The 72,089-nt window shown below is 35.7% G+C and overlaps 1 protein-coding gene and 1 long non-coding RNA gene across 2 annotated transcripts; both read right to left on the bottom strand.

Moving 5' to 3' along the window:
• Positions 1-26,998: 26,998 nt before the first annotated feature.
• On the bottom strand, positions 26,999-49,029 carry LOC127564692 (uncharacterized). Its single transcript, XR_007954335.1, has 3 exons — positions 46,391-49,029; positions 28,812-28,998; positions 26,999-27,771 (listed from the first exon to the last, which is right to left on the bottom strand). It is a non-coding gene; the product is annotated as an uncharacterized LOC127564692 (long non-coding RNA).
• A 20-nt stretch (positions 49,030-49,049) lies between these two features.
• KCNA6 (potassium voltage-gated channel subfamily A member 6) lies at positions 49,050-51,280 on the bottom strand. The gene has a single exon (XM_052001414.1). The coding sequence runs from the start codon at positions 51,270-51,272 to the stop codon at positions 49,653-49,655; it is 1,620 nt and encodes a 539-aa protein (XP_051857374.1). The 5' UTR covers positions 51,273-51,280; the 3' UTR covers positions 49,050-49,652.
• Positions 51,281-72,089: the final 20,809 nt, after the last annotated feature.

Genomic DNA, 72,089 nt, shown 5'->3' with positions numbered 1-72,089 from the left:
TATATGTATAATATTATATATTATTTACATAATATATTATGTTACATATATACTATATGGTATATTGTATTATATTATGTATATTATATTTTTAAAATGTATAATATACATGTAACATATTTATATAGTGCATATTTAAACATCAATTTAGTTTTCTTTTTAAAATATTTTTCTAATTATGTGCAAAAACAATTTGACATTTTGAAGTCCAAATTCTCTTCCTACCTTCCTTCCCTATCCCTTTACTGAAATGCAAACAATTTGATATAGGTTATGCATAGGGTTATACAAAATATTTTAATATTTATCATGTTGTAAAAGAAAACAGACAAAAACTAGGAAAATAGAGGATTTTTTAAAAGTATGTTTTGATTTACATTTCAGACTTCATCAGTTTTTTTTCTCTAGAGGTAGAGAGCATTTTTCATCATATATGCTTTAGAGTTGTCTTGGATCATTGCATTGCTGAAAGTAGCTAAGTCTTTCACAGCTGATAACATACAATATTTCTGTTACTATGTACAATGTTTTACTGATTCCTCACTTCACTTTGTATGAGTTCATGTATATCTTTTCAGACTTTTCTGAAACTCATCACACAATAATATTTCACTACAATCATATACCACAACTTGTTTAGCCATTCCCCAATTGATGGACATCCCATCTTTCAATTCTTTGCTATTGGGGAAAAAAAAGTTACTATAAATATTTTTTACATTTAGGTTTTTTTCTTTAAAAAAAATCTTTGGGATACATATCTAGTAGTGATATTACTTGGCCAAAACATAACCATGGTTTTATAGCCCTTTGGACATAGTTCCAAATTGCTCCTCAGAATGGATCAGTTCACAATTCCACTAAAAGTTCTTTGGTCTCCCAATTTTCTCACACCCCTTCAAACATTTGTCATTTTCCATTATATTAACCAATTGGATAAGTGTGAGGATGTACTTCAAAGATGTTGCAATTTGTGTTCTCTAATCATTAGTGATTTAGAGCATTATTTCATATAACTATAGATAGTTTTGATTTCTTCTTCTGATAACTATCTGCTCATGTCTTTTGACCATTTCTTAATCAGAGAATGATTTATGTTTTTATAAATTTGACTCCATTTTTATATATTTAAGAATGAAGTCTTTATTAGAGAAACTTGCTGTAACCAATTTTCACATTTTTTGACTACCCTGTTCCTCCTGAAGTGTTTTATTTCTGATAACCACTTCCTCCAATTTTTCTATCAACCATCATCCCCTTATCTCCTTTACTTCCAATTTTCCAAGAGAGTAAGATAGATCTTTATGCCCAACTAAACATGTATATTATTTCCTTTTAAACCAAAATCAATGAAAATAAGGTTCAAGCATTTTCTGTCACCACCACTACTACTACTCCCACCATCTTTCCCTCCCCCATAAAAACCCTTTAGTATCTCTCTTATGTGAGATAATTTATACCATTCTACCTCTCCCTTCCTGTTCCTCCCAGTGCATGACTTTTTCTTACCCTTTAATTTTATTTTTTTTTAGATCTCATCCCATTTTAGTCAACTCTGTCTATATTTACTTCTTCTAACTAATGGTAAATGATAGTTCTTAAAAGTTACAAGTTTCATCTTCCAATATAGGAATTTAAACAAGTATAAGCTTATTGAATCCCCTGTGATTTCTTTGTCCTATTTACTTTTTTATGATTCTTGAATTTTGTATTTGGAAATCAATTTTTCTATTTAGTGCTGGTGTTTTCATCAGAAATACTTAAAAGTTCTCTATTTTGTTATACATTTATTTTTTCCCCCTAAAAGATATCAGTTTTGTTAGGTAATTCTGGATTGTATACCTATATCCCTTGCTTTCCAGAATATCATATTCCAAGCTCTCCAATTGTTTCATGTAGAAGCTGCTAAATCTTGTGATATCCTGACGGTCTCCATAATATGTAAATTGTTTCTTTCTGACTGCTTACAATATTTTTTTCCTTCACCTGGAAGCTTTAGAATTTGGCTATAATATAATATTCTTTGGAGTTTTAATTTTTAATTTAATCTTTCAGGATGTGGTTGTCAAACTCTTTCAATTTCTATTTTACTCTCTGATTCTAAGATAGCAAGACAATTTTCCTTGATAATTTCCTGAAACATAATGCCTAGGCTCTTTATAGGTCATGACTTTCAGGCAATCCAATAATTCTTAATTTATCTCTCCTTGATTTATTTTCTAGGTAGGTTATTTTTCCAATAACATATTTTACATTTTTCCTTTTTTTTTCTTTCTTTTGATTTGATTTGGTTTTTTTTTCCTTTTTTTATTAAAGCATTTTTATCTTCAAAACATATGCATGAATAGTTTTTCATCATTGACCCCTGCAAAGCCTTGTGTTCCAAATTTTCCCCTCTTTTCCCCACCTCCTCCCTTAGATGGCCAGTAATCCAATATATTAAACATGTTAAAATATATGTTATGATTTTATTTTTTTCTTGATTTTTCATGGAATTATTAGCTTCCACTTCCCCAATTCTAATTTTTCATGAATTATTTTTTTATTTTTAATTAATTAATTTTGTATTTCCCCAGTTACATTCAAAACAATTTTTTAAAGATTTTTGAGTTCTAGATTCTCTCTCTTATCCTTACCCACAATTAAGAAACCACATGTGTGGTTATGCAAAACATTTCCATAAAAGTCAAGTTGTGAAAGAAAACATAGATCTCCCACCCTAATGAAAATAAAAACCCTCAAGAAAAACTAAGTTAAAAATAAAGAGAGATAGAGAGAGACACATAGAGAATGCTTTAATTTGCATTCAGACACAATCAGTGTCTCAATCTCTGGGGAAGGATAGAATTTTTCATGATAAGTCCTTTCAGAATAGTTGTGGATAATTTTACTACTGAGAATAACAGTCATTTATGGCTGGTCATCCCAGAACATTGCTATTACTTTGTATATAGTATATTTCACTTTGTTAATGGAGGAGTTTCCAGATTTCTTTTTCCTGAGAATATTCTGATCATCATTTCCCAGAAAACAATAATATTCCACCAGAGAAATTTGGTTTAAACTTTTTTTTTTTTACAATTACTATTGCTAATTGCAGCCCTGCCTCCATTTATTCTTTCTCTCCTTTCACCCTATCCCTCCTCAAAAGTGTTTTGCTACCGACCACTCCTTCCCCCAATATGCCACCTTTTATCTCCTTCCCCCCCCTTTCCTATTTCCTTATTCCTCTCCTATTTTCCTGCAGGGTGAGATAAATTTCTCTTCCCCTATTGCCTATAGATGTTATCTTCTATTTGAGCCAATTCTGATGAGAATAAGGTTTACTCATTCCTCCTTTCTTTCCCCTCTTCCCCTCCACTGTAAAAGCTTTATCTTGCACTTTTTATGGCAGATAATTTGCATCATTCCACTTCTTCCTTTCCCTTTGTCTCAGTACATTCCTCTCTCATCCCTTAATTTCAACTTTAAAAAAAGTTATCTTTTCATAATTCAACTCACATTCATGCCTTTTGTCTATATATACTCCTAACTGCCATAATAATTAGAATGGTCTTATGAGTTACCAGTATCATCTTTCTATGTAAGAATGTAAACAGATACACCTTATTAAGTTCCTTATGACATCACTTTCCTGATTACCTCCTTATGCTTCTCCAGTCTGAAAATCAAATTTTCTATTCAGTTCTGGTATTTTCATCATGAATGCTTGAAAATTCTCTGTTTCATTGAATGACCATCTTTTCCTCTGATGAATTATACTCAGTTTTGCTGAGTAGGTGATTCTTGGTTGTAATCCTAGCTCCATTGCTCTTCAGAATATCATATTCCAAGCCCTCTGGTCATTTAATGTAGAAGCAGCTAGATAATTTTTTTTTCCTGATTATGGCTCCACTATACTTGAATTGTTTCTTTTTGGATGCTTGCAACATTTTCTCCTTGACTTAGGCGTTCCTGAATTTGTCTATAATATTCTTGGAAGTTTTTGCTTTGGGATCTCTTTCAAGTGATTGGTGTATTCTTTAAATTTCCATTTTACCCTCTGGTTCTAGACTATCAGGATACTTTTCCTTGATACTTTCTTGAAAAATGATGTCCAGGCCCTTTTTTCAGGATGACAATACTTTTTAAATGATCTCTCCTGGCTCTATTTTCCAGATCAGTTATTTTTCCAATGAAATATTTCATACATTTTTTCCTATTTTTTTTCTTTTTTGGGGGGGAGGTTTGCTTTATTGTATCTTGATTTCTCATAAAGTCATTAGCTTCCATTTGCTCATTTCTGTTTTAATGAATTGTTTTTCTCAGTGAGCTTTTGTACTTTCTTTCCCAATTGGCCATTTTTGTTTTTTAAAGCACTCTTCTCCTCACTAGCTTTTTGTATTTCATTTTGCACCTCTCTCAATTCTTTCCCTAATTTTTCCTCTGTCTCTCTCACTTGATTTTCAAAGTTAATTTTGAGCTCTTCTATGGCCTGAACCCAATTCTTGTTTTATTAGTGGCTTTGGATATAGGAGCTTTGAGTTTGTTATCATCTTTTGAGTGTGTTTTGGTCCTTCTTATCACCATAATAACTTTCAATGGTCAGAAACTTTTTTCCTGTTCATTTTCCTAGCCTATTACTCTGCTGTTAGCTGTTTGTTAAAATAGAGTCCTGTGAGGGTACATTGTCCCAAGATTCAGGGATTTTGTGCAGCTGTTTTCAAAAATCCTTCTAGGAATCTGACCACAAGCTCTCTTTTCTGCCCTGGAGCTGTTAGATGTGTTCCTACCCCACTATAGCTATAAGATCTAGTGCTGGTTGGTTCTGCTGACTTGGACTATGCTGGGACTACACACCAGATTCCCACTCTGTTGCCACAGACCTCTCCACTGACCTTCCAAGTTCTCCCTGGTGTCTGAGAGCTGAAAGGTCTAGAAACCACCAGTACTGATTCAGATGTCAGGCCTGGGCCAGGTCTGAGGCTGGGTCCAGGTCCAGAGTTGTGCCAGTGTGCTCTGCACTAGGACTACACACTGGATTCCTTCCCTGGTGTCACAGACCTTCTGCTGAGCTTTTAATTTGCCTTTTGCTCAAAAATGTTCTACTCCATATTTTGAGGTGTTCTGATGCTCTAAAATTTGGTTAAACTCATTATTTAAAGAAATTTGGAGCAATTTAGGGGAGAGATTGGACAAATTCCTGCCTTTACTCCACCATCTTGGCTCTGCCCTTCAATGAGATGAATTATTTTCTTCAGTTTTTGTACCTTTTTTTCAATTTGGTCAGTTCTACTTTTTAAGAAGTTCTTTTCTTCAGTGAATTTTGTACTTTTTTTTTTTTTTTTGCTATTTGTCTAATTCTATTTTTAAGAACTTCTTTTCAGTGGATTTTTTGTGTCACTTTTGCCATTTGGCTTATTTTGTTTTTCAAGATCTTATTTTCTTTAGTATTATTTGTGCCTTCTTTTCCAAATTGTTGACTTTTTTTTCATGATTATGTTGTACTACTCTCATTTCTTTTTCCAATTTTTTCTTTTTGTTGTTATTGTTATTCAGTCATTTCAGTTTTGTTTGATTCTTCATGATCCCATTTTGGAGTTCCCTTGGCAAAATGCTTGAGTGGTTTGCTATCTCTTTCTCTAGGACATTTTACAGATGAGGAACTAAGGCAAATAGGGTTAAGTGACTTGTCCAGGATCACATAACTAGTAAGTATGTGAAGCTAGATTTGAGTTCATGAAAATGAGTCTTTCAGATTCCAATCCCAGTGCTCCATCCACTGAATCATGTAGCTGTCTTCTACCTTTCATATACCACTCTTATTTGATTAAAAAAAATTAACTCTTCCAGAAGTTCTTTTTGGAGCCAACACCAATTCACATTTTTTCTTTGAGACTGCTTTGAATATAGATTTTTTTTTTACTTTGGTATCTTCTTCTGAGTTTATGTTTTGCTCTTCCCTGTCACCATAATAACTTTCTTTGATCAGCTTCCTTGTTTGTTCATTTTTCCAGACTATTTTTTGACTTTTAACTTTATGATAAAGTTGGGCTCTTCTCCCTGGATGAAGAGAATCCTGTCCCAAGCTTCAGGTTTTTTGTGCTCCTGTTTTTGAGGATAGTCTTAGTGGTCAGTTCTTCCAAGATAGTATGATCTAAGGAGAGGTGTAATTACTGCTTTCCTGGCCTGTGCTCTGGTCTAAAAGCAACCACAAGCAGCCATTTCTGTCTAGACTGTGACCAGGGTTACTATTCCCCTACACTTTAGAGTGCTATTGCTCTTCCTTGCCCTGAGACTGGGACTTGAAACTGTATGCCAGCAATGCAATAGGGTCTTGCACCCAGGACCAGCAAAGGACCAATGTTATAACCCCTTTTTTATTTGTGGGCTAAAGACTCCAATATACATGCCTAAGATAAGCTGCTGGTTTGCTGGGGTTTGACCTGTGCTGAACTGTGTTCTGCTCTTACCCAGTGACATAGACCTTTCCTGCTGAACTTCTAAGTTGTCTTAGACCAGAATATTGTTTTACCCTACCCTTTTGTTAGTTTTGCCATTCTAGAATTCATTTTAAGGTGTTATTTTAAAGTTGTTTGGAGGGAATTTGAGAGCTTAAGCAAGTTCCTACCTTTACTCCATCATTTTGACTCCATCCCATCTATTTAATTTTCAATTTTATTTCTGGTTATCTTCTTTATATATTCTGTTTTCTCTTAATTCTTTCTTATTTTTGATTTTGGTAAAAAATGTTATTTGTCTGTGGAGTCTTTCAGTTCATTGCCTTTCTCAAATATGTGTCTGACAGTGGAATCTCTCAGTCAAGGAATATGCACATTTTGGTCCAACTGAAGATTTTTAATGCTTTCAGATTCTTTGGCTTTTCTTTCAGCAGGTTTAAGTTAATTCTTCAGCTTTTACCTTCATTTCATCTAATTTGGGTTCAAGAATGAAGGTTTTTTTTTTTAATTAATTCTACTACACTGAGCTACAATATGTTGTTGCACAACATAAAGTAGGAAGTGTAACACTTGAATACGTGATGGGAGGATATATGATAGAATTTACCAAGTCAAAATGATAATGATGGCACAGATGTTGAAGGAGATGTGAGGGGCTAGGCATAAATTTTTTTATTTGTTTAAAACTTAGATACAAAATAGAAAAAGAGAAAAAACATTGCCATGTGCACAGCAGAACAGAATTCCAAGAATTCAAAATTTAAAGCAATAACTTCTGTCTTAAGAAAGCTTTTATAATAAGTATTATACATTGTATTCAAAACAGTCCATCTTTTCTTTGCTTCCTTATTGCTTTTCTTTTGTTCTTTGCTATTTATTCTTTCCCCCCTCTTCCCTGTGCTCTTCCTCAAGAAGGCTACAAGTAAGCATGGAAATACTTATCTATATATACATGCTCATTGATATATATGTGAACATATATATGTACACACACACATATATACATATGCACATGCATGCATATAAATGTACAAAGATGCCTATAATCATATACACATATATGTCAACATAAGATTGTACTATGTTGTTTCTCTGAAAGTGGATAACATCTTTCTTCATAAGTCCAACTCTTTCCATATTTTCCTAAATCCACCACTATCATCTTTTACACCTCAGCAATATTCCAACTTTATATTGTCTAGCAATTCTAAATAATCTAAAATGATATTGATAAATTTGGCTGACATATAATGTGTTTTCTTTTTTTTTCTTTTAATTAAATCTATTTTAACTTTGACAAGGCAATCTTGACTATAGAAGTATCATACCATACTACAAGGTAAGGAAGGCTTAAGACATGGAGAAATAATCCTGAGAATTTCTTACTGAAACCTTATCCAATGAAAGTAATAAAGTAATGACACTATATAGACCTCTGAAAAGGTTGCTTAATGCTGGGTCTATTTGTTATCTGTAATCTATAAATAACTGGTCGTTTTTCTGAGCCTTATAAACCAATTACTTGTAAAGAAAATCAGTGACTAATATGTAAGGTGAATATCGAATAAAAAGTTCTAAGATTATCTGGAGGAATCAACTAGTTAGAGAAATAAAAAAATCTACTGTCCCTAGGCTTAGAGTACTTCTTAGTGACATGTTGGCACTTGAATAATTATCTATGTACACAGAATTGACTTCTAGGTCTTCTTAGAATTCCTCTTGGTAGTTAGTTACCTCTAAGAAAAATGCAACAAGGTGACATAGTAGATGAAACAATGGGCCCAAAGTCAGGAAAAATTGAATTTTAATTTGGTCATAGATATTTACAAGTTACTAGTCTAAGTTACCTTAGACAATTGTCTAATCTCTATCTGCCTTAATTTCCTTATCTGCAAAATGTGAGAATATCCACTTCCTGTGGCATTGAAAAAGGTTGAAGAAATCCACACCTTCAGCAAAGTTGCAGGATACAAAATAAAATAAGTCATCAGCATTCTTATATATCACTAACAAAATCCAACAGTCAGAGTTACAAAGAGAAATTCCATTTAAAGTAACTACTGATAGTATAAAATACTTAGGAATCTATCTGTCAAGGGAAAATCAGAAACTTTATGAGCAAAACTACAAAACACATTCCACACAAATTAAGTCTGATCTAACCAATTGGAAAAATATTAAATGCTCTTGCATAGGGTGAGTGAATATAATAAAGATGACAATACTACCTAATCTATTTATTTAGCACTATACCAATAAGACTCCCAAAAAATATTTTAATGACCTAGAAAAAATAACAACAAAGTTCATATGGAAAAACAAAAGGTCAAGAATTTCAAAGGAATTAATGGGAAAAAAAAATCAAATGAAGATGGCCTAGCTGTACCAGATCTAAAATTATATTATAAAGCAGTGGTTGCTAAAACCATTTGGTATTGGCTAAGAAATAAATTAGTTGATCAGTGGAATACTTAGGTTCAAAGGACAAAACAGTCAATACCTTTAATACTTTAGTGTTTGACAAACCCAAAGACCCCAGCTTTTGGGATAAGAACTCACTGGTTGACAAAAATTGCTGGGAAAATTGGAAATTAGTATGGCAGAAACTAGGCATTGACCCACACTGAACACCATATACCAAGATAAGGTCAAAATGGGTTCATGACTTAAAGAATGAGATTATAAATAAATTAGAGGAACACAGGATAGTTTACCTCTCAGACCTGTGAAAGAGGAAGGAATTTATGACCAAAGAAGAACTAGAGATCACTATTGATCACAAAATAGAAAATTTTGATTATATCAAATTGAAAAGTTTTTGTACAAACAAAACTAATGCAAACAAGATTAGAAGGGAAGCAATAAATTAGGAAAACATTTTTACGGTCAAAGGTTCTGATAAAGGCCTCATTACCAAAATATATAGGGAATTGACTCTAATTTGTAAGAAATCAAGCCATTCTCCAATTGATAAATGGTCAAAGGATATGAACAGACAATTCTCAGACGAAGAAATTGAAACTATTTCTAGACATATGAAAAGTGCTCCAAGTCATTATTAATCAGAGAAATGCAAATTAAGACAACTCTGAAATACCACTACACACTTGTCAGACTGGCTAGAAAGACAAGGAAAGATAATGCAGAATGTTGGAGGGGATGTGGGAAAACAGGGACACTGATACATTGTTGGTGGAATTGTGAATACATCCAACCATTCTGGAGAGCAATTTGGAACTATGCTCAAAAAGTTATCAAACTGTGTATATCCTTTGATCCAGCAGTGTTACTACTTGGCTTATATTCCAAAAAGATCTTAAAGAAGGGAAAGGGACCTGTGTGTGAAAGAATGTTTGTGGCAACCCTGTTTGTAGTGGCCAGAAACTGGAAACTGAGTAGATGCCCATCAATTGGAGAATGGCTGAATAAATTGTGGTATATGAATATTATGGAATATTCTTGTTTGGTAAGAAATGACCAACAGGATGATTTCAGAAAGGCCTGGAGAGACTTACATGAACTGATGCTGAGTGAAATGAACAGGATCAGGAGATCATTATATACTTCAACAACAATACTATATGATGATCAATTCTGATAGACTGGACATCTTCAGCAATGAGATGAACTAAATCAGTTCCAATGGAGCAGTAATGAACTGAACCAGCTTCACCCAGAGAAAGAACTCTGGGAGATGATTAAGAACCATTACATAGAATTCCCAATCCCTATATTTTTGCCCACTTGCATTTTTTATTTCCTTCACAGGCTAATTGTATAATATTTCAGAGTCCAATTCTTTTTGTACAGCAAAATAATGGTTTGGACATGCATACTTATTTTGTATTTCATTTATACTTTAACATATTTAACATGTATTGGTCATGCTGCCATCTGGGGAAGGGGTGGGGGGAGGGGAAAAATTGGAACAAAAGGTTTAGCAATTGTCAATGCTATAAAATTACCCATGCATATAACTTGTAAATGAAAAGCTATTAAAAAATAAAAAAGAAAAGAAAAAGGTTCAAGAGACATAATGTCTGGGTCATTTAACTATCTTATTAATAATGTGAGCATTTTAATAAAAGGATGATCATTTGACTGTCTCTCTCTCTTAGACCTAACAATGATAATCATGGCAACTGGTTTGCATAACCTTTTGGAAGAGGAGTGTCCTAAGGATGGTAAACAACTCTGATTGGTTAATGTTTAAAAAAAAAAAAAAAAAAAAAGGTGAACTTCACAAAAAGAAATGAGCTTGCTCCAGTGGGTAGCTAAAAGGGAAGTCATGTTGCATGTGTCACGATGTGACTCTTGTACAGAGATCCTCCTAATATCTAGACTAAGCCCAGCCATGGGCAAGCTAGACAAAAGGATCTATCTCCACCCAAGCTTGATTAAATGAAATTCACCTTAGATGAGAGATTCCTTAAGGTTGGGTGGGATCAGATAGAGAAGAAGGTTAATTTAATCTTCAGAGATTGAGGTATTGAAATAGGGATAATAGAAATGGGGGTAAATCTGACTCTCCCCAAATCATTGGTTATTAATAATCATTTCTCTTACTCCCAAGGTTTTCATGAGGATAAAATGAGCTAATATTTGTAAAATGAGATGTTTATAAATGAGATAATATTTGCAAACCTTAAAGTACTACATAAATGTCAGATAGTAAAACTATCAAGAAGAAACAAAAATATCCTCTACCCATAAATCTATTGTTTTTTTTTACTATGACTGAGCAAATCAATCTTATAATGATGCTGTAAACCACTGTCTAGACTCCTTTCACTATGTGTAAATGTGATAAGACACAGAGCATCTTCCCCATTCGTTGAAAAAGGATTTTATTTTTCAGCAGACATCCCTGAAATATGACAAGGTCGTATAACTGAAAATGTCCCCATGTAGAATATTCAGAGCAATAAAAATACTTGGAGAGTTAGCTTAGTATAGTGAGTAGACAAGTTGTAACCAAGTCAGGTGCTGGAGAGTTCCATCCAGGACCTAAAGAGAGAAGGGGAATTCTAAGGCATCCCCAATATGAAAGTTCCTGAGCAGAGTCAGCCATCTAGAGGGAGAAGAGGATTGTGCAGATATTCTTGAAGCTAAATAGGTGAGTCTAAATCATGATACAATCAACACTTATTAAGTGCTTATTATGTGTCATGTGCTGTGCTAAGTGTTGGAGATACCAAAAAAAAAAAAAAAAAAAAAAAGGCAAACTAAAGACCTAAACTTTACCCTCTATGGCTATTGTGAGTTATTTGAATAATGAAGGACGGATGTAAATGGAGGTTGATTCTACTTTAATTGCAACTGTTATGTTTTTTTGTTTTGGGGGGTTTTGGGGGTTTTTCCCCCAGTAAGGATTCCAATCATCTTAGGACAGTACCCTAAGTTTAGTTCATACCTCTAAGATGAAGGATACACTGAACTGTTGATCATTTTCTTCCCTAGTAATCTCTTATTTTGTTCCCTTTCTGAGGAGACTCTATATGAGTCTGAAGGACTTTAAACCCTTGGAAAAAGATGAGACTTAGTGAAAAGGCAGGATAATTGTATTAATAGCTTATGCATCATTATTATTCCTTATTGTTGGGTTTGCAATTTCTGTAGGGTAGAATAAAGACTTCCAAAAACTTTTTGTGAATTTTTATCTGAAGTCAAGAGCTTTTAACCTTTGCTAATTTGTGTCATGGATTCTTTTTGATAATCTGGTGGGTATGAACTCAGAATAATGTTTTTAAATCCATAAAATAAAATACATAGTATTGTAGAAGAAATCTATTATATTAAAATATAGTTGTTACATATATAATATGCATAATGTATATTATGCATAATGTACACACACATGTGGGTATATATGTATATGTATATATGTATACATTTTTAAGAACCTCTACCTTAAAAGCTCTTACAGGAGCTATAAATTCTTTTTACTTGCATTTGTAAAGACCAGAGGTAAAATATATCTAACACATATACTGATGTTTCCCAAAGGCAACACTGAGTAGGAACAATTCAAATCAAAGAAAGATATAGTTTTGAGAGTCATCCTAAGATCAAACCTGGTTCATATTAATCAAAGATTAAGATTCTGGTTTGTGTGTTACATCAAAAAGTTATGTTTATTCATCCTTGTTCCCATAACTTTTCCTCTTCAGTCTAAGATTTCTGAGAATTAACTCTGGTGGGGACATAACATTCTCACATGCAATAGGAAGGCTGAGTTGGCAAGGATGGTTTTAGCCAATACATCAAAGGTTCAAAGCTGCATGTTCAGTTACTGCTACACTCTCATTACCAAGAAGTAGGAGAATGGACTATTCCAGCTGCTTGGGGGCGCAACTACTCAGAAATTAACAGCAACTAGCACACTGGAAAGAACACTGGACTTGTCAAAGAATATGAATTCTAATGCTATCTCTGCTGTTTGCCTGTGTAACAATGGGCAAATCACTTAACCTGAATCTATTTCCTTTATTAGGATAATAGTAGTACCTACTTCATAAGGCTGTTGAAAGGATCAGGTGAGAAGTATAACAGTGTTTCTTTGGTCTTCCACTGCCTAAAGACCAAGTAGATAATATTTTACTCAGCTTTATGCTGATAAATGTTTAACAACTGGCTCTCCAAAAATACTTCTCCACACTTTTAAGTATAATCTGCATCATCAATATTTCCTTCATAACTTTCTTAAGTCTAAACAACCAACAAAACCAATTTCCAAGTTGTAAATGCTCACATTAAAAATTAAACAATCTGCTCTCTGGAACCTGTATAAGCTCTGAATTTTCACCTCACCCCCAGAGCTGAAAAGTATCTCTTTTCTATGCCACTGACTCAAATCCTCACTGATGATGTTCTCCTAACTTCAAGGGATCCAATTTAATTCTCATTTAATCCCCTAAAAGTCAAAAAGTGCTGCAATAAATATTTTATGGGCAGCTAGGTGGTATAATGGATAGAGTGAAAGCTGGAGTAGGAAAACACCTCTTCCTCAGTTCAAACCTCAAACACTTACTAGCTTTGTGACCCTGGGCTAGTCACTAAATCCTCTTTGCCTGTTTCTTCATCTGTGAAATGAGATGGGGGAAAAATAGTAAGCTACTTTGGAGAAAAAAATGAGGTCACAGAGAGTCAGACACAACTGAAAAATGACTCAAACAGAAAATAAATATATTGGTGTATATAAAGACTTTCTCCTTGTCAACGATGTCCTTGGGACATATTCTTCCACAGTAGAATTTCTGATTCTAAAGGTATAGACATTTTAATCCCTTTAGATACTTATGATTATTTTAAGATTCCCATATGCTCATATTTTGTAAGATAAATTTTAACATATATGTGTTATGTTTTGTCAAAGGCTTTTTTCTGCATTATTAAGACATTCATGTTCTGAATTTTTCAAATATGATTGGTTACGTTTCCTTTTTCTCTGTCTATCTCTCCCCATCTCTCTGTCTCATCTCTTGTGTTTCTGTCTCTGTGTCTCTGTCTCTGTCTCTGTCTCACTTCCTTTCTCTCTCTCTTTTTGAGGTGATCAGGATTAAGTGACTTGTCCACAAAGCTATTAAATGTCTGACACCAGATTTGAATTCAGGTCCTCCTGACGTCAGGGAGGTGCTCTATCTATTCTACTCCTGATTGTCAGCAAACATTGTTCCTTTCCTAGTATAGATCTAGCTTGGTCATATTGAATGATTCCTTGGATTAATTTCTATAGCCTTTTGGTCAAGATATTCATTAATGATATTGGTTTATAATTCTCTTTCTTTGCTTTATTCTTCCCTGATTTAGGTTTGATGATTACATTTGTCTCATAAAAGGAGTTTGATTGAGTGTTTTCTTTCTCATTTTTAAAGAAAGTATGTATTATCTTTAAAATTATCTTTGATGTAATTCCTTTGTAAGTCCATTAGAACCAGGAGAGTTTTTCTTTGATAGTTCCTTTATAAGAATTTTTTTTCATTTTCTGACAGTTTCTTATTTGATTTCTCTTTGGCCTTTTATTACCTTGACTATTCTAAATTTTTCAAGGCAATTCTGTATTTCTTTTTAATTCTCAGTTTTGTTAGCATATAACTGTACATATAACTGATAATGCTATTTATTTCTTTTAGCTCTGTTGTGAGTTTCTCTTATTATTTTACTATTTTATTGATTTGATTCTCTTCTTTTACTTTTTAATAACATTAGATAAAGATCCACCAATTTTGTTGGGTTTTTTTTCATGCAGAAAGTTTCTAGAGTATTCTCATATGGTACTCACGTTCATACAGTGGTTGAAGGAGTTCCTACTTTGGAATCCCCTATAACACTGAAATCACAAAAAAAAATCTTAATCAAAACAAACAAATGAAGCAATTGGTCTACAAGATTTCTAAGCTCTCTTCCAACTATAACTCTAATATCCAGAGATTTTATTTTTTTTTCTCTTTTAAAAAATTAGGTCTTAACAGGATGATTTCATCAAGGCCTGTAGAGACTTACATGAACTGATGCTGAGTGAAATGAGCAGGGCCAGGAGATCATTATATACTTCAACAATACTATATGATGATCAATTCTGATGGACCTGGGCATCTTCAGCAATGAGATGAACCAAATCAGTTCCAATAGAGCACTGAACCAGCAACACCCAACAAAAGAACTCTAGGAGAAGACCAAGGACCATTACATTGAATTCCTAATCCCTATATTTTTGCCTGCCTGCATTTTGGATTTCCTTCACAGCTAATTGTATAATATTTCAGAATCCAATTCTTTTTGTACAGCAAAATAATGGTTTGGTCATGCATACTTATTTTGTATTTAATTTATACTTTAATATATTTAACATGTATTGGTCATCCTGCCATCTAGGGGAAGGGGTGGAGGGAAGGAGGGGGAAATTGGAACAAAAGGTTTGGCAATTGTCAATGCTGTAAAATTACCCATGCATATAATTGTAAATAAAAAGCTATTTTTAAAAATTAAGTCTTTTTATTTCATCCAGGATGTAAGTGTAGTTTCCATTCATTGGCTCTATTCCATCAGCAGAGAGACCAACCAGATTCATTTTTCTAACCTAGATCGATTTGCCCCATCTTAAACAGCTTTGTGGCCTTCTGCTCCCTGAAGATTATCATATTAGTGTCAGAGAGTACAAACAACCAATGTGCTTTAACCCTACGATTTACTCAGAATTTCTGATCTTTAACAGTTCACCAGTCTCTGCATCCCAAGTATCTGGGACTACAAGCATGTGCCATGACGTAAGGCATTAGTATCTTTCTTCTATAAATGAATGAATACGTGAATGGATGAATGAGTGAACAACTAAGTTGCTTATACTCTCATTGTTATCTGGGCTTGTTCTGGATTTCATTGTCTATATAATAGTATAGAACTATAATTTTAAATATGTCTACATATATATGTAACATATATATAATGTGCATAGAGTAGCTGATAAATCTTTACAACTCTCTGTCTGCTAAGTATTTTAATAATAAAGAAAATTAGTCTTTCTCTTTGTAATTAATGGTTTATTTTAATACCCTCTCCCAGGACAAATTACTGAAGGTATTGTGTCTGAAATCCCATGAAAATTTCCTTAGTTGAACTCCTGACTGTGTATAAAATGTGTTTCACTCACATAAAAGTGCCATCCCATTCATTCAAAGCTCACTTGGACTAGCAGACATCACTGAAATGTCTCCTGGGACATGCAGAACAGTGTGAGTAAAAAGGACTCTCATTAAGATTCAAGTGTAGTAACTGAATGCATCCTTGGAGTTGGGAAGGTCTAGTTTCAAGTTTTTCAGCTGATCCATCCTGGCTCGGTGAATGATGTGGATCACAGGAGTTTATAAAGTAAGGGCCATGGCCTTTTGGGATTTTGACATCCCTCCAAGGGGTTTGTTATTAAGCAATCAAAGGGCATTAAGGTGGATTATATACAACCCTAACACAGCCAGACCTGTCCTACTCCCATTTCAGCATCACTCTTTCATACTCCATCTGTATCAACTCCCAACTTTCTTTTTCTTCATTGAGCATAAGCCTCTGAGGAGCCAATTCAGACCCATGCAACCATAGTAGCAGTTGTACAGGTGTCCCTCCTCTCAGCATTACCAATCCCAGATTGGGGGAGAGGGAGGAGAGAGATGCTCTAGGGCTGTGGCTGATAGAGGTCCTGTCCTCCACTCCCTTTTTATTTTAGGTGGGGATGGGTGAGTTGCACAGGATAAAATGAATGGATGAGTTGTGATCTACACTGAAATCTTATAACATTATCCAGAGTCTCTTTCCTCTTCCCTTCCACCATCATGGTGAAAGAGTTCACTCCCTTTTATGTTGATATCTTGAGACAAAATCCTGTATCCCATACCAGTTACAGCTCTACAAACAGGAATAACAAAGTGGGGTTGAATATTTAAAAGGACCATTAGTATGAATTATTGAAGAATGTCCCAGAATCTTTTCAGGAGCTCTTTCAGATATATTACAGAATATAAATAAATATATTCCTATAGCCTTCACACTTCAATGTTTCTTCCAATCATTAGATTGTGTAACAGACATAATGGCACTTCAAAGTAGATTTTTTAAATTACTCCAGTGACAGCAAAAGAGGAATACTTTTCCAAAAAGAGGAAAAGTAGGAGTCTTTATCATTTTGATAAGGTTTTGATGAGGATCTACCAACTATCCAAAGATGTGCTAGACCACCATTATTAAATTTCCAGTATGATCATTAACATTCAATAAATGCTACAAATTAGGGATTGATTTATTGTTGTCTTAATTGCCTAGATTTAAAGCATTAATAATACAGAATAAAACAGAACTAAAATGTATAATATATATATTATTTATTTCTGGGGGCCATTATTAAACAAAAAAAATTAATAGCACCTCCTGGCTACAAACTTCTCTTAACATGAATTTCTAGTGATTTATTGAGATTTTTGAGTTTTGATGAAATTCATATGATGTGACTCTAGTCATAAAAATTGTGGGGAGGAATTGGCAAATGAGGAACAAATAGATATGTGGGGAAAAAGTAGTTTTTGAATCCTCCAAAGGCCCTCTGGGAAATGCTGTCTGAATGGATATGTGAAGAGGATGTATGGGAAAAAGTAGTGGGTTTTGGTACTAAATTACAAGTTAAACTTGCTGTTTATTGTTCAGTTATATCCAAGTCATGAAAGCTTGGGGTCTTCATGACCCTATTTGGAGTTTTCTTGGCAAAGATATGGAGGTAGGTAGCCATTTCATTCTACAGGTCATTTTGCAGATGAGGATATTGAGACAAACAGGGCTAAAGGATTTGCCCAGGGTCATATATCTATAAACAAATTGGAACTCTGGTCTTCCTGACTCCAAGTCCAGCCCTCCATCCACTGCATCATCTAGTTATTTTAAAAGTTATGAATAACTTCTGATTAAGAAGATAAGATTAAATATTCTTCACAACTTCTTAATAGGGACTTCTTGTGTTCAAATCGTGTCTGGGGGATCTGAATGGGAAAGAAAAAAGACAACATCTTCCCAAAAGAACCAGAAATGTACCAAATAACTCTTAAGGCAAGTCATATACAGTTATTTTACTCCATGTAAGTAAGATGCCCTTGAGGAAGCAAGGATGGCTAACAGCAACTGGTAATAAAACAACAGTACTTCCATCAGGAGCAGAGATATGCTGAAGTCATTGCAAGCTGCTTGTTAAATGTTCATTGTAAATGTGAGTATTTACACTTTAGGAGTTCAGATGGGATACTGGATTTATCACAAAAAAAATGGGTTCAACTCTAATCACAGACACTTATTATATGACTCTGTAAAAGTCAATTAACTTCTCTTCTGCCTTAGTTTCTTTATTTGTAAAATTTACAAGTTTGGACTTGATGGCTATTAAGATACCTTCCAGATTTTAATCTATGATTCTTTTTGACTTGTACCCCTTCTGGAATCCAATAATGTATAGTGGGGTAGGGAAGGAATTTTTTCCTTCCCAGCCTCCAACCACCATGAACAATAGTGTCTTGTAGCAGAGCAAGGAGTAGACATGCCCAGAAGAAAGCCTACACAAAATAAATAATTAAGGTTGAGTTAAACTGTGGGAAAGAGCAGGCCCAAGAAATGCCTACCAAGCAAGAAAAAGGACAAAACAATCCTACAGTGCTACAGATATGACTTTACATGATTTCTATGTGTGTGTTTCTGGACTTGTGAATTCTCTGTGTATCCAGTCTTCCCATTGATATTCCATCCCAAGTTTATGGAGTAGATAGATGTTTTGTAGTTGCTGTTCTTACAATGCTATTTCAGCAAATGTTTTTGCTTTGAGCTATTTGTGTACTCTAGTTGAAAGTTAACACATTGGGGGGGGCTCATGAATTATGGTTTGGGAAGTACATACATGGAGAGCTTCTCAGATCTGGAGTATCAACTTCCTAGGAACCAACCTGTGAATTAGAGTTGTGGGGAGATCTTGAAGGACTTTGAAGGGATATTATGAAAGGATAAAAGTAGAGTGCTCAGCCTATGAAAAAGCTCTCCTTTCTTCTTGCCATGTGACCAATCCACCTTTTTCAATCATGATTTCCCAAATGACACATTGTATTTTAGATCTTCTTTGAAGGTGCTCATTTATTATGTGTTTTATTTTGTTTACCAGACCAGTAATTTCTTTTAGATCTTCTTTGAAGGTGCTCATTTATTATGTGTTTTATTTTGTTTATCAGACCAGTAATTTCCAGACAGAGAATTCCCAGTGAGGAAGACACCAAGAAACTTAAGGACTTGACTAGGTTCACATTGTGAGTGTGCATTGAATGAGTGTTACTTGAATGCAGACAGCCATGATTCTGATCTCCTAGTCACTGCACTGTGCTCTCTCTCCTTATGTAGTTTGCTCACATTCCCATATGTTTCTCTCTGTATTGTCTTCTGTGTGATACTAATTCCTCTTTTCTTCAAAATAAGGTTCCATGATCTGTATTCATGTAGGGACACTAATAGAATACTGATATGGTATTAAAAAGATGAGCTGTTCCATTCTCCAATTGGTAAATGGTCAAAGGATATGAACAGACAATTCTCAGACGAAGAAATTGAAACTATTTATAGACATATGAAAATATGCTCCAAATCATTATTAATCAGAGAAATGCAAATTAAGACAACTCTGAGATACCACTACATACCTGTCAGATTGGCTAGAATGACAGGGAAAGATAATGCGGAATGTTGGAGGGGATGTGGGAAAACAGGGGCACTGATACATTGTTGGTGGAATTGTGAACACATCGAACCATTCTGGAGAGCAATTTGGAACTATGCTCAAAAAGTTATCAAACTGTGCATACCCTTTGATCCAGCAGTGTTTCTACTGGGCTTATACCCCAAAGAGATACTAAAGAAGGGAAAGGGACCTGTATGTGCCAAAATGTTTGTGGGAACCCTGTTTGTAGTGGCTAGAAGCTGGAAAATGAAAGGATGTCCATCAATTGGAGAATGGTTGAGTAAATTGTGATATATGAACGTTATGGAATATTATTGTTCTGTAAGGAATGACCAGCGGGATGAATACAGAGAGGACTGGCGAGACTTACATGTATTGATGCTAAGTGAAATGAGCAGAACCAGGAGATCATTATATACCTCAACAACGATACTGTTTGAAGATGTATTCTGATGGAAGTGGATCTCTTCGATAAAGAGAGCTAATTCAGTTTCAATTGATCAAGGATGGACAGAAGCAGCTACACCCAAAGAAAGAACACTGGGAAATGAATATAAACTGTTTGCACTTTTGTTTTTCTTCCTGGGTTATTTATACCTTCTGAATCCAATTCTTCCTATGCAACAAGGTTCTGCAGACATATATTGTATCTAGGATATATTGTAACCTATTTAGCATGTAAAGGACTGCTTGCCATCTCGGGGAGGGGAGGGAGGGAGGGAGGGGAAAAATCGGAACAGAAGTGAATGCAAGGGATAATGTTGTAAAAAAATTACTCTGGCATGAGTTCTGTCAATAAAAAGTTATTAAGAGAAAGAGAGAGAGAGAGAGAGAGAAAGAGAGAGAGAGAGAGAGAGAGAGAGAGAGAGAGAGAGAGAGAGAGAGAGAGATGAGCTGTTGCTTCACCAAAATTTCCTGAAAAATTTGAAATTTCCTGAAAGGAATTCAACATTTTTTCCTGCTCTGATTTAATTCTGGACCAACATGTTTACCTTTTCAGGTTGCTTGTACCAGATACATACACATATCCTCATAGATAGATAGACAGACAGACAGACAGACAGATAGATAGATAGATGTATATATACATGTATATATCTTTGTATGTATACAGTTGTTCAGTAATTTTCAGTCATTCCCAACTCTTCATGAATTCCTTGTGGGGTTTTCTTGGCAAGATACTGGAGTGGTTTACCATTTCCTTCTCCAGATCATTTTACAGCTGAGGAAACTGAGGCAAAACAGTGACTTGTCCATGGTAACACAGATATTGTCTGAGACCTGATTGGAAGGAAGGAAGAAAAGAAGGAAGAATCTATCATGGAATGAAAGATTCTCTAGAAGTAAATCCAAAAGAATAGAATAACACCACAGTCTAAGAAAACCTTCAGAAAAAAAAAAAAAAGTTCTGGTCCCAAGGACTACAAAGAATATCTGGAAGAAATGAAACAAAAGATATAAAAATGAAATAACTAGAGAGGAAATAATTATGAGGAGTAATATAGATATTAATCTAAAATTGAATACTCTAACAATTAGAATGATCTATATATACAGAAAACACTTTGAATGTTTCAACAAGAAAGAGTAAAACAAAATCAAGAGTTTGGGGGGGGAAAGAAGAAAATATAAGAAATATAATATAAAAAACAGATTAAGGAAATAATCTTAACTTGTCTTTATTTTCTTAATCTAACTTTCTAGACTATTAAAAAATAACAATATATGTACAAAAAAAAAAAAAAAAAAAAGCTTGGATACTATATTTCTTGAAATCACAAATGAAAACTACCCCAAACTCTCAAAACCAGAAAGCAAAATTAAAATAAAACCTATCACAGCCACTTCCAGAAATAAACCCAAAATGAAAATTCCCAGAAGCATCATAGTCAAAATTCAGAACTTACATAGCAAAGAAAAAAATTACAAGCAACTACAAGCAGTCAATCTCGCCTGTTTTGTTTTGTTTTGTTTTGTTTTTGGGGGGGGGGAAGAGATCAAATATCAAAGAAATACAATTAAAGTTATAAAAGATGTAGCAGCTCCCACCATTAAAAAAATGGAAAGAATTTGGAATATGATATTCCATAGACAAAACATAAAACCTTACAACCAACAACCACCTATCTGGCAAAATCAAATGTTATGGGAGGGAGAGGATAACTTTTAATGAAACTGAGGGTTTCCAGTCTTGTCTAATGAAAAGGTCAGAAGTCAGTGAACATTTTGAAATGGAAATCCAAGAACCAAGAGAAACACAGAAAGGTGAACACATCTGTTCAATTGGACAAGACTATGTGAAAAGACATTGCTTACGTGTTAATGGGGGGATAAAAAAACAAATGTCTTTTCAGAATTCTAATATCTTCAAGTGCCATAGAGTAAAGAAAATGTCATCCAGCAATCCTGTGGGAGGTTTTGTTCTATTTTTATGATCTTAGGAGAAGACAGAAATGAGAGGAAAAAAAACTAGACGGGGTAAGGAAAGAAAAAAAGCAAGGAAAATCACTATCACATAATGAAAGTTCATAATATAAGGAATATTTAAACATGGAGGAAGGTGTGAAGAAACACAGCATTCCATTAAACCTTATTTTCATTATAACTGGACAAAAGAAGATTGAAGATAATTACATACATCCCTTCCTCAAAACATAAACACACACATAGGATAGTATAGAAATAGATTAAACTCAAAATGAAAATAGCAGAGGCAAGGAAAAAGGTGAATAAAAGAGTGAGAATTTTTAAAAAAGAAAGACATAAAGAGTTAAAATTAGGGATTGGAGTGAGGGGAAGGGAAGAGAGAGCAGCTGTATGGTACAGTGGATAGAATGCCTAGCCTGCATTCAGGAAGAATTATCTTCATTAAGTTCAAACCTGGCTACAGGTTTAATAGCTGTGTGATCTTGGGCAAGTCACTTAACCCTGTTTCTCATCTATAAAATGAGTTGGAGTAGGAAATGGCAAACCACTCTAATATCTTTGCTAAGAAAACCCCTAATGGGATCAGAAAGAATCCAACATGACTGAAACTACTGAACAACAGTAAGATAACAGAGGGTTTGACGTAAGAGGGGCAGTAGTATAAAAACAGGTGGTTTCAATCCTAGATTGCAAGTATTAGGCAAACAAACAAAAAAATCTTGCCAATGCCTTCCCTTTTAAAATCAAAACTTTATAAAGGTGTGAAAATCAAATTACCTTGATGAAAGGAAAAGAGTATGCTTTACAATACTCACAGAAAATGCAGGCTATGATTAATAACTTCTTTTAAATGTTTTATTGATGCTTTTAAAAAATATCACTCTTCATGATGACTTCCTCCACCTCTATAAAATCTTTTCTTGTTACAAGATATTGTCAAACCAAACAATCAACATAGTAGTTATGTTTGCTAAGTGTGCCTCACTCTGCACTTGAAATATGAGATTTGTCTACCAAGAATCGAGAGTCACATTTTTTGTTTTTTATTTTTATTAGTTCTCCTGACTTTCCTCATCTTTCCTCAATTGCCTTATCACTCTCTTAACCCTGCAACTCTTCTCACTGGGGAATATTCTTCTCTTCCATGACTCCCTTCTCCAGTTTTTCCCAGAACAGCCATTTTGCCAGATAGCCTTCATTCATCTCCTGATTCTGATTCTGATTCTTTGGATTTGGCCACTACAATACTAACTTTTCAGCTCACTTTTATATGTTGTCTTCCCCCATTGAATTATATATTCCCTGAGAGGATGGACTATCTTTCTTTTTGAAAATAAAAATCTCATTGATGCTCTTTAAAAACAAAAGAAAACAACCATATCCTCAGCACTAAGTTTAGCACCTAGTCAATAATAACTTTTGTTGATTTGACTTCTCTCATCTGATAAAGTGAAGATTGACTAGAGCTCTAGAGTGATTTGTGGAGGGAAATAAGGTGGGGGGGGGGGGTGTAAGAGTGAGTTTGATGGAAGGGAGTACAATAACATTCTATTCAATCACCCTAACGGTGTTGCATTTGATGTAAGACCTCATGCAAATCCTGACTCTGTCACTTTTAAGGTATTTAATTTAGGACAAGTAACTTAACCCATCTAGGCCTCAGTTTACTTATTTGTAAAAATGAAGGAAATAGGATAGGAAATAAAATAACCTGCAAGGTCCCTTCAAGGTCTAAGTCTATGCTCATATACCACAATTTATTCAACTATTCTCCAATCAAGTGACACTCACTTTTTCATATATTCTTTGCATTGTATAGGGTCATTCCTTCCGGTTTGTTTTTTTTTTTTTTTTTTAACATACCTGGAGTTATATACCTATTATTGGTATCACTGGGTTAAAAGATAAGTATATTAGTTTGGTGATTTTTCTAGGGTGATTAGAACAATCTTTGATTATTTTCTGTTGCTTTACTGTTCATTTCTGCTCTGAATCAATATTTTATATTTCAATAATTTATTCTTAGTTTTTGGTTTGCCAGCAGTTGAATCATGAAATAAAGTAGAAGCAAGTTAATTAGAGAAATTTAAATCTGAGTAGGGGCAAAAATAAGTTAGAGAGCTTTATGCCAAGAACATCAAGCCAGCTCATAGGTCATAAGGAGATCCAGACCTTATAGTTTACATCTGACTGCTGATCACCCCTTCTACGTTCTTTTTTTTTCTTTATCATCCAATCAGACTAGAAAAGGCCTTTCTGTGGCCTTGTTTAGAGTTATGATAAATCTGCCTGTCTACAATTACATATTTTGGAATCAGAAGACATAGCTTAAATCCTGGCATCAGATAATACAATCATGAGTAAGAAATTGTACCTTTCAGAACATCAGTTTTCTCAGCTTAAAATAAAGATAACAATATCCAACCCTCCCCCACCAGGGTTGTTATGAATAAAGTGTTTTGTAAGCCTTAAAGTGATATGGAAATGGAAGCAATTATCATGATTATTTTTCTCATTTCCGAACTTGATTTTTGGCCCCTGTTCTTGCTTTCCAGCAATAAGCCACAAATGCAATCTCTCTTTTTTCTTATATTTATATTCTCTGTTTTATGTTGCTGCTGCCTCTTATTTCCTCTTTTAGTTTGTCCTTACTAAGAGATGGTGATGCAAGGACCAGACTTAGTGGCAGACCCATCGCTGGCTAAATGGCAGGGAAAGGCAGATAGAGGTTTCAAAATTACTAAATGAAGCTTCATTGTATTTCTATACTCCATCATCTTTTGATTACTTAATTCAGTGGATGGAAGAGTTCTTTATGGAAGAGAAATAAAGTATCTCTGCCTTCTTTCCATTAGCTAGAAACTATCTTTCTCTACTTTAAGAATGGCAGATGAATAAAAACAACAGATGAAGAGAAAAGAAGAGAGGAGAAATAATGACAAAAATTCTGAAATCTTTTCTTAGGGATATGAAATTGGGAGCCAGATGATCAAGACAGACACCACAAGAAAAACTCACCTCACTGCTAAATTGAATGAAAGAAGGAATAGAGTAAGGGAATAAAAGAAGTGGAGTTCAATTCTGTTGTGTTTATTCTGAGATAGGAATAAGTCACAGATGTAAGAGATACTGTATAACCAGATGGAAGCATGTACTCCTACCAGAAACTACCAGAACTGCCTTCTATTGGCAGGATGCCCAGGGACACAAACAAGAACTACAGTACCCTAGACCATTTCATCTCCTATCTCCACTATGCTGCTTTCATTATGTCTAATATATGGAGGCAGCTGGGTAAGATACTAGACAAAGAGCTGGACCTAGAGTCAGGAATTAGAGTTAAAAATCTGGACTTAGACATTTACAAGCTGTGTGAAGCTGGTTAAAGCACTTTACTTCCTCAGTAAAGGAAGGGAATACAATTCTATGCAATCACCCTAATGGTGCTACATTTGATGTAAGACCTGATGCAAATCCTGGAGATCACAATAGTATCTACCTCACAGGTTGCTGTGAGTTCACAATAAAATATTTGTAAAGTGCTTTGCTAACCTTAAAGCAGCATATAAATGTCAGTTATTATTATTACTATATAATAGTATAGTACACTATTATAGTTTAGTAGTATAGTACATATATTTATATATTTTACACTTATTCACCCATACATTTGCCATAAAATGAAATTCATTTTGGAAAATTGGTCTTTAGAGGAGTTGTTTTTATCTAACAGGAGAAAAAAAAAAGTTGAGAGGTACTTAATAAGAGTTTTCCTAAATAAAAAGATAAGTAATTAACTCTCAGATATCCACATAGCCATATATCTATATCAAATTGTTTTCCTTGTGGATGAGCCCGGAAAGTGAAGTCATTCAACTTCAAGATTGAATTGAATGCTTAATTGTATTTTTACTTAATGCCCATGTATGAGATTCTGTGCTTGGCATTAAAAAATACCTGTGCATGTTTAACCTACATAGGATTCCTTGCTGTCTTGAGAAGGAGGAAGAGAAAGGGAGGAGAAGAGGAAGTAAAATTTGGAACACAAGGTTTTACAAACATAAATATTGAAAACTACTTTTGCATGTATTTGGAAAAATAAGATTATTAATTTAAAAAAAACTTCTTTGCAGTAGTGGACAACAAGTTCTAGATTCAGATATTGTCAGAGACACTTATTAGCTATGGAACCATATATAAGTCACTTCATCTTTCTAAGATCTAGTGTTCTCATCTGTAAAATGGAAATTCCATTCAAAGGTGGTTGGAAGGATCAAACAAGATAATGGGTTGTTGTGTTTTGGTTTGGATTTTTTGGTGAGGGGAAGAGAGGCATTTGGGGTTAAGTGATTTGCCCAGAGTCACATAGCTACTAAATATCTGGTGTCACATTTGAACTCAGGTTCTCTTGGCTTCAGGGGCTGGTGCTCTATTCATTGTTCCACCTACCCATCCCATGATAATTTATATAAAGCACTTTGCAAACCTTTGGTTGCTCTATATGATATGCTATTAGATGCATTGAGGGATACAAAAGTGGCTTTTCTTCCTTTGACCAGTTTATCATCTAGTAATTAGTATCAGATTTGTGCCACAGTGGATAAAGTCCTAAGCCTAGAGTCAGAAGATTCATCTTCCTGACTTCAAATCTGGCCTCAGACACTTATTAGTTATGTGACTCTGAACAAGTCAGTTAATCCAATTTGCCTCAGTTTTCTCATCTGTAAAATGATCTAGAGAAGTGGATGGCAAAAAGTTCCAGTATCTTTGGCAAGAAAACCACACAAGGGGTCATGAGGAGTAAGAGATGACTGAAAAATGACTAGACAAAAACAACCACAAACCTCAGACTTTCTTTTGCTTGCCATCTAACATACTTCCAGACCACTTTCTTATACTTTTATTTTTCTTTTTATTAATATCTTTTATTTTTACAATACCTTCATTTCCAATTATATCCATCCCCTCTCTTCAGTGAGTCATCCCTCATAACAAAGATCATAGGAGGAAAAAAAAGTAGTATTTCAAAATTAACCAAAGCATCAACCAAGATAGTTTTGGTCTGACAGGATTTCCATAGTGTTCCAAATCAAAGTTCTCCACCTCTACAAATACTGTTAGTTTTCTTCATAACAATATGATGAGGTAAGTAGTATAAACTTCAATATCCTCATTTTATAGATGAGGACATGGAGGTGCAGGGAGAGCTTTAAATGTCTTTTCCATTGTTACACAGCTTTTAAAACCATCAGGGATTATAAATTAATATAAATTATAGCTCAGCAAACCTAATTTGGAAGGCAAATATACTGCAATAAAAATATCCAAAGTCCAACGGAAATTACTTTCATCTTATTTGTTGTTAGGGATTACTTATCATCCTACTGCCTGCTTTCATAAGTGCAAATAATCAACAGTTGAACATAAAAGTAACAGTCTTGTCCAATGGAGTAAAAGAGTCATTTGGTTTGCAAACCAGGAGAACCTTACTGTAAACAGGTTGGAAGACATCTAAATATGTAGTTTGTGTGAGGTCTGGAGTTTCTTCCCCTTTGTGATATTTTTAGGAGGTAGAGAAGTTAAAACTGGAGAGATACATCCATCCCAAGCCACTGGATTACATCCTTCTTCTGGATCCTAATCATCATGGACAACAGATATCTGAAGAAAAAATAAAGGATCTGTTAATCTAAATTTAAAGTTTCATGAATCAATCTCTGGATTACTCCAGAAGGCATCAGGCATTTGGTCCACTGGTTGCTCTGTGGTACAAATTGCTTTATTTATTCCAGGCAGCAGGGAGCAGCAACGGCCAGTCAACCTTGAAAACTATCCAGTAGCCTTCCACCAAAAAATTTCTATCTGACCTGCTCTGTGGATATCACTATTCTACCCCATCTAAAAAACTCAACTGTGAATATATGTATTATTTCTATAATAATCTAAAGATTGCAGTGTTTTGCCAATATATATCTATTGGTTAGAGTCACAAATATTGAGAAGAATGATTATTAATAACCAGTGATTTGGGGAATATTCAAAATTCTTCCCTTTTTCTACAGTCCTGATTTTTAAAAAGTTCAGTCTCTTGAAGGACATTCCTGATTAAAGAGATTGGACTAACTTTCTTGTTCAAATTTCATTCAAATTGAGTAGCCATTGTGTTTTGCTCAGGCTTAAGTGGGGGATTCATTCTTTGAATAGATCGATAAGTCTCTCTAAGAGTGATATAATGTCACTCTAAACCCCTCAACACCTACACTTCTTCAAGGGGCATATAAACTGTGAATCTCATATCTAAAAGAGAAGTCTAACTCTAACCCTAAATTGACTATCCTTTTTTAATAATATGCTGGCCTTATTAATAAAATGATTAAATTACCCAGAAACTATGTCTCTCAAAGCTTTTTAATCACTGCACTATCCTTTAACTAAATGGATCTATATATAGTCCTGCATTTTCTAAGAACCCCTCAATAAGAGACTTTGTAGCATAATGGAAATATTTGGAGTGACAGAATCTGAGTCTGAATGGTAATGTGATTTTGTTCAAGACATTTTCCTCTCAAGCTCCCAGTTTCCTTATCCATAAAATGGGAGGGGAGATTGCAAAATAATTTTTGAGCTCTAGTGATATGATCCTTTCTCACTCTTTAGTTCCTTTCCATATATACCAATCTTCACACCCCTCCCCAACATACCACATTTCTCACCACCATCATGTTTCTCTTTCTTGCAGAATTGACTCCGTTAATAGAAAACCATAGGAGAAATGTGCTACAAAAAAATCAACTTTGTCATCCAAGGTCTTCTTGTCTCTCCTCAGGAGCCCATATAGGAACGTGGGTGTTTCCTTCCTTGGGGCCATGATATATACATTTACCTTGCCTAAAAGCATAAATATAAAAGAAAAGTTGGTTAGGATCAGCAGTGAGATGCAAGGAAATATTGGCAAGGATTTCATAAGCTAAGGCCCTTTTTAACACTTCCTGTCCTACCTGCCATTAACAGGATGTCTCATGAACATACCAAGTTCAATGCGTCCAAACAGAATTCATTATCTTTGTATCCAAAACCTCCCCCTTTCTGAGTTTCCCTATTACTATGAACACTATCAACCTTCCAGGCAACACCCTGGATCACAACTTAAGTGTCAAGTGCCATCCTCATTTGCACTCAGCTCACCGATTAGGGATAATAAGGCAAAGGGAAGGAGGGAAAGAGAATTTTTTTCTTTCTTTAGCTGGTTACCAACTTCCAGGATAGAGATGTATCTCCCACATAATGGGTATTAACCATGCTACATGATCCCCAGACTGATGTGATTATGTATTTAAATTGGCTCTAGGAAAACATCTTTTAAACAGATAACTTATTCCTCCAAATCTCCACACCTGATGTACACCAAACTAAAATTAAAGTCATTTGGGGATGAATTGATTTAGCATATGTGTGTGTGTTTGTGTATGTGTATATATATATATATGTCTACATATATCCCAAGCCACTGGATTACATCCTTCTTCTGGATCCTAATCATCATGGACAACAGAGAACAAAGGAAAACCTACAAGGACGCAAAGAAAAGATGGACAGCTCTGAACACAATGTGTAGTAATTATTATATAGGCTTTCTTGAAATGGAAAATTATTGCTTTATATCTTGAATCTTCTCTTAGGTTCTGCTGTGTTTATGGCAAAGTTTATTTTTTCTGTTTTCTATTTTATATTTAAGGTTTAAATAAATTAACTTAAAATAAAAAGAACTTCAAGGAAGATCTAATCCTATTTATATCCTAATTGTAATCCCCCTCTCCTGACAAGCAAGTGATCATTGAGCTTCTCTTTGAAGATATGAATACCATGATGTGATAGGGCCATGGAAGTGTACAATGGAATTAAAGCCTTCCTCTTTTTGGATACTGGGCCCTATAAATACAATCTGAAATGGAATTAGTTGACTATTCCTTGTTTTGCCTGTTTGCTTTCTCCCTATTAGCTCTCCTTTTATCCTGTGCTTCCTTCTTGTGAGACTCCACCTCCCAAACATAGCAGTTTCTTCTTTAGAAGAATCAGTTATTGGTCTGGGCAGACCCTATTACTCTTAAAGCCTGGGATTGGTAACCAACCTCTTCCCATGATAGGACCGCTTTCCTTTTCCCTAATTCTAAAACTAAGGTCTCAAACCACATCCCACTTGAGATACAATAGCACATAGCAAGATAACTGTATAAATATGTATATATATATTGGATTTATCATATATTTTAACATATTTAACATGTATTGAACTACCTGCCATCTAGAGGAGGGGTTGGGGGGAAAAGGGGGATAATTTAAAACAGAAGACTTTGCAGGGGTCAATATTGAACAAGTACCCATGCATATGTTTTGTAAATAAAAAGCTTTAATAAAAAATTAAAAAATTTAAAATTAAAAAAAAAATTTTAATAAAGAGATATAATAGCACATAAGGCAAACTACTGCCAACTCCCTTCAATACTGAGCCTCTCTCAAGATTATCAAGACAGCTTCCTAATAATTGTTGCTGTTGAGTCATTTCACTCATGTTCATTCTTTCATGAGTGCATATAGTATTTTCTTCACAAAAATGGAATGATTTGCTATTTCTTTCTGCTGCCCATTTTACAAATGAGGAAACAGATGATTTTCCCACAGTTCCACAGATAGTAAATGTCTGAAGACAGATTTGAACTCATGAAGATGAATTTTCCTAACTCTAAGACTGGTGCTCTATCCATCTAGATGTCCTCCTAATAATTAGAATTGTCCAAAAGTGGAATAGATTATTACCTCTGGAAATGGGGAGATCTCTGTTATTTTTTTTTTCAAGAAAAGACTAAATGAACATTGGGTGATATTAGAGAGGTCATTATTATTCAGATACTATTCTGAGGATCATTCTTTTTTTTTAATAGCTTTTTATTTACAAGTTATATGTATGGGTAATTTTACAGCATTGACAATTGCCAAACCTTTTGTTCCAATTTTTTCCCTTCTTCCCCCCACCCCCTCCCCTAGATGGCAGAATGATCAGTAGATGTTAAATATATTAAAGTATAAATTAGATACATAATAAGTATACATGACCAAACCGTTGTTTTGCTATACAAAAAGAATCGGACTCTGAAATATTGTACAATTAGCCTGTGAAGGAAATCCAAAATGCAGGCAGGCAAAAATATAGGGATTGGGAATTCCATGTAATGAATGGTTCTTAATCATCTCCCAGAGTTCTTTCACTGGGTGTAGCTGGTTCAGTTCATTACTGCTCCATTGGAACTGATTTGGTTCATCTCATTGCTGAGGATGGTCAGGTCCATCAGAATTGATCATCATATAGTATTGTTGCTGAAGTATATAATGATCTCCTGGCCCTGCTTGTTTCACTTAGCATCAGTTCGTGTAAGTCTCTCCAGGCCTTTCTGAAATCATCCTGTTGGTCATTTTTTACCAAACAATAATATTCCATAACATTCATATACCACAATTTATTCAGCCATTCTCCAATTGATGGGCATCTACTCAGTTTCCAGTTTCTGGCCACTACAAAGAGAGCTGCCACAAACATTCATGCACATACAGATCCCTTTCCCTTCTCTGAAGATCATTCTTACATTCTATTGTCAATTATTAAAATTGCAGAATCCAAAGAAAAGACTATGGGGACCAAATGTGGATTACAATACAGAATTTTCATCTTTTTTGTTGTTATTCCTTGCTTTCCCCCCCCCTCTCATTTTCCCCCTTTTGTTCTAGTTTTTCTTGTGCAGCATGATAAATGTAGAAATATGTTTAGAAGAATTGTACATATTTAACCTATATTGGATGAAACTGTCTAGGGGAGGAAGAAGGAAGAAAAATTCAGATCACAAGGTTTTTGCAAGGGTAAATGTTGAAAACTATCTTTGCATATATTTTGAAAAATAAAAAATTATTTTTGTTTTTATCAATGCAGAGTCTGCGTGAGACAGCTAAGGAAACTGAGGAGTACCTAGGTAGGTAGAAGAGCCAGAGGAGAGCAGTATGATGCTGCCTATGTATCTAAACTTCACACTTAGCTCACATTAAGTACTCGATAATTGAGGTGCATTTTATGTGAATATAAAGGAATACACTCTATGCCAAATATCACAGAAAGTAATCATTATAGAAGCTCAGAGGAAGAAGAGAAAATATTTATGGAGTGTAGAGGTTCACAGACAGTGGGGAAACTCTGGGTGAGGTATAAGATCCTTCAACTTAGAGGGTGCCTCCTGACAATGTCTGGTTCTGCTCCCTATCTTCTCTAAGGGCTCTGGGACTTGCTGAGAAGTCAGGAGGTGGTGACAACCTGTGTTGTGATTGAAGCAGAGTGATAGCACATGGAAGTGATACCAGGTGGCAAACTACATACAATAGCAAGCTGTTTATGTGGTCCCACATGCTCAGTATATACTTGGCGCACGCCCAGTGTTTTTGTTACTTAAGGGTATGAGGTATAAAAGGGGAAAGTCCTTGGAATAAACGGACTCCATTTTTCCACCATTCTCAGGAGTCCTATCTCATCACTTCTCCAGTAGCACAGTATATTTTAATCACCCCAGCATGGGGGCTCTAGAAAGCATAGTATGTTTTGTCACCCCAACTTGAGGGCTCTAGAAAGCAGGATATTTTAATCACCACAGTATGGGGGCTCTAGAAAGCAGGTCACAACAATGGAGAAGTGAGTTTTGCAGGCTTTTATGCATAATTCATATATACCCAAAACAAAATTTTAAACCTACTCTTCCCTATACTTTCTACTATTATGCATCAAAAGTCCTAACTGTAGAAGAAACAATATAATCTAGTGGATAGAGTACTGGATAGTAGAATGATTAGGACCAGAATTTAACTTCTACCTCAGACATTAATGTCTCCAAAACTCAAAAACATCACTTTCATTTTCACTTCTTTAATCTAGAAAAGTGAGAAAATAACATCTGCAGTGTTAGCTCACAAGATTATTGTAATGATCTTATTGATTTAGCATATGTAAAAATGTTTGAAAAATATTATTATTATTATTATAGTTATTATGATTAATAGCATTATATTTATCAATATGTGACGGGGAAATGGAGTTTTCTAGTATTAAATAAATTTGTGCTTTAGAGAAATATGAAAAAGTATTTTTGTTGAACTCATCTTGCCTTTTACATCCTAGGTAGTTTCTTATCTTTCCTACCCTATTAAGCTTGCCCTAGTGCCCATTCTAGTCTGCTTATTGTAATGTGTTAAGAGTAAGGATTCCCCCAGATCACATGATATAATCAAGAAGAGTAGGAAAAGATAGCAGACACCAGAAAGTATCAAAGTCTTGAACAGGTTATATATACTTTGTTAACTCTATATGAGGTATAAAATTCTCCATCAAAACTGATGGAAGTAGAAGGCAACTAGCCATTAACTAGTCAATGATTGACCAACCCCTAGAGACTTTTTAAAAAACAAAGATGCTCTCTCTAAGCAATAGTAGTCAGGAGAAGCAGGAAATAACTGGCAGGAGTGAAAAAAAGATCTTAATGGGAAAGAATCAAAACTTGAAAGAAAGAAAGCTTTCTCCCCCATTTCACCACCTTGTTGGCCATAATACCTTGCATCAAAACTACTGGACAAGTCAGAGGCACCATAGAACACTAGCATTGTAAATAGTTGGTATATCACCTAGGTGTCCTCCTAAAGATACAATTATCCAAAAGTGGAGTAGATTACCTCTGGAGATAGTAATATCCATTTTTTTTCAGAAGTCAAAGTATTGAGACGTGTTTGAGTGTTGCGTGAGTTTTGAGTATTGAGAACAAAGCCAATCCTGGCCAATGGGATTTGATTTACAGAGATGAACAGGCCCAGGAAGCCCAAATGAGTGACCTCCCAGGGATAGCAATAAAAGAACACCATAAGAAGAGATAGAACACTGGGACTCTACAGTGCCAACATAAGTTGCTTATTCCAAAGCTGTTCTTCTTGCTGATATTGGGTATAGTTGTGGCAAAGGGAGCCTCAAGTTTATGAGAAGAATAAAGATGGTGAATGCTTTTCCTTTGAGCTAATTGTGTTTACTAGTTAACTTCTAAAGGTAAACCACTGGTGTGTCTTGAGAGTTATCATTTTAGAAGCATAGACCCATAAAGTACATTGAACCTAGGAGTAATGACCCTCTAGAGATCCAATTTGTGAGTATGAGTTGAAGGAGGTAGTCCCAGAAGGGATACCATTCTCATAAAAGAAATACTGAGGCAATATTTGTGAATACTTGTGACTCTCTGTCACAAGTTAATAAATAGAGAACAACTGGAAAAGAACCCCAAAATAGTGTTGGCAGGTCTTTTCTGAAGCCCTCATTGTTTTGCCTCCCTTGAAAGGGGCAGTCTTTCACCTGGTATACCACAAGGTTAATTATTATCTTAGACAGCAGAAAGTGATGATTCTGTAACCAAATTTTACCTAAGAATAAAAAAAAAGTAGAACCAGAAAAATGATACACCATCTGTCTGTAACTCCTAGACCAAAACTTGACATAATACAATTATAGTAGGTTCTGAGAAGTGTTCCCTTTCTTCCTACCTCCATGGTAAATTAGAATGGTTTTTGAGGAAGATAACTAAATGTTTCATGTAGATCTTCTGTGCAGCTATATGATATTTTCATATAAAGAAGAAGCAAATGTTTGCAAAACTAGACAAACTGAAATAAAGGTAGGAAGATAGAAAAAGAAGAATTCTATATGCATTTTAGCCATGAGATAGTAAGAGGTCACAAATATCTATATATCTTAAATTTGAGAACATAGATATATGATAATGAAAGTGTGATGAAGACAGTTTCAAAAGATAAATACATAGATCTATAGATAAGATGATGTGGAAATAAATTTACATAAACACATTGATACATGGATGATACATAAATAGATATATTGACACATAATGTCAATCTATGTACCTAGATAGGAGAGAGGGATAAAGAGAGGGGGGAAGGAAATAGAAAGAGGGGGAAGAGAGAGACAAGGAGAAAGACAGAGGGGGGAGAGGGAGGGAGTAAAGGAGGGAAGGGAGAAAGAGAGAGGGAGAGGAAGAGAAAGAGAAATAGAGATAGGGGAGAAAGAGAGAGAGAGAGAGAGAGAGAGAGAGAGAGAGAGAAAGGGAGAGGGAGAAGAGGGAAAAGAGGAGGGGAAAGAAGAAGGAGATGAAGAAGGAGAAGAAGAGAGGGAAGAAGAGAAAGAAGGAGAAATGAAGCATCAGTAGATAGAGAGATGACAGGGGATAAATAAATGATACATGTATAATAAATAATATTATAATAGACATGATATCTAGAGACAGACAGACATGTGAATGTATTGAAGAGAGCAGAAGCAGTTCTTTTCCTCTCTTTTTTTGAATTTTCATTTCTTTCCCAATTTTTTTTGAAAGAACAGCTTTATTTAATTTTGCTTTTTTTACTCTCTCTGACTAGAGAGGAGCTCAGAGGGTACTTGCTCTTTATTGAGAGTTCTTTCCTTGAGGGCTGAGAGGCTCAGAAACTCTTTTTTTCTGCCTGTCAAGAAGTCCCAAAATGTACTACAATGCATTATGGTAACAATGGTCCAATAAGACCCTGGGAATGATATCTATTGTTCTGTCCTATTTTCCCAGCAGTATTATCACTATAACTCAAAGACTCCTGTGCTGTTCTATAATTCTATCTTTATATTCACATATATATTTTTTTTCCTGCTGATGAATCTTACCTCTCTATTTATCTTTTTTCCTTCCATGAATGTTTCTTCTGATTGAGGTGTATATGACTTACTATTGGAAGTTAAAGCTAATTTTTTTAATGCAAAATTTTATTTGAGATAAACTCTCATTTAGAAGAATAATGATTTGAGTATCTCTATGTAGGGTAAAAATTTCCTCGTATTCTCTCTGTGTGTCTCTGTCTCTCTGTCTCTCTCTCTGTCTCTCTCTTTCTCTCTCTCTCTGTCTCTCTCTCTCTCTCTCTCTCTCTCTGTCTCTCTCTCTCTCTCTCTTTCTCTCTCTCTCTCTCTCTCTCTCTATATATATATATATATATATATGTATATATATACACGCATATATACATATATATTTTTAATTCTACATGCTCAATAAATGTACATTCTTGTTTTAAAGAAAGACCTGTGAATTATTAAGTACAATTGGTCAAAATGCTTTTTCACCAAAGTGAAAAGATCTCAATTTCATGAAATTCATAGAATATGAGTAGGAAAAACATATGTTGCCAGGTGTAGTGGGGTATGATTGTAATTTGATTAGTGAATTATTTGAACTCTGAAGTTCTGAGCTGCAATAGGGCTATAAGTCAGTCAGATGTCTGCACCAATTGATACCAATATAATAATAGCATCTTATATAGTGCTTTCAGGTTTGCAAAACAATTTTCAAATATTATTTCATTTTATCCTCAAACAATCCTAGGAAGAAGTTATTATTATTCTCATCCCCATTTTACAGATGAGAAAACTGAAGCAGATATGAGTTAAATTATTTACACAGGGTCACACAGCTAGTAAATGCCTGAGACAAGATTTGAACTCAAATTTTCCTGATTCTAGGTCTAGCATTTGGTCCACTGTAGTGGCTAGATGCAAGAAAGCTGCCTAAGGAGGGGATGGGGTTAACTAGCAAATCAAAGGTTCCTTACTGATAAAGAAAAGGAAAGAAAGAGGGGAGGAAAAAAGAAGGGAATAAAGGAGAGAAGAATATACCCTGGATTTGGTAGTGATTCAAGGCAATTCCAAAAAATTCAAGATGGAAAATGTCACCCACATCCAGAGAAAGAACTATGGAGACTGAATGTAGATTGAAACATAGTACTTCCACCTTTGTTTGTTTGGTTTTTGCTTTCTTGTACTTTTTTCCCTTTTGGTATGATTTTTCTTGCACAATATGGCAAATACAGAAATATGTTTAAAAGGATTGTACATCTTTAACCTATATCAGATTACTTGCTGTCTTGAGGGATGGAGGAAATAAAAGAGGAAGGGAGAGAAAATTAGAACATAAAGTCTTACAAAATGAATGTTGAAAACTATCTTTATGTATAATTAGAAAAATAAAATATTATTGATGGAAAAAATAATATATCCTGGAATGGCTATGGGGCAGAGGAAGGGAAAAACAGAGATAAAGAGAGACAAGACAGAGTGCTGGGTTAGGAGGGAAGAGAGAGACACAGAGAGAGAGAGAGAGAAAGAGACAGAGAGAGAGACAGAAAGAGATTTAGATTATATAAAAACCAATAAAATTGGGATTTCTAGATGATGCAGTGGATATAGCATCTGTCCTGGAGTTAGAAGGACCTGAGTTCAAATATGACCTTAGATATTTACAGCCTAAATGATGCGGAGAGACTCACTTACTCTTGACTGCCTCCAAAAAAATTTTTTTAAGATATCAGTAAAAATTTATTTTTTAAAAAAGAAGAGCTTTGGCCTATTTGTTAAATGAATTTTATCTTTAGTTGGGATGGATCACTGTGTGCCAAAGTGATGAGGTCTTTATGTGAAAGGTGGAATATTAACTGACTCCTAAAAAAATGAGGTTTTGAACCTGATCTTGAACAAGGTCTAGTTTGCAAACCATAGACATGAATCAGGGAATCTGAAGTTCCATGGAATTTTCTAATTCATGTCTATGGTTGGCAACTAGGATATAGCTGCAAACATGAGACAGTTCAGTTCATGGAGAAAACAAGCAAAAAAGAGTAATTCCTTCAAAGCTGTTTAAGAAAATCCCATACTATCATGCCTCCATCTTCAGATGTCCCAAAAAGGGTAAAAAGGAAAAGTTATTTAAAAAATTATAACTAAATGTCCAGTTACCTCTCGAAGTAGCTTGTAGCCTGTAATGTATTTGATAGAATGTAATTGTTCTATAATATTTATTAACTGTGTAAACTTGGACAACTCACTTAATTCTATTTGCCACAATTTCCTCATCTGTAAAATAAGCTGGAGAAGGAAATGGCAAACCATCCCAATATCTTTTCAAGGAAATCCCAAATGAGGTCATGAAGAGTCAGACATAACTGAAAAAAATGAATGAAATTGTTCTATATTCAAGTCAAAATTACCTGTAGACTACAATATATGACATTCTATCTCCCATCTCTGTGACTTTTGTAAAAGCTGTCTAATATGCTTAGATGTTGCCTCTTCCCCTTTCCCCGCCCTTCTCTCTCTCTCTCTCTCTCTCTCTCTCTCTCTCTCTCTCTCTCTCTCTCTCTCTCTCTCTCTCATGTCCTTATTTCCTCAGCCATTGGTGTTCTTCCCTCCCTAATTGTTTTCTATTTGCATTGTATGTATTATATATTTCTTTATTTGTGCATATGACCTGATTCCTCCCCTCCCGTGAGACTGTTTTTCTCTGTCTCCTTACACCTTCCTGTACCCCTCAATTTTTACAGCTCAAGCCCAGAGAAAATCAGATTCCCAAAAACAGAAATACAAGATTTTCCATTTATTATTATTTGTGGATCCTGGCTCCATCTTACATGATATAAAGCTGAAAGGGTCCTTAGAGGTCAAGTCATCCAACCTCCTCCTGCTACAGATGAGAAAACTGAGACCCAAAATTTAAACAATTGGCACAAAATCATATACATGCTTGATCCTGTCTGCATTGGTAAGCATTACATCTATATAAATATTTTTAACTTTATTAATCTGTTAAAGAGCACATATTGAAAAACCACATGAAAATCTACCATTTTTGAAAGCTTTTATATCACCAGTGCTGTGGTTAATAGGAAACCTCACTGCTATTAGTACCTGCTCTACATTTTAGCACCATAATTCCTTTTGACCTTGAAGGAAAGATTTGGTCAGTTCCCCTGAGCAAAACCAAAAGACTTTTATTTTGCAAGATAATTACTATGGAAGTCTGATGATAGGGGTCATTTTACTACTGTGGAACATCACTTCTCTACAAGGAAAACCTGTCAAATCAGAATGTCCCCCAGGATACCAGGCTAAATTTAATTTCACAAATCAGACCATACCAATAGGAGAGAAGGAAAATATATCAGTTGCAGCAATATAAAAAATCACGTTATCTCAATGACTAAGTAATAACTGGCATCCATATAGGTTTGAAAAGTATTTCACATACATACAATATCCCATTCCATCCTCACAATAACCCTTTGAGGTAGGTATTATTATTATTGTTGTCTCCATTTTGCAAATGAGAATACTAAGGCTCAGGGAGATGACTTAATTCATATGCACCTGAAACTGGATTTGAAATCTGGTCATCATGCCTTGAAGCCCAGAATTCCACCCACTTTGCCACACTGCCTCTAAATAGAGGAAGAAAATTGAAGGAGTGGCACTAATGGAGGGAATATCATAAGACCTTTTTTAAAAGGTCTTTTTTTTCCCAAGGTGGAATTCTGCTGCCTGTATTGCCTATTTGGGGAAAACCCCGCCTCCCTCTCTACCTACCAATCACCCTAGGCACAGAGAATCTGCAATGAGAACCATTGCCACAGAGGTTCTGCCACAGAGAAACTGCAAACCTGCAGTCACTGGGATTTTGTCCAAGACAGACAGCTCAAGCAAACAAGGGTATGTACAAAAGGGGAATGGGGAAATAGAGACAGAGAGGTGGGGAGAGAGAGAATAGCAAAAAGTCTTTGATTTGGATGACAGAATATTATAATTAGCTTGGATTGGAGGGGTGGCAGGGTACAGAAAAAAGAATTGTAAACAATTGCCCAGTCTGTGTGTTTCTCTGATTGTGTGCCTCTCTGTCTCTGTTTCTCTTTGCCTATTTCTATCTCTGTTTCTTTGTTTGTCTATCTCTTTCTTTCTTACTATCTCTTTCTTCCTATTTCTGTCTCCATCTCTGTGCTATATCTTTATTTGACTCTCTTTGTCTATTTCTCTTTCTTTGTCTCTATATTTCTTTCTCTGTGTCTCTTCTCCTTCTACCCCCCTCCATATATATTTCTCCATTCTTTCTTAATAACTCCATTTTTTTTAGTATAAAGGATCATAAGATCATAGTTAGAACTAAAAGGAATATTACATATTACCTAATCCAATCTCTTTGTTTTACAGATGAGAAAACTGAGACCTCTAATAGCCTGATTTGTAAAATTAATGAGACGTACTGTTCAAGGATGTCATCTGGACACTTATTGTCTTGATACCATTTTGGTCCCACAGACTTGTCCTACCAGAAGAGAGTTTAGAATATCTCAGGCTACTACTGAAGATAGAAGGATAGGAGGAGAAAGATACAAGTCAGGAGAAATGTATGAGAGAATCCTTGGCTTGGTTCAGGTTCTTTTGGTCAAGAAAGTTTGGAGAGCAGAAGAGTTTGTAATAGCAAACAGCAGCTCGGGAGAGAATGAAATGGCAGCTCTGGGATAGCAGTCTTGGGGTTTGACTTAACATTTGAAACATTCTGTGATTTCTATAGAAAGCTCAGAAGATAGGATGAGAAATAAATCAGGATGGATAAATTGTGCTTCACCGAAAAAAATCAACAATGAAATTGAATATTTGTTCTTAAGTAGGCTTTTTTTCTTTCTTCCTCTGCTATCCACCTCATTACTAAACTTCTCATGGAAGAAGAATGGGTAGTTAAATTTAAAGTATAGAATGTGAAATTTGAGGGGAAACTTTCTGACAATTAGGGTTTATTTTTCAGTTGTTTTGCTTCATGGCCAATGGGGTTAATTGTTATACAATTATACAGGTCAGATTTGAATTCAGGTTTTCCTGACTTCAGGACTAGCCACCCTGTTAAGCATTTTTTAACAAGTATTTCTCATTTCATCCTCATAGTAACCCAGTGCTATTATTTATTCTCATTTTTACAGTTGAGAAAATTGAGGCAAACAGTGGTTAGGTGACTTGCTCAGGATCACATAGCTAATAAATATTTGAGACTGAATTTGAACTCAAATGTTCCAGCTTTCTTTCCACTGTACCACTTACCTGCTCCTATGGAGATTAATAATAGCATGCATCTTATAAAGCTGTGGGAGATAAGAGGAGGAACATAGGAGACATATCATGAGATAGTGATATATGGGGTACAAATAGTAAATATATTAATTTAGGCATGTATAATACTTTTACAAACCTGAAAGTGACATATAAATGCTAATTTAATATTTTCCTGCCCCTTCCTGATTTCATGGCTGTTCTATCAAACCTATTTCAGTTACTTATATTGCTCTCCAATTACACAGAACTATGTTTTATCTCACCCTACCCTACCCCCAAAAAAAAATTCACCAATAGAATCTGGGGCTTTTTCCTGTCTTGTCCTTTAATCATTCTCCCTGTTCTTGGCTCCTTAAAGTATGTGTTCCCTAAAATTCTCTCTTAATCCTTTTCTTTTCTCTCTCTAATTTCTTTCTCTACTAACTTTTGTGGTCTTTAGACCAGGGAGGATCTTGTAAGTGAAAAAACTGAGACCTAGATTTGAACAGGATTTGAATTCTCTCTCTGGTATCTAAGTCTAAATACAATAATTGTTTTTACTAAATCAAGCTGCCTCTCAGCTATCATCTCTATGGATCATAGCATCATAATTTACCAATAAGCTTTAGAAATTATCTAACCTAATCCTCTCATTTTAAAAATGAGGAAACTAGGACCCTGAGATGTGGTGTGACCTTCCAAAGACCAAAAGATAAGTGGCAAGATTGGAATTAAAACCTGGCACTCTTCCCAATGTAGCATATTGATTTTACATCTGAATTTTACTATGAAATTTAGATCTCTACTCTCAACCTTTTTCTTATGTTCCAAAAACTGCATTTTCAACTTTTTGCAGGGCATTTGAAGATCTCACAAAATCAAATTAAACATAGCCAAACCAGAATTAATCATATTTTCTATAAAATCAACTCTTCTTTAGGACTTCCCCATGTGGCAAAGGTGTCATATTGCAGCAGTTGTGTATGTGCAGTCCTCTATCAGAACCAAGGACAGGGATGGTTGTCAATCTGCATTGCCATGTCATCACCTGGGGCCTCATATAGTCTAAGAGCATGATTTCCTCACTCACAATTCCCTTTCCCTCCCTCCATAGCATCCTGGAACAATTTCTGTACAAAAGATCATATTAGTAATTACTTGAATGTAATCAGTGGATATGTATCTCAGAAGTCACAATCATCTCAATTCTTTCATCTTCCACAGTCCAGGTGAAATAAACAAAAATTAGGAGTTCAATTTGGATTGTCACTGGACACAGAGAAAGATGGGAGTCATTCATATCAATCCATCATGGGAAGAAGCAGAGATCAGAAGAGTAGAATTGACTCAAAAAGCTGCAGAAAGTGCATTCACCTCTCAACCAATGACCTAGATGGATGGAAACTCTGATATTCCATGATATACACTAAAGTCTTACTTACTCCTAAGCACCTCATTCAAGGAAGTCCCTGCTCATCTCTACTCCACATCCATGACAGTGACTTTCCCCTTACTCCATCTCTCTTAGATTCTCTAACCTTTCCTTCAAAATCCTACATAATAATATTTACCCATTGTCCTACATGAGCCCTTTGGAACTCATGCATAGGTATTATCTACTTCCTGACCCCAGAATCTCCTGAAAGATATACTATACCAAGGAGAAGGTGATTAGATCTTAGACATAGATCCTTTCTATCTATTTCTGTCAGTGATAGATACTCACAATTAGAATAGATCTCACAGCTTACCTAGCCCAATCCATGTCTGATGAAAAATTCTCTTAACAATAACACTGACAAGTAGTCACTTAACATCTACTGGAAGATCACTACTAATGGGGAATTTGGTATCTTGTGTTGTTCATTCTATTTGGGGGCAAGTCTAATTGTTAGTAAACTTATTATAGAGTTTAAATATACCTCTCTGCAACTTTCAACTATTGTTCCAAGTTCTGTCATGTGGGCCCAAGCAAAACAAGTGTAATAAGCATCCCATATAATAATAAATAAATAATAATAAGGGGTAGGCTAGGTAGTGCAGTGTAAAAAGTTCCAGGTCTAGAGTCAGAAAGATTCCTCTTCATGAGTTTACATCTGAGGTTAGACACTTACTAGAGGTGGGACCCTGGGAAAGTCACTTAACCCTGTTTGCCTCAGTCTGCTCATCTGTAAAATAAATTGGATAAGGAAATGGAAAACCACTTTAGTATCTTTGCCAAGAAAACTCCAAATAGGGTTACAAAGAGTCATGACTGAACAATAACAATGGTAATGCTTCGATTTTTTAAATATACCTATTTATTTTTCTCCTAAGCCTTATCTTCTTCAGGCTAAATATTTCCAGTTCCTATAAACTATCCTCTTTAAATAATAATTTAAAAGAACTTCTACGACAATGTCCAGAAACTCCACAATCCAAGAATTGTGTTGTTCTCTGAATATGTTCTAGATTAAACACACTCCTTCCTGTAATGTGGTGCCCAGAACTAAACATAATATTCTAGATGTGATCAGACCAAGTGAGAGGTCAACATATTTCCTCTTTCATTCTGCTTATCTGCTTCTATGATATAGTCAAATTTTGCACAGGCTTTTGTGGCTTCCAAATTTTGACAACTTTTTTTTCTATTTCCTCTTTCTTTGTTGCCCTATTAGTTTTATCTATGAATACTCTTAGGATGATTTGAGTGTCATTCCAAGCCATTAGTAGACAGTGCTTTTCACTGTTTTATTAGGCAACTCACTGCTCAAAACTTCCTGACATTCTTTTCTGTAATGTTTTACAAATTAGTTGGAATTCTAAAACAGTGCTATCTTGGTCTGGCTTCTCCTACTTAGAAAAGTGTTTGCTTGCGTAATTATTTATTGGAGGAGGAGAAGAGAATACCTCAGGTAATGTTTGTCTTATATGGCTAAACTTTTATGGGAAATAATGACAATTAAGGTCAAGATATATGCCATTTCCCATACTTCAGTATCAATAGTTTATTGGAAAACATCATGCTGAAGCTTAGGATCAATAACCTAGAGCTGGAGGGGTTACAACCTAGTTTTTCTAAAAAAGAAACAGAAGCTTCACTGTATCTACGTTCATACTGACATCACCAAATATCAAAAAATATGTTGAAATGGTATAGGGATTTTGTCAGATTCTCCATAATATTTCTCTACCTCTTCATTCTTGCTCTTACATAGTTAGTAATTACATTTACAATGCCTGGCACATTGTAAGAAATTGCTAAATTCTTGCTGAATTACTATGTAATGGTGATCTTTTGACCCATCTTCTTCAAAAATGACCAGTTGTCATTAATCCATTAATCATTATTTGGGTCCAGTCACTTAATTAGTTCCTAATCCATCTAACCTGACTATCCATCACACTTCTCTCCATATTGATCATGAAGATATTGTGAGATACGTCATCAAATATCTTGCTGACATCTAGAAACACCAGTCTAACACCTGTTTAATAACTGTCAAAATAGTCATTTGGATTAGTCTGGTATTATCAGTTTTTAATGGACCCACACTCCTTTTATAGTGATCACTGTTTACCTAAGTACTCACCTTTAATTCTGTATTCCACTATTTCATTAACAATCAATAATGGCTCTACATGGAGCCAAGCTAAAACCTATAGATTGGAAAATCTATCTTGCAAAAGATATCTTTAAAATAAAAGAAAGACATTTACTCATCTCTAGTCTAAGAGCAACTCAACACTTCTTAAAAGTCTCAATAAAAGATTCCTAACATTCACTTAGGAAGTAGTTTGTTCTGTTAACAGTATTGAAGACAGCTAGGTGTATTTATACTACATCACATCTTGGGATTTCAATTTTTATATATAAATAGATATATTTTCCAATATGAAAAATATGTTTGGTAGAGAAACTAAAAGCAAAACAAAAATAAAGTGGTTCTTATTTTGTTCTGTCATCTATTATCATCACCTTATCCACTTAAGTTAGTAGTTTAATTCCTTTCTTTCACCTGTTTAAAATCCAATTCTTACAGTAGCATCACCTAGCCCTATTTTTATAATTATATTTATATATGCACACACAAACATGTGTATATATATATATATATATGTGTTTATATATATTATATATATGTATGTATGTCTTATCTTCAGGGATCAACATATATGGGGTTTATAAATGCGTATAGTCAAATTTCTGTGAAGTTGGGCCATTATTCCTCCCCAAATATACCTCTAAAAGATTTTCAGGTTTCCTGACACAGAGAATACTCTGAGGAGAGTCATGAAGAAAGGAAGCATCTGAAGGAAAGCCCGAAATTTTATGCATAGTATATCAGGATAGAGCTAGGACTGGGCCAGTATCCAAATATCCAAATCCCTAGGTTTTATCCAAAAAATATTTGACAGACATGGGATCTAGTTCTCATTTTTGCCACTAACTAGAGATATCACAGTAAGTAATCTGGTATAAAAAGGAGAGCCTATAATTTTAAAAATGTGTTTCATGCTCTCCTTTAAATAAGCCATCACAAAGGTTTGGATTACATTTTCTTTCTTCTGAGCAATATATATATATATAGACAAATCACCAAGAGAATAGGGGATCCATTTTATCAGGCTGCTCATCCCTGTTGTTCCCTGAGAATCTGACCTAGCAATTACATGGGGCATATGGGGAAAAAAAATACTGTTTATAATAAGGTTTCATTCAGCATGATTAAGCAAAAGAATGTTGGGGAGAGGTGAAACAAAAAAAAAAGGTGAAGCAATATATATTATACATCTTGTGTATATAGATGCATATATGTATATTTATATAGAAATATAAACATGCATATGTTTTTTCCATAGTACCTAGTACAATATTTTTTATGCAATCGATCATCTCAGTATCTGTTTTTCTCTGCCTCTATCTCTAGTAACTTGTCTTTCAATGCCATTTTTTTCTCTTTGTCATTTTCTCTCTCTTTTTTTTCTCTCTTTCCATCTCATTATCTAACATTCTAACATGACCAGAAGGCAAATGTGTACATAGAAAGATGGTATACTGTCTTTAGAGCATAAGAATGACTGTATATTATAGGATATTCCCCAGCAAACCCATTTACATTTACCCAAGAGATAAAACCAAGTGTCTCAGCAGAAATGCTACAGCTGATCCCAGCTATAAAGGACAGATGATGCCTAAGAAATGAATCATATTAAGCACAGCTTTCCCTCCCCTGAGGGCTTCAAATGTTACCTAAAGAACCAGATTGTTTTTGTTGTGGTAACACCTACCTTAAATGAAACAGCAGCTCTCAGTTCCTCCTCTCCTATGAGATGAAACAGAAAGAACTCAAGTCTCTCTACAGAGATGTCTCGATATCTCCTGTTGGAAGTCCCCAGAATTTCCATTAGGGCATTGGTTGAATCCATGCTCAGGGACCAGATGGCTTGAGCATCATGGTCTTCCCAATGGAGTTGTCCCACTGCTACAGCAACAGCTGTAGCAACAAAGACCCAGTAAGCAGGCAAAAGTATCAGATGAATACATTTAATAAACCTTACAAAGACTTGATTTGAGCCATGGCCTCCGAAGATTTTAGTATATGAAACTTTTCTTTAATGTCATGTTTATGAAGAATTCCCTTTAGCAGCTGGGAATTTCTTTGACGGGGAGGAGGATTTACTTGTTTCTATCAATTAGGTCTGAGAGCAGTTTTTCTGAGTGGAAAGAGCTATAATCATCTTATCAGAAAGCCTCTCACCAGTCTCCTTTCCAAGTAAGGTTCCTCCTTCCAAGGACTTCCCTGTGTCTTTCTGGAGTCCATGTTAACAATGGTTTCTTGAACAGGTGACAAGCACACAGGTGAGTGAAGATTAAATAGAAGTGACTGAGGAAGCTGCAAGGTCAGGGCTGGCAAAACAGGGTGAATGAAGGATCAAAGAAAGTTTGATGATTTATTTGATCCATGTCAGGATTGCCATATGCCCTGCCCTGGCCATTAGTAGCACCTAAAAGAATATACTGTGGTCTCTCTATTTGAGAAACCAGAACTGCAGTCTCTTCTTTCCCTTTGCTCTCCCAGTCAGAAGACATGAAAACAGGCTGAAAGGTTGTTATGACAACAGGAATCCCTTGAAATAGCAGTTTTCCACAAACTCTTAACTTCATCTGTGCACTGTCTTGAAAAGGAAATGTTTTGTAATAGATTATGAGTAGGATTATATATACATACACTCATATATTTATCCATTGTCAGGAATATTCCTTTGCCCCTATATCTTTAATGATCCCTTCTCTAAATGGCCAGCAGACATGACAGAAGGGTTTCAGAAAAAACAACTTTTATCTCAACATCATGTTCCTGAATTATGAATTTGTTTTACTCCAGTTCAAACTTATGAGAGCCACAGTTGCCCCTTGTCCTTGAAAAATACTAGATGATCTCTTTTCTTCTCCTGAGTACATGAAAAACTATAGACTGCTCCAGCTTCAAGAACTGAGGAGGGATTTAAGAAGTTTGAAAACCCAAATATGTTTCTTTTTGGCATTCTTCTTCCCTTTAGCTTTAGATCTAAATCTAGGGACTCATGAGTGAGGGGGAAAGAGGAAATTGGTTCTTGGTTAAGACTGAGAGAGAGGGCAAAGATTAAGATGTCAAAGACATTTAACAAAATCATATGCTTGCATAGCATCACCGCCAATCTGACCAGAGAAGTTTATTGAGATGTTTCATGAGGTAGGGAGAGAGAAGGATTATACTCCCCATTTAAGAGATGGGGACACTGAGGTACAGATAGGGAAAGTGATTTGTCCCAAGTCTCTCAAGGAAGTTAAAACAGAACTAAGAGTTGAAACTGGGACTAATCAACTTCTCATCTAGTATGTAACTCATTGGAATTGTCCTTAAGAGGACATCCATCTTTAGACACACCCAGAGGAAAAAGAAATCTCTGCCAAGCAGTCTCAGCCTTAGAAAGAAAATCAAAACTTAGCTGACAATCCTTCAGGTTTCTGAATTTCACACTGAACAGATGTGACTAATGTCTCATCATATATAAAAAGAAAAAGAGAGTTCCCAGGTGCCTGAAGGACCACAATCTTAAAACAGAAGTGAATTACAATTATGGGGTCACAGATTTAGAGTAGGAAGGGGACCTTAGAAATCATCAAGTCCAGCACCATGTTTTATAGATAAGAAAATTGAGGCAAAGTTTTGGTTACATAAGTAATAAGTGGCAAGAGATTCTCAGGCAACAGGATCTCAGAAGCCAAATTCAGCATTCTTTCTATATTATCTACATCTATAAAAAATGTAGCTCAGAGGATTCACAAGCAAGATCACAAATGCTCATCTAACTGAACAAAAAGATTCTAACGATAAGACTGCCCAAAAAGAATCAATACTATTCTTAACAAGTGTTATTTCCTATTGCCTATGAAAACAGAAAATATTTGTATAGACTCAGAAATCTTTTTTTGGGTCACTTTGAAATATCTTTGCATCTGTCAATCTGGGGGGCTTAAGTCAAATATTTACTTTAGCAAAGTATCAGAGGCATCCCCAAGTTTAAATGCTCAGGATAGAGGGAGAATACTTGAGTCTGTATGACAGCTATAGAGCATTTCAGGTCAAGCTGGCAGTTGAAAGCTGCTACTGTGTAGCAGTTAGGGTAATAGAGAAAACTGTACTATGTACCAAGACATTACAGCCCTTCAGAGGCAATAGAACTGGATCAACGGTTATATGAGACTCCATTTAAATGATTCTCTGGACTTGATGATGCCCTGGTCCCCAGTTCCCTTTCATGGGAAGGCACTTGCATATTACTAATACTTGGCTTTGAGAACCAGTCCTCCTGGAAGTAGATAAACATGATTGGGATTGTATTAAAACAAAAGACAGGTTTGTTTTTATCCCAAAACACACACACACACACACACACACACACACACACACACCATTCTATTGGTTTTTAGATTGCCCTGTATATACATCTTCTAAATGGTCAAGTTAAATCCTGAAAATTTTCATCCTTGCTACACTTAAGAGATGATTAGATATGTTAGATCCATGATGCTAAAAGCAGGGTCTTCTGAGTAGATAGATGACAAAGGGCACCATATAAAAATAATAGATTAAGTGAATTGTTCCTGACCCTCCACCTTTAGATAGAAATTCAGCAGATGAAAACTAAGATTTGGAGTCCCAAAGTAGTCCCAGGAGTTCTAATTCTTTTGAGACTACAGACAAAGCAGGGGAAATCAGTCTTTGGGGAGTATAAGGAGAAAAGATATTCCATGTAATTGTTAGAAAAGTAAGAATGATCAGATACACCCATGGAAGGATACCATGTATCTTAAATATCAAGAGACATCCTTGTGGTCACTGGAGTCAGGGGTCCAGGAAATAGCATTTCACAGTTCAGCCATTTGGTCACTCTGGTTAGAGGGAATGATGAAGACCTTGGTGCTAGATAGGGAGTGACTATCTAAAACTACTACAGTTCTTTATTACACCCTTCCCTTCAATCCCCAACTTCTTCCTCTCAATAATCAAACTTCTGTTAGCATCTTTTTTTCTGCATAAACCCTGTGTGGGGTAGAAAGGTAGCTGGGTCTCCGTTCTGGGACAACCTCAGAGAAATCTGGTTTGCCAAGTGCCCCACCCACTCCTTTCAGATCTGGTATAGGCTGCCCACATGTGACATGTGTATATTGGCCTTGTTCCTCTTGCTCTGTTTCACGATGATAAAAATAGTTGAAGTTGGAGACGATTACCGGTACAGGTAGGGCAATGGTGAGGACACCTGCAATGGCACAAAGAGATCCCACAATCTTGCCCCCTACAGTCATGGGATACATGTCCCCATAGCCAACTGTGGTCATAGTAACCACTGCCCACCAGAAAGCATCAGGGATGCTGGAAAAGAGTGAATCATCATCATCTGCCTCAGCAAAGTAGACAGCACTAGAGAAGAGGATAACTCCAATGAAAAGAAAAAAGATGAGGAGCCCAAGTTCTCTCATGGAGGCCTGCAATGTTTTGCCTAAGATTTGGAGACCTTTAGAGTGTCGGGAAAGTTTGAAGATGCGGAATACTCGAACCAGACGTATGACTCTCAGGATTGCCAGGGACATCGCCTGCTGCCCATTTTGGCTGCTGCCTCCTCCAGGCTGCTGTTCCTGCTGTTGTACCAACTCTGTGCCCAATGTGATAAAGTAAGGGAAGATGGCCACTAAATCTATGATGTTCATGATGTTGCGGAAGAAGGCCGGCTTACTAGGGCAGGCGGAGAAACGAACCAGCAGTTCAAACGTGAACCATACTATGCAGAGGGTCTCTACCAGAAAAAAGGGATCCGTGAAGAAAGAGGCAGACTCTGTAGGATTCCCACGCGGGATCAGTTGGGATGATGATCCAGATCCTGACACAACTCCCCCTTGGACAATGACACTGGGATTTAATAGTTTGTATACTGAATGGTCTCCCTCATCTTCTTCCTGGCTTCCTCTGGGGGCTGGGCCCCCTGAATTTACCCTACCACCATCACTTCTACTTCGGGGGTCTGGCCGGAACTGAGGCAGTGTTTCCAGGCAAAAGATGACTATAGAGATGAGAATGACCAGTACGGAGACAATGGCGATACCCCTAGCTGGCCCTGAGCTCTCAGGATATTCAAAGAGGAGCCAAACCTGACGTTTGAAGGGCTGAGAAGGCAAGGGCTTCTGATGCTCACCACCCTCTGGAAGGCAGCCTTCATCCTCCCGGAAAGCCTCTAGGGCCTCCTCACCCAGCTGGTAGAAGCGGATCTCCTCCAGGAAGATATCCAGAGGCACATTGACCGGTCTCCGCAGCCGGCCTCCAGACTGGTAGTAGTAGAGGATGGCATCGAAGCTGGGCCGGTTGCGATCAAAGAAGTATTCATTGCGCAAGGGGTCAAAGAAGCGGACTCGGCGACCGGGGTCTCCCAAAAGTGTGTCAGGAAACAGAGATAGTGTGCGCAATTGTGTCTCAAATCTTAGCCCCGAGATGTTGATCACCAGGCGCTCACTACTGCAGCAGCCACCGCCACCTCCAACGGCGCCGGAGAAGTCTCCCCCACCCTGTTGCTCCTCCTCGGGTCCCCGGGCCTCCCTATGAGCCGCCTGCGCCAAGGTTGTCTCCTCCCGCATGCCGCCTCCTACGCTGTGCGCCCTTCCACAAGGTGCCCGCCGCCCGTATGCAGGTCTGGCTTACCAGATGTGGTTGAATGGAGCTCCCTGTTTCTTTCTTCCTAGGGTGCGGCTCCCGATCCCCTTTCTCTTTGACCTAGCTGTCTATGCGCTCTCTTTCCTATAAGACTGAAAGCAGATGTGGGCTCCACCAGTTGAGGTACCTGGCTCCACACGCCGCGATGTCTGGGATAGGATGCCCGGTTCAAATGCTTGGCTTCGCGTCTCAGGATTTCTTAGAACTGGTCTCTGGGACTCTTAGGTCCCTCTCAGGTTGGTTCAGCACTTCCCAGCGCCCACTGGGCGTTGCTTTAGAATCCACACAGATCAGTCCAGAAGCGCGAGATGCGCTTCCCTCTCCACCAGCTGTGGCTTCTGCCTCCGCGCTTAGCCTACCGCAAGACTCACGTCTGGCTGAGATCGCTCCTAACAACGCCGCCTCTCCTCGCGCTCTTCCCATGAGCTCCGAATGGACTGGCTCGTCCGAAAGGACTAACCCTTCTCTGGAGCCCGGGAGAGCAGGGACAGTACTCCCCAAAGCTCTAGCTTCCGCTGCTGTCACTGCAGCTGCTGCAGCATGGCTCTGCCCTTCCTCTCACTACAATCCCGAAGTGACGCGTTAGGCCCCGCCTTCTGCCCCCTCCCATCCCACTCCCACAGCACACCCCCAATCCAGCCATGGACTGCCCACTAGTTGGGGCTGAATAGAAGGACATAAGGACAAACAGACACACCTCCTTCCTGAGTCGAAATTCTCATGTAACCTGACACGCCCCTTTCTCCTTCTCTAAATAAACGCCCAATGTCACACCTCTACCCCTCAATCTACAACCTCTTCTTTCCCTCTTGGAACCCTTTACAAAATCTCCCCAGCTTATTTCGCAGAATCCATCCAACTAAGTCACCGGTGGGCACGGAGGGCCTAAGAAGCCACAGGCAGTCTGCTCAGAAGAGTGGTGATGGAGATAGGACAGCTCCCACCAAATGTTTGCCTTGAATCAGTTCTGAGAAGGCTTAGAAATTGTCACATTTGAACAGCAGCTCCTCCTCTGAAGAAAAAAAAAAAGCCAATAGTGATTTCCCATTCCTTCCATTCTCCTCTGCTTTCCTCTTTCCTTCTCTTTCTCCTCCCTCATCTTCCTTCCTTATTCCTCTTCTCTTTTCTTTTTTCATCAGCTCCCATAGATTCAAATGTTAGAATATATTTTGGAAAATAAACATCTATTGCCTAAATGCACTCTGATTTGGAATACTTATGAAGTAACAACTCCGAATCAACTGAAGGGAGAGACGAGTCAGATGGAAGCTGGGGAAGCAGGACAAAGGAGGGGAGGGAGAGGGTTCTTGGGTAACATTCCTTTAAATTAAGTTTCTATAGTTGTTCAGTCTTTTTTTTTCCCCAGTTGTGTTCTACTCTTCCTGACCCAATTTGGGGGGTTTTTTTGACAAAAATACTGAAGTGGATTGCCATTTTCTTTTCCAGCTCATTTTACAGAGGAGGCAACTGATAAAAATGTCTAGGACTGGATTTGAACTCAAATTATCCTGATTCCTGGTGTTCTAACCATTGCACCATCTAGGTACCCTGAGAATTTTTAAAAGTGGTACTAGTCTGTAATGAGTTGCCTGTTGTTAAGAGGGGTTAAAAGGAAATAGCAAACCATTTCAGCATCTTTGCCAAGAAGTCCCCAATTTGGATCAGGAAGAGTTGGACACGACTGAAACAACCTGTTGTGCCTTCCCCAAAACTGGCCAAGAGAAGGTACCAACAGATTTTAAAACTTTCTGGGAAAGATTGCTTGCATATTTTCTTTTGTTACAAGAATGAAACAGAAGCAAGTTCTCTATTTGAAATAAATAAACCTGGCCTCCAGTCCTACCCCTGATATTTGCTACAGCACTTGTGTAACTTAACTTCATTTTTCTAACCTATAATGCTTATAGAACCTATAGTGATTTGGGGAATCAAATGGGTTTAATTATATAAAGTGTTTAGTACTTAATAGAAGCAATATATAAATGACTTGTCCTTTCTGTACTTATTTGGAGCAATTTTTCCAGGGAATCTGACTTTCTGTTAACTTTCCCTTTGGGTAGTCAAGTGGTCTTTGCTTCCTAGTGTTTCACTTTGGTTTCATGTTGCTTGGTTAATTGTATAAAGTGCCAAAAAATGAATTTGTCTAGTCCATTTTGAATGTTAAACATTTATGAATCCTAATGATGGAGAAAGCTGTTTTGTAACCATCAATTACATTTAAGAGCCCTTTGAGTTGGCAAAATGTTTTAAAAGCAAGAGTTTCAGTGACATACTTCTGTGCTCCTGCTTACCAAAGAATTAAGAGGAGCTGAATTACAGGAAATGACAGGGAAATTAGGTTATGTTAATTGAATGTAGGAAGGGAGTAGGATTAGAACTCATAATAACCACAACCAACTTGTCTCTAGGAAGTCTACATTGCTACAACAGCCCATCCTTTCTTCCCTTTTCACTCCCCAGATATTTTCTAATTTCTTTATTTTGTATGTTTCAGTAAAGAATAGACACAAAATTTATTGGTCATTTTCCTATATACCTGATAAGGTAATGAAACAATATAGATGCAACATGAATAAATCCTGAAGCAGATCCATTTTTTTAATTTATAGAATAAAACAAGCATTTCCATAATATAATATAGTATTTTAATAGATGATTGTATGCGAAACTGTAAATCCATTCTGTACAATTTGCTATTCCTTTTAAATATATAATAAAGTTATTATATAAATTTTTCCCTTTTTTCCCTTCCCCCCACCCTAGAGGTGGCTACTATTAGAACAAATATGTGTATAATCACACATATACATGTAAAATCATTCTATACATTGTTCTATTTATCAGTTCTTTCTCTGGATTTGTCTTTCTTCATAGATTCTTTGTAGTTCATCTGGGAATTTATAATAGTCAAAATGACTTTGACTAAAGTTGTCCTTAAAGCAATATTATTGTAAATAAAAAAAGGCATCAAAGATACTCTTTGCATCCATGGTTATCTCCTCAGAAATGCAATTATTGATAAACAAAGATAAAGAATCATCCCCTGGCTGGCAAATTTGTTTGGCCAGTATTCATTTTTTTCCACATCTGATAATAAATTATTCATTTATATATCCATTTTTTTTATTGGTGCTATGTTTTATTCATAAGACTGCTCACTCACTGTTCAGGAATTCTTTAAAAGCAGTGTTTGAAAGACATGGGGAAAATATCCCTTCTCGAAGAAAACATGATAACTGCTATTTGTGTGTATTACATATGAACCATTTTTCTACCTTTAGAAATAATCATAAAATTGCTAACATCTACATAACACTGTAAGATATGCAAAGTGCTTTACATACATATTATTTGATCCTCGATACAACCTTTTGAGGTAGTACTATAACTTTTGTTCCCCTTTTACAGATGAGAAAATTTAAGTGAGTTGCTGATGACCCATCTTATCATGGCAGGATATGAATCCATGTTTATTTGAGTTTTTTTTCCCAGATCCCACATATTAACTACTACACCACATAATCTCTTGTCTTTCAAACTGCTCATTTCATTGATGAGTAAATAGAGATATGGAAAAGTAAAGTAATTGGCTTAGGATCATAAAGGGAGTAGATGACAAAGACTAGTCTTTTTCATCTTTCCCAAAAAGGTATTAAGGGTTGAAGAGAGCATCTCTCCTCCTTCCCACAATCCCAAGCTCTTTTTTAGCACCTCAGTAAAAGAAAGAAAAGGTGTATATTATTATAGAGAAGGAGGAAGAAAAGCTCAAAAAGTAAGAGGAAAAGAATGTTCCTAACCTGAAATCTGGCTTCTAATTCCACAATTCCACTGAAATCTTTTTCACCCAAGTTAACAATGATCTCTTAGTTAAATATGATGATTTTTTCTCTAATTTCACCCTTTTCTTTCTTTTCTTTTTCTTTCTTTCTTTTTTTTGGTCTCTCTGCAGTATTTGTTACTGCTATTTGTTTTCCAATTCCTCCTCATAATATTCTCCTGAGTATTCATGTTACTGCTCTTTCCTAGATTTTTTTCCATTTCTCTAGTTGCTCCTTTTCATAATCACTCATTCCAGCTTTTAACTACGAGATTTTGTCTTCTCTTTTCTCCCTTTCCATCCTCTCTTCTCCTCTCTTCTATTCTCCTCTTCTCCCTTTTCTTCTCCTCTTCTTTCTTCTCCTTTCCTCTCTTCTCCCCTTTTTTCCTCCTCTCCTTTCATGTTCTCTTCTCTTTCCTCTCTGCTTTCTTCTTTCCTTCTCTTTCCCTTCCCTTGTCTTCCTTTCTCATTTCTCTTGTCTTTTCTTTTCTTTTCATCAGCTCCCATAGATTCAACTATCATCTTTATGAAAATGACTCCTAAATATACATGTCTAGTTATCGTCTCTCTCCTGAGCTTTTGTAGTGCCTTATCAACTATCTGCTGGACATCTCTGCCTGGTTACCCAACAAATATTACAAATTCAACATGTCCAGAACATAATTCATATCCTCCCCCACATCAGACTCAGCCCTCTTATTAACTTCCATATTTTAGTCTAAAGCATTACAATCTTTGCAGTCACAAGTTAACGACCTTAAATTTATCTTCAATACTTCCCTCTCTTTAACCACATATGTGCATTTAAGTTTGCTGATTTATCTTCACAACATTCTGGTCTTGACATAACTCTCTCCAACTATAACATTATGGTTTAAGAGATTTATATAGAGACTTTTATTCTTGGCTCTCTCTGGAGATTCATTTCCCTAGGCTGACCTTCATCTATTTCTTCTATAAGAAATAAAAGTTTCTGGGAGAAAAAGATGAAGATGACTATAGAAATAAGGATTAACAAATACTGAAATGATAATGATGCCAGTGGCTAGGCCTAAAATTGACATCTGATTTCAATATATTCTAAGAAGACCCTGATCTAATACATCCCATTTGGAGCTCTTATTCTGTCGCATCTCATCTGGATTACTGAAATAACCTTCTGATTGGTCTTCTTGCCTCTGATCTCTCCCTTCTTTAACCTATTCTCTACACAGGTATCAAAGTAGCATTCCTAAAGCATGTATGACCATGCTCAAGAAGCTCTGGTGGCTCCCTATTGCTGTTAAGATAAATTACAAACTTTTCACTTTGGAATTGAAAATCTTTTTCAACTTTCCCCAAACTTATTTTTCCAGATTGATTTTTCCATTATTCTCTCCTCTCATACTCTAGTTTTAGCATTAGGATCTATAATTGTAAATCCTTAAAGGTCACCCAGGACATTGAGTTAGTGACTTGCTCAGAGCGCTACAAACAATACGTGTCAGAATCAGAACTTAAAGAGAAACTTTTCTGACTATGTCATGCTGCCTCTCATATACATATATAGATATGTAGATATGTACACATAAACATAGTGCATATAAATATTTATACATATATGAAGATAATGCTTTTAAAATTTTTTAACCCAGTGAACTATCATAGTATTGCCACCATCACTCCTTGCAACAACTTTTGACTTTTGCCTCTTCATAGAACTTTTGTTTACCTGTTTTTAAGAAAAGTTTAAGAAGAGATTTTTCTTCTTTATATTGAAAAGAATCAAGGAAATCTCCATCTAGGTGATGACTCTGTAAGCTATCATTACTTATTAGTTACTATCATTATTTATTGTTGTGGATATTAAAGAGCTCTAACATGTCTTCATTATGATTCCCTTACTCTGTAAGCTATCAATATTTATTCATTACTGTCATCATTTATTATTGTAAATACTAAAGAGCTTTAACATATCTTCATCAAAGCGTACCTTGTGCAGTGATCCTCATATGATATGATCTGAAAATGTTTTCACAATGCTGAAGGAAAAAATGACTTGACAAGATATATTAAACAAAGCTTTTGTGAAAAATTCCCTAAGCCACTCCATTATGAAATCTGGTAGTAGGGAAATTAGAAATGGGAAAACAACCAAGGGAGGGCCCAGGACTAAGATGTAAGTAGTAGAAGGGAAACAATGTGCCCAGAAAAAGAGGAAACTTCCAAGAACACTCCCTGAGATAATGTATGATTAATAAGGAATGAAAGCAGGCCTGGGATATAAGTATAGGAAAAATTGCAAAATTTCAAAGAAAAAGAGAAAGGTTTCCACATGCTACAAAGGGAAGACCCAGGTTATCCTTCCACAGATACCTTATAGCAAAAGCCAAATGTTCCTATGTGGAGTCCAACAAAGACAGATATAGCTCTGCCTCTGAGCTGATGTTTCCTGCCCTGTGGAATAACAGCTGTGATTTAAGATTCTAATTCTCTTGCTTTACTGATATAACTAACTAGCTAGGCCTAAATAACATGAGTGCTCTCACCCAATGATGGTAACAGCTTTTTCTTTTTTTAACTACAATTTCTAATTTACTCAAAGAAGCAAAATGTGGGATTTCTCATGGCTTTTTAAATAAAATATTCATGCCCACCTCTCACTACTCCCTAAGTAATTCAGGAAGGCAAGAAATGACTGAGTGGATGCTCATTTCCTCCCGGGCACAATTGACAGATGCAGATTGGACTCCTCACAAAGGGGGAGGTGGGGAAAGGAGAGAGATGATGCTGAAAGCATAAGGCTAGGAATTAGAATTCCAGTATCTGTTGAGTATCTGTCTATCTCTGTCTTTTTCCCTGTTTCTGTCACTCTATTTGTATCTGCCTCCCTTTTTTCTTTATTTCTATTGTCTGTGTCTCCATCTCTGTTTTTATCTTCTGTCTTCAAATCAATTCAAGACATGATAGTAGGGTAAGAGAAAAAGAGTAGGGGGAAATAGTATTATAGTTCTTCTTTGGAGAATACAACTTCAGTTTCTTAATGAGTGACAGCCAACCTAGAAAAGCCTTCCTAAAATCACAGCATTTAAAGTTAGAAAGTCCCTAGCTTATCTAATTCAACTCCTACATTTTACAGAGAAGGAAACTGAAGCTCATAGAGTTGAAGTAACTATTAGACTATATACAGTTTGTACATAGAAGTGAAATTTGAACTCCTTTCCTCTTGATTCTGGCATCTAGGTGTCATCCCAATGCATATAGTACTGGGCTCTTTTATGAGTTCAAATCTTGGACTCATACACTTAATAAGTGTATTATCCTGAATAACACATTTACCCCATTTACCTCAGTAATTCTGTAATTCATCTGTAAAATGATCTGGAGAAAGAACAAACTATGCCACTATCTTACTAAGAAAACGCTAAATGGGGTCACGAAGAGTGAAACATGTTTGAAACAAATGGACAACAACAAATCCATTATTCTTGGTCTAATTAACCCTACTATCCCTCTGGAAGCCTATGCTCTAGCTCTCACAATTTAAAATTCACTCAAAGGGCATCTAGGTACATCTCTATGAATAGCATGACTTATGCCTGGTAGCTGAGATTCGAGATTGAAAAGAAATGATTGCCATGGAACATTAAACAGTTAACATAAGGAAATCCACTTAATTATAAGAGAGAAAAGATATTCAACAAGAATATTCATCAAGAACACTGGATTGATCCAAAGCAATCCCAATAAATTTTGTATAGAAAACGCCATTGGCATCCAGAAAAATAACTGTGGAGATTGAATGTTCACTTTTTTTTCTGTTATTTTTTTTTCTCTCTCTCATGGTTTTTCCCATTGTTCTGATTTTTCTTTCCTAACATAATTCATAAAGACATGTATATTTTAAAAGTTAATATACATGTGTAATCAGGGGAAAAAAAAGAACATTGGCTTGATTCAGTAGAATACAGCTTCCTGGTGTTGATCATGCTACTAAGTCTGACAGTCAAAGTTTCATGGCTGAGATGGAGCTCCTTGTGACTGTTTTATACTCAGGTGACCAAGAAACAACATCAGTGGCCCAGTCCTTAGTCCTCGGAGCCAATCACAACTTAAGGATAATTACAATATCTTCAAAGGAAAAAAGAACTAAAATGGCAAAAAATGATGGTTTGTTTACTTCTGCTCCCCTTTGAAATAATCTGATATCAAGTAGGATATTATGAAGATGTTTCTCTTTCTGAACATTAAGGAACCTGATTTAGAAGAAGGTCCAAACTATGCCCAAAGGGCTATGAAACTATGCATACCTTTTGATGCAATATTGTCTCCACTTGGTCTCTATCCCAAAGAGATCATAAAAGAAGGGAAAGGACCGTGCAAAAATGTTTGTGGCAGCCCTTTTTGAAGTGGCAAGAAACTGGAAACTGAATGGATGCCCATCGGTGGAGAATGGTTGAATAAGTTATGGTATATGAATATGGACTATGGAATAGTATTATTCTATAACAAACAATCAGCAGAAGTATCTTAGAAAAGATCTGGAGCCCTTACATGAACTGATGCTAAGTGAAGTGAGGAGAACTAGGAGAACATTGTACACAGCAACAAGATTATGTGATGATCGATTTTGATGGACATAGTTCTTTTCAATGAGTTGATTCAGGCCAGCTCCAATAGACTTGCAATGGAGAGAGCTATCTGCATTTTCACTTTTGCTGTTGTTGCTATTTGCTTACTTTTTTCTCTTTTTTTTTTCTTTTTGATCTGATTTTTCTTCTATAGCATGATAAATGTGGAGATATATTTAGAAGAATTGCACATGTTTAACCTATGTTGGATTACTTGCTGCCTAGGGTAGAGGAGTGGGGGGAATGGAAGGTGAAAAATTTGACTCACAAAGTTTTGTAAGGGTGTCAAAAACTATTTTTACATGTATTTTAAAAATAAAAAGCTAATCTCAAAATTTTTAAAAATAATAAAGACTAAGTTTTATCACAGTGTCTTGTAGATGAGTGCTCAATAAATGTGTATTGAATGATAATTGAATGAAAGATTCTGTTCTGAGCTTAAAGGCATGTCACTATTGGCAAAATTGAAGTATGAGAAAAACTGAAGAAGAAACTGGAGGAGGAAATTCAGTTCTCAAAGTGAAGCTCTTCTTCCTAAGGTAATTTATGATTTTCCCCAAACCAAAAGAAAAAGGACATTGGGATCATAGCCTACATGAAAAATACCAGTTTCAGTATTGATTGTTGTATCCAATTGTGTGATAGTTAGCACATACCAGGAGGGAAAGAGTCTGTACACACACACACACACACACACACACACACACACACTCACACTCACACATATATATATTAGGCTTGGAACTGTAATTTTTTCCATATTAGATGTGTTCTCTTGTCTTCTAAAATTTCGTCACTATATATATGCATATTACATTTTTGGATGTCAATATTATCCAAAATTACAATTCAAAGTCTATATATATAGGCTTATAATTGTAATTAATTCATATTAGATATGTTTTCTGTCTCCTAAAATTTGGTCGCTATACATATATGCATATTGACATTCTTGGATGTTGTCAGTTTTCCCTCTGGGGAAAATAAATCAGGTGAAAAAAGTCAGTCCTAGGAGATAGAATATGGAGACTCAGGGAAATGATAATAGAATTTAGAAATGAAAGGTGCATTAAGCCATAACTTAAATGACAACTACTAGTTTCAGTATTAAGGATTTTGGATCCAGTTTTATGACAGCTTACTACAGTTTAGCATAGTCCAAGAAGAAAAGAATTTCTATGAGATAAAAGGAAATTAAAATTTACCAGACTTCCTCTTTATAGACAAATTGTTGGGAGGTTTGTTGTTGTTTTTTTTAATTTGGTTTTTTGTTTGTTTGCTTTTTGTCTTGGAATTGTAGGCAAGCAAGGCAAAGTCTACACAAATAATTGTTAGCAGATCCAGGATTCTCATTCAGATCTTTTACTCCAATCCAATGACTATTTTCATTTTGCCATATTCTTACTTCTAATCCAATAATCATTGAGTAGAACCACAAGAGCTTTGAGGGTAGTTGTTTCAGTACCAGCTACCAAGATAACTGAACACAGCAATAAATATACATTGGATTTATAAAAAGAATTTTCCAAGCAGAAACTAATAGAAACTTTTTTTCAAAATATTCTAAATAATCTGTATTATCCAAGCAATCATCATATTTAGGAATCCTTGGCTTTTTTAATTACTAAAGAAATACATTCTTCTGCTAAGATTTATATTAATATATATTAGTATAAATAAAAAATATATATATACCGTTGACAAAGTAAATGTTTTTTATGAACCCAAAAACCTCTTTTGTCACCTCAAAAAGAGCAATAAATGTGCCAAAAAAAATTTTTTTAATCAAAACACAAAAAAATTCACATAGAAAAAAAGAGATTGACTAAAATAATGAATAAACAAAAAAATGTAATTTGACAAAAAAAAAAAAAAGATGAACTATTGTTGGAGGGTTTTAATCCTGAAAATAATATGCCATAAAAGTTGCAATGTAAGACTACTTAGAGTGATTCGGTTATGAAAAATTGTGAAAAAGCTAGCAACAATAAAGATGAAAATAAAATCATTGAAAGAAACAAAAGCAAAAATAAGAGATTAAAGATATACAAGAATCTGTAAAATTCACTGGGGTTGTTTTGTTTTGGTTTTTTTGACTGAGGCAAATTGGGTTAAGTGACTTGCCCAGGGTGACACAGCTAGGAAGAGTTAAGTATCTGAGGTCACATTTGAACTCAGGTCCTCCTGACTTCAGGACTGGTGCTTTATCCATTGCCCCACCTCATTGTCCCTGGAGTTTCTTTTTTAAGAGGTAAAATGTATACATTTTAGAGAATAGAGTGATCTTGATCAAAGGAAAACAAAGGTAGCTAAAATAAAATCAAAGAATAAAAATTGGAATATTTGAGAAACCTAAAAATGAAAGTAATATGACCAGAAGCTAGAGCTTCAATTAACAACCCGGTAACTATTTAGCTCTGAGTCAAATGTATAAATAGGCTGAATAGTCTATTTCAGGAAATCATACAATTAATTTGAAAATGAGACAGAGAAGATTGTGCAAATATAGAGGAGGCTAATGGGGGAAGAATCCCAAGTAAATTTCATCCAGAAATGTAGCTATAAAATTCTGAAATCTTCCAGCCTCATCCTTCAACAGAAACTGTCCTCTCTAAAGTTCATTGCCAAATGCAGTGTTCTTTCAGTCTCCATCCTCCTTGTCTGCTCTATAGCATTTGACACTTTTGATTATCTCCTCCTGAATACTCTCTTCTCTAGATTTTCATGACACTATTGTCTTCTTCAACCTGTCTGATCATTCCTTTTCAATCTCCTTAACTGGTTCTTCATTCATGTCAAATCCTTTAACCCTGAATCTTTATCCCTGGCTCTCTTCTCTTTCTATACTATTTCACCTAGTGAGCTTATCCAATGGAATTTAAAAAATGGATTCAAATATTATCTTTATGTATCATATTCCCAAATTATATATGCCCATGTATGTATGCATACATGTTTTATATGTGATACAAACTTGTATGCATGGATACATTGCCACACACACAGAATTCTGGTCTTTTCTTCTGAGCCTCACAGCACCAAATATATTTTAGATATCTTGAATATAGGCATCTGAAACTCAACCTGCCAAAAATAGGAAGCTTTATCTTCCCCCTCCCTCACTGTCTACTCTTTCCAACTTCCCCATTAATGTCAAGATCACCACCATTCCACCAGTTACCCTGGCTTGAAACCTTGGCATTATACTTGTTTCCTCACTCTCATATACCCCTCAAATCCAGTACAGTGCCAAATTCTGTCATTTCTACATTCATAATTTTTACATGAATATTCTCTCTTTTGCATTAATCACCATGATAGCTCAAGCTCTCATGCTTCTTTCCCAGATTACTACAATAGCCTTATCCTAATGGTTCTCCCTAGCTCAAATTTTCTACTTTCTATTCTACTCTTCACAGAGCTGCCAAAGTGATTTTCCTAAAGTCAGTCAGTTCATGTTAATGCCTACTCTCTCTCAATAAACTCCAGTGGCTTTGTCCAAGATCAAATATAAAGGCCTCTGTCATTTAAAGCTCAACAAAAACCTAGCTCCTTCTTTTCTATCCAGTTTTCTCAAACTTCATTCCTTTTCCATTCAAGTTACAATTCAACCATGCTGAGCTATTTATTGCTCATCACAAGTGATGCTTCTTTCCCCACTTTTTGCATTTACACTGGTTGTCCCTCTTGCCTAGAAGGTTTTTTTTTTTTTTAATAAACTCTACTTGTTTGAATTCTTGGCTTCTTTCAAGATTCTCTCTCTTTCTCCCTCCCTTCTTTTTTCCCTCCCTCCTTCTCTTTCTCTCTCTCTCTCTCTCTCTCTCTCTCTCTCTCTCTCTCTCTCTCTCTCTCTCTCTCTGTCTCTCTCTCTCTCTCTCTCTCTCTCTCTCTCTCTCTCTCTCTCTCTCTCTCTCTCTCTCTCTCTTTCTCTCTCTCTGTATCTCTCTCTCTTCCCCCTCCTTCTTCTCTCACAATTAGCTGACCTCCAAGAAGTCCTTTCAAATTAAAAATATATGATCCAAAATCCTCAGCATTTTCAAATGATTCAATATTTTTTAAAAGGGCATGGTTTTATCAGAGGAAATTACATTAAAGATGCCTTAGCATCTCCTTTATTGCTGCATGTTAAAAACTATTGGATCTTTCCATCTGACTTGCAGCTGAAACTTCATATATATTATCTCCTCCATTAGAATATGAGTCCCTTGAAAGCAGAAACTGTCTCTGCATTTCTATTTGGATCTCCTGAGCTTAATACTGTGCTTTGCATATAATGAGCACCGAATGTCTTTTTATTTCATTCGTTAGCCTCGGTATTGATGGCTGCTGACTGATCGGGTTTGTAGCTGCTGAAGGTTGGGATGGCTGTGGCAATTTCTAAAAATAGATCAACAATGAAGTTCCCCCATAGATTGATGTTTGCTTTCACTTGAACAGTTAAAGGCCATTGTAAGGTTCTTAATTGCTCTAATTTCAATATTGTTGAATCTCAGGGAATAGGGAGAATAAAGGAAAGGGAGAGAGACAGCAGGTTGATGGAGCAGTCAGAACACACACATGACTCAATTAAGTTCACCATTTTATGGAAGCAAGGTTTTTGGCACCTCAAAACAATTACATTCATACCATCAAAGATCACTGATAATAGATAAAACAATAATGAAAATATTGAGAGAATTACCAAAATGTGGCAGAGACATGATTTAAGCAAATGCTGTTGAAAAAATGGAGCAAGTAGATGTGTTTGATGCACAATTGCCACAAACCTTCCATTTATTTTTTTAATGGAGTATTTGTGAGCCACTATAAAATGAAGCATACTAAAAAGGAAGTATACTACAAATGACCTAGAGAGAGAAAAAAATAAATAAATGAAGAGTCATGGGAGAAATCCCGAGCTTGTCATAGAGGCATGATAATCTAGTAGTAGCTAGAGTTTGCTTGTTTCTAAAGCAGGGGTCCTCAAACTTTTTAAATAGGGGGCCAGTTCACAGTCCCTCAGGCTGTTGGAGAGCCGGACTATAGTAAAAACAAAAACTTTGTTTTGTGGGCCTTTAAATAAAGAAACTTCATAGCCCTGGGTGAGGGGGATAAATGTCCTCAGCTGCTGCATCTGGCCTGTGGGCTGTAGTTTGAGGAGCCCTGCAAAGCACTCCATTACCATATCCTAGATGCCATAAGTTAGAAAAAGATAAACATTCATTTTTAAAAGGTTTATTAAATTATTAAGGTTAATTAAATAATTAAATTATTGAAGGGAACAAGAGATCATCACAACAGCTCACCCCATAAACCTATGATTTCTCACTGCTTTTCCCACACTGTAGCTCTGACAATTTCAAACGCAACTAAAATTAAATATGGCAGACCAAATCTTCTATTGGATAGACTTCTGCCAAACTTAGCTACTAAGTAGGGCTATGGCCCAAAGAGGTAAAGGAAGAGAGACAGAGTTGACAAAACAACAGCTTGCTACATGTAAGAACAAGCATAATCTTTATTCTATTGCTTTGAACAAATCTGGCTCACAGTAATGAAACCAGAGACAGAAGGAGTTGCGCCATTGCAACATAAGTTGTAGCTCTAAGAGAGCTTCAGCAGGAAGCCTATCACCCAACTCAAAGCTACCTTCTTGGTAGTCCCAGGATTCTTCTGCGCTGCTATAAGCATTCCATTAAAAAAAAAAAAAAAAAAGCACATGAAATGAATGGAATTTGCAAAATCTAGGACAGTTAGTTGACCTCAATTCTTAGGAAAATTATAGAATTCATTCAACTTCAATATGGCCTTCCTCCTACACACACACACACACACACACACACACACACAACTATACCTTTTAAAATTCCATTTTCCTTCTTCTTTCCACCCCTTCATCTCAACTTTACATATTTTTTACTTCTCAGATTATAAGAGAATATGCATGTTGGAAGAATAAATCAAGACTGTGAAGCACAGTAATGGTGGTAATGGGGTAGAGGATAAAGAGAAGGAAAAATCATATATGAGGAATTTGAAACAATTAACCTAGTCTTGGAAAATTTTCTGGGGCACATGAGATTTAGAGAAAGTTTGGAATTAGGGGAAATGGAATCATTTTCCTCATTTGTACATATGTGGAAAGAGAAAAAGAAAGAGTAGTGATTTATATGTCTATTTTTATAGGAATATATACATATTTATATATATATATAAAATTTATACATACATACTTATAATCACTTCTGACATTTAGCTTTATGTCTATGAGCAAGTCACCACCTATCTAAGTTTCAGTTTCCTTATCCATAAAATAGGAAGAAGAATTCTAGTTCTACCCTCAGAGGGTTTATTGTAAGATTCAAATAAAATACTGTGTATAAAACATTTAGCAATCTTTAAATAAAATCTTTTTTTAATCATTCTTGGATTCCTGATTTAGGTTACAATGAAAATGTGTGCCTGAGGGGAACTCAGGCTATGTGGGCATCCAATAGGCAAAAATAGAGTACTACATGCCCTCCCCCATACTAACTCTTGAAGGCAAATACACATTCACAGTGTAAACCAATGATTCCTTTCTCAGCATGTCCCTTGAGACAAGCTCCCAAATATTTACTGTGGCCCTTAGTATATGTGAATCATGTATTTAATTAAACCTTTACTCCCAGGCACAGCATTCTTTAATATTCTTTCAGGAAATCTCTAATTATGGTTTTAGAATCCATATACACATGCAGTCTGCAAATTAATTTATATTAATAAAACCTTAGTGGTATGATACCATTTAAAGCCAAAATATTTTTTCAGATTAAAAGAAACCTCATTTCTTTACAAGATCTTTGGTTTAGGGTATTTTTTTCTCTCAGTTTCTGCTATTTCAGAAAAGAAATAGTCAAATGGATTTTTCCCCTACATTTGATTTTAGGAAAAAAAAATTTCTTCCTCAGTTACATCATTTGTGCCAATCCTTTGCCTGGAATGAGTATGTGCTGCCAAATGTCCACAAGTCTGACTCCAACTACAAATAATGAAAATATTGTTGCAAATTTCTTTTCTGAACTTGCCAGTGCCAACCTAGCAGTGAACAGTGGGAGCCTTTGACTCTCTCCAGAATCAAAAATAATATAAGGATAGTAATAGACAGTCAGTAATAGGAAAAAAGAATCTGTGTCTAGTTGTCTGTGGTTTGTATGGGGAAGTAACTCTTTATCGTTTAACATGTTTTGGGAATAGTGTCTAGGAAATGACATTGCCAAATCAAGAATGTTAATTTAATACAAAATTCATCTTATCACCTTTACAGATCACCTGAGAGTGTTTTTGTGTATGTCTCTCAGATTAAGAGGTCCTCGGTCTACATGTGAGCCCTAAATTGTTGTTGTAAACCAAACCACCCTCTGAGAGCAAAATTCAGTGTCCTAAATGTTGTCTATTGATAATATTGTTTACAGATGAACAAGACCTCAGGTGAACTCAAGATGAAAGATACTACAAGTCTCACAGTCTACGCATAAAGATGGATATACAGTAAAGATATATACACTAAAGGGGCAGCAGCCTGAAGTGTGAGAATAACTTCTGGGAGTGATAGGAGCTCAAAAGATTCTTGGAAATTGGAGCACTAAAACTGGTAGTTTTCTCTTTCTATATAAGGAAAATTCTGTTTCTTATATTATCTGTTACTTCTCCCATATTTTATCATCAGAATCTTTGAGCATATTTGATTCAGGGGATAAAATACAAAGAAAAGGGGGGGATGGGAAATGGAAGAGAATCTGACTTTTTCTCTGTCTGACTTTACAAAGTTATTTGACTTTCCTCAAGTCCTTGACTAAACTCTGCCACGCATTTTTCTTTTAATTTCCCAAAATCCAGACGTTCACCCCTCCACAGGAAAAAAAAAAATTGCTCATTAACTAAGGAACTTCATGGCTCAGAGAATACAGTGTTAACAAAAAAAGAACAGAGATGCTATTAAGGTTATGCACAGTCTGAATTTCTTACTGAACTCCTAACTCCTGGACTAGCTGCCAAACTCTAACACATCATATTAGTTCAGTAAATAGGAGTTTTGTTCAGTATTCATATACTGGGGTACCTTGAATCCATGGAATGGAGTGACAGGCAACTTATGGAGAAAGAATATGCCCTAATAGAGCTTCCAAAAAGACATCTGAAAGGAACATTTTCCCTTCCTTTTTCTTGTATCAAACTAAAACTATTTATCACTGCAATCTGAATCATTGCTCTGACTTCTGTCGCAAGTCAAATAGCACAAAGTTAACTCCTTTTCCATGTGACATTCCTTGAAATACTGGAGGACAGCTATCATGTTTATTACCTCCCCCATTCCTCATTCCATGTCTTCTCTCAGTGAAACATTCTCACTTATTTAAATATTTCAATAGAACCTCTTATTATATGATTTCAATACTCTATTAGTATCTCTAGCCTATCTGTGTCCTTCCTAAAATGAACTGAATGTATAATTGAGGAGAAGTCTGACAAAGTCCCTTGGTCCATATAGATACTATATCTTACTTAATTAGAGTTAGTTTAATGTTAGGGAAAACTATACATATAATTAACCACATTATTATCACTAACATCAAAAAGCTTTTGACAAAATACAACATCCATTTGTGTTAAAAAAAAAAAAAAAACAGAAAATATAGTAATAAATGGGACTTTCTTTAACATGGTAAATCTGTCATTCATGTCTGACACTTTGTGACTCAATGAACAATACTATTCATGGAATTTTGAATGGTTTACCATTTCCTTCTGCAGTGTATTAAGATAATAAGAGGTTAAATTACTTCCCCAGGATCACTCATTAACTGAGGCCCAATTTAAATTTAGATCTTCCTGACCCCAGGCCCAGCACTCTATACATTGAGTCAGCTAACTGACTCCAATGGTAAATATCTAAAACCAAAAGTCATTTGCGACAAGATCAGGGTTGAAATAAGGCTGTCCATTGTTGTCACTTCTATTGAATATAATGCTAGAAATTTCAGGCATAATAATAACACAAGAAAAATAAATTGAGGGAATAAGCATGAGCAAAGAAGAAAGAAAATGATTACTTTTTCACAGATAATATAATAATAAACTTTAAAACCTCAGAGTCAACTAAAATTAATTGTAGTAATTTATGGCCTCAGCAAAATTACAAGATATAAATTAAATCCACATAAATTATTACCATTTATCCATTTTAACCTCAAAACCAAAAATGGAATGCTAGAAAAATAAATTCCACTCAAAAATATTTACAAAAGCTATGAAATCTTTGGGAGTGTATTTACTAATATACACCTGTATGGAATGGAGAGATAAGGTGAAGAACTTACAGGAATGTTTAAATTCTTTTTCTGTATTTTTATAATTTCTATGTTTCTGTGACCTACATAAGTACAGTGTGGGCAAGCCAATATTTACTTAAAACTTTAGATATATTTACTTAACCAGAAATGATAACATTTATCCTTATTCAATGTTATCAATATTTAGATTATTAAATGCTGTCAGCTCAGTAATCTGAAGTTTGAAAGTCTGACTGATAATTCCTCTCAGAACCAGGAAAACAAAGCATTCCATTCTCATCTGCCTTTGGCACCAATGTTTAACATTCAATCAGGAGAGAGGGCATCTATTTCTCAATACTCCCCAATTTATGATGTAATCCTTTGTAATAGAAGCCTTCCATTCCAATCTCTCCGAATAGCAACAACTAATTAGATGCCTCCCCCTCCCCTTCTCAATGCTCCTTTACTTGTGATGTAATCTCTTGTATAAAAGCTGGGTATCTTTACTACTTCTCTAGCCCTCCTACCGCAAGCTTTCTCTTTCTTATCTCAAGATGGGGCAGCTCATCCTCCGGAGGTTTTCAATAAACAACTTTTCTGCTTTTTACTGAATGATCTCTGAGTAGTCATTTTGCGTAAGGATCTTCTACATCCCTCACATACCTAAGAACTATATAAGAACATACAAATCAAAAGACAGTAGAATTATTTTATAAAACTTGAAAAAAATAATAACAAAATCCATCTGGAAGAAGAGAGACAGAGAGAGGAAGAGGAAGAGGAGAAGAAGGAGAAGATGATGATGATGAGAAAGAGGAGGAGGAGGGAGAGCAGGAGAGGAGGGGGAGGAGAAGAGGTAGAAGGAAGAGGAGAAAGTGAGGAGGAGAAGAGGGAGGAAGGGGGGAAGGAAGTTTATATAATTGCTTATTTTTATATTTTCTAATATGTTCCAGGCACTGTGCTAAATGATTTTTTTTAACAACTGTTATCTCATTGGATCCTCATAACAATCCTGGGAAGTAGATGTTATTGTTATATCCCCCATTTTAGAGATGAGGAAAGTGAGGCAAACAAAGGCTAAATGACTAACCCAGGTCATGTAGCTATTAAACATCTGAGTTGAAATTTGAGCTCAAGTTTTTCTGATTCCCAGCCCAATGTTCCATCCACTGTACCACGAGTTGTTTCTAAGAGACTAAAAAAAAAAGAAAAAGAAAATTAAAAAGAAAAATTGTATCCTCCTCTCCCCCAAAAAAGCCTCAATCAATTAACAAGTATTTTTAAGATATCCCCACACACACAGCCACTACGGAAAGTACTAGGTGCAATGTGAGTTACCAGTTATATAAAGACAAATAAAATGAAACAATTCCTTCTCTCAGAAAGGCCCAGAGGCAAGACTAGATTATTCCAGCAGGAAAATAAATAAATAAATATTTGTTCGAAAACCTCTGCATAGCTATAGTTTTCCTGAGAAGGCGAGAGACCCTTCAGAACCTGAGGACTTGAACACGTTAGGAAAAATAAGTGTTTTCTTGGCATTCTATATGTAGCACTCTCTTAGGGATATGTGAAGTGGGGACCCTTCCCCCACACACACACATTTCAGAGCAGGTTCAGCTATCCTCTGACTGCTTCCTGACTGCTGTATGAAGATACCTTTAATTGATTGGTGAACAGGAACTCGGTGGATATTTATACTAAAAGGGCAACCCCACCCCTTCAGCCTTCTTCCTGCCAGCCTTGAACACAATTCTCTGAGTTCCAGTAATGGGATGTTTTTCTCCCCACCAAGCAACCTCTTAATTATATGACCTCTTAGGATTCCATTTGTGTCTTTTTTCTTCAGGTACAGGGCCTTCTAAGATACTGAAAGTCAGTTAGCAACTTCCTCCCTTCTTAAGCAGTTGAACACAGGTTATCAGCTATTGGGATTTAGCAAAGATAGCAGCAAACCAGTCTACATCGAGAACAAAACCACTGGAAATGAGAAGACCTTCTTGATTAGGCTGTATTCAGGGGACTTGAAAAGTAAACAGATACTGAAGAGTCCTGTTGCAAATGTACAAAAGCAGCTTGCATACTGGCCTGTCAATTGATTATAATTATTTTATAATTTATCATTATAAATAAATTATATATATATATAAGTATATAAATATAAATTTTATTATATTAACATCCATTTTCTGAACAGAAAAGAAAATTGCTTTCATTAATATCTTCTTCATGATCCCATTTGGAATTTTCTTGGCAAACACATGGAAATGGTTTGCCATTTCCTTTCTCAATTTAAATGGAAACCCAGGCAAATGGGGCTAAGTAATTTGTGCAGATTCACACAATTAGTAAATGTTAAGCAGGATTTGAACTAAGGTCCTTCTGATTTCACAGCCAGTGCATATCTACTGTACCATAAAGCTATCCTTGAATTCTAAGGACTTTTTATTTACCTTCTTTACACCCACTTTATTTTTTTACTCTTAAACTAGAATCAAAAGTAGAATTTCTCCTCAGGAATCTAAGGTAGAAATAAAATTGAGGATATGGGCCACCCCAGAGCAATGAACACAAGATAAAATGTAAGGGGAGGTAAAAGATGGAAATGGCAAATGTCTCTAACCCCTGAGGGCTTTAGTGTAATGTTGTCTAGGTAGCTCTAGAAATAAATTTGCACGTGATTTATTGATTCTAAATAACATTTATGGAAATTTAGACTCAAAAGTAAATGAAAAGCCATGTAGTCATTATGGATCTAGTAAACTGATTATTAAATCTCATTTCTGGTAGATATGATTAAAAGAAGGTTACCAAGCCAGTCTGGTTTGCTGTGTTGTTTTGAACTACTTCGAGTCTTTCTCCTAATGACCTAAAGAATAGAATCTAAAGAATAAACTAAAGATTATTCCTACTGTCTTCTGAGCATTTAGAAGAACTCTAGCTTGACTATTGGGGGAATGGAGGCACCTGGCCCAGTATACTTTCCTGGTCATACAAGAGAAAAACAAAAAGCAGACAAAC

Source organism: Antechinus flavipes, chromosome 5 (genome assembly GCF_016432865.1).
Source record: "Antechinus flavipes isolate AdamAnt ecotype Samford, QLD, Australia chromosome 5, AdamAnt_v2, whole genome shotgun sequence".
Taxonomy (NCBI): Eukaryota; Metazoa; Chordata; class Mammalia; order Dasyuromorphia; family Dasyuridae; genus Antechinus; species Antechinus flavipes.
This window is presented reverse-complemented; position numbering and strand designations above follow the sequence as displayed.

Bases quoted from the DNA above. Each gene is read 5' to 3' on its own strand.
- KCNA6 (XM_052001414.1), bottom strand. From the start codon at position 51,272: ATGCGGGAGGAGACAACCTTGGCGCAGGCGGCTCATAGGGAGGCCCGG.